General features: G+C 46.6%; 1 long non-coding RNA gene and 5 gene segments (V, D, J or C); all 6 read right to left on the bottom strand.

Moving 5' to 3' along the window:
• Window positions 1-180: 180 nt before the first annotated feature.
• Window positions 181-805, bottom strand: LOC128772662 (immunoglobulin lambda variable 1-40-like). The segment is given in 2 exon segments: window positions 181-587; window positions 699-805. Coding segments are annotated over 2 exon segments (438 nt in total).
• Window positions 806-26,923: 26,118 nt separating this feature from the next.
• On the bottom strand, window positions 26,924-27,215 carry LOC128772665 (uncharacterized). Its single transcript, XR_008416815.1, has 2 exons — window positions 27,136-27,215; window positions 26,924-27,022 (listed from the first exon to the last, which is right to left on the bottom strand). It is a non-coding gene; the product is annotated as an uncharacterized LOC128772665 (long non-coding RNA).
• A 6,535-nt stretch (window positions 27,216-33,750) lies between these two features.
• On the bottom strand, window positions 33,751-34,367 carry LOC109261599 (immunoglobulin lambda variable 1-40-like). The segment is given in 2 exon segments: window positions 33,751-34,151; window positions 34,263-34,367. Coding segments are annotated over 2 exon segments (444 nt in total).
• Window positions 34,368-45,174: 10,807 nt separating this feature from the next.
• On the bottom strand, window positions 45,175-45,815 carry LOC109261453 (immunoglobulin lambda variable 5-37-like). The segment is given in 2 exon segments: window positions 45,175-45,563; window positions 45,685-45,815. Coding segments are annotated over 2 exon segments (420 nt in total).
• Window positions 45,816-54,884: 9,069 nt separating this feature from the next.
• LOC128772660 (immunoglobulin lambda variable 5-39-like) lies at window positions 54,885-71,908 on the bottom strand. The segment is given in 2 exon segments: window positions 54,885-55,237; window positions 71,806-71,908. Coding segments are annotated over 2 exon segments (399 nt in total).
• Window positions 63,777-64,304, bottom strand: LOC128772663 (immunoglobulin lambda variable 5-37-like). The segment is given in 2 exon segments: window positions 63,777-64,119; window positions 64,241-64,304. Coding segments are annotated over 2 exon segments (384 nt in total).
• Window positions 71,909-71,943: the final 35 nt, after the last annotated feature.

The following is a 71,943-nucleotide window of genomic DNA, read 5'->3' as shown; positions in this document are numbered from 1 at the left end:
AAAATTGATATGATTAGGCCTAGAAGTAAAATACCTGAGCTGATAAAACAAGAGATTTGTCTTCCATCAAGACTCTGTGTCGGAAGGGTTTTCTGAGAGTGACTTTGAGGACAGAAAGGACAGGAGGAATCTCACTCACGGGAGGTGCCCTTGCATGGACCTGCGTCCAAGTCATCAGCCACGGAATGAGCAGAATCACAGGCTAAGCTGAGGAGGCAACTGCTGATATGTTTCCCTCTTTACAGATGAGTAACTAGGTTTTTGTCTCACTTCCCCACAGGCCTGGACCACTGTGTAAGCACTGCCACTGCTGTACCACGATGAGCAGTAATAATCAGCCTCGTCCTCAGCCTGGAGCCCAGTGATGGTCAGGGTGCCTGTGCTGCCAGACTTGGAGCCGGAGAATCGATCAGGGACCCCTGAGGGTCGGTTGCTATTACGATAGATGATGGTTTTGGGGGCCATTCCTGGGATTTGTTGGTACCAGCCCACGTCACTACCAACTCCAGTGCAGGAGATAGTGACCCTCTGGCCCAGGGCCCCAGACACTGAGGATGGTTGAGTCAGCCCCGACTGAGCCCAAATCCCTGGGAAGAGAAACAACAGAGAGGATATTCCTGGAGTCTATAGACAAGAGGAGGAATCAGGCCCACACCTGTGCTTCCAGAACCCCTTCCCGTGTCCCCACATCAAGTCACCTGTGCAGTGAGCGAGGAGGGTGAGGAGGAGAGGTGACCAGGCCATGGCAGAGGTCAGCACCGATCCTGCCTTCTGTTGCCTCACAGCTGAGCGGAGCCTCCCTTCACCTCTCCCTTCACCTCTTGATCTGTTGAGAGGGGGAGGGCCCAACCATGCAAATGCGACCCCCCTGTTTTTTGACTCCTCACCGACTTCTTTAGGTGCCTCTGTCTGAGGATGTCAGGGGGATGGGCAGGGTAGGGGCAATTTCAGGGCAGCGGGTGGGGAGGTCACAGATGTGAGGCCTGAGCAGAGGGCACAGGCAGTGGCAGGTGGCAGGACTCAGCTCTGATCTACCGTGACCCCTCAGAAACAGGCCTTGAGTGCCCCTTAGTGTCCAGACACAGACATGCCATTGTATGACATGAGCAGAGCCCATCAGACACCACTTCTGCCTCCCCACTGCTCTAGCCACTCTCCTCTAAGCGTTAGACCAGGTCTCCCCACGCTGCCCCCCAACACCTCAGGGCAGACTCTCTGTTCTACTCAGACTCCTGGGGGTGAGCCTGTCCATGGCTCCCTTGACTGTTCATGGATCAGGACTGAAGAGTTGTCTCTACACACATTCCTCTAACAGTAAAGGTGTACCAATAGGGGAAGGAGTTAACTGGATATGACAGCGGAGGCAGGGGTTCAGGCACCCATCCCAATGCAGGAAGCAGCAGAGAGCAGAGGGCAGCTACCATGGGGAACTTTGGCAGATGGGGCCTGACCCTGATGAGATTATTCTTTACATGTGCTTCTTACCTAGATGGAGTGTGTTGATTCACACTCTATCCTGGCATCTATGTCAATGTGCTCTTTGTCAGACGTCTGAGTCATTACAGTTTTCTCTCCCAAAGTGCATCAGGAAATATCAGTGAAATCCTAAGGATCCCATTTGGGGCATCTGCTCTAGGATTCAAGTATGTTCTTTCTGAAACCCTTCCCAAATCCATGGTAGCTCTGTTCCGCAGACCTCGCAAAGGACCGTTTTCAGCCTATGTCTTCCCTGGTGGTCAAGAGGAACTTGAATGACTTTCTGGTCTTTTTATTCTATGACATCAACCTATGTGTCTCTTGAGAACAATACCACGTTGGTTTTCATGACTACAGCTTTGTAATATAATTTGAAAGTACAAAAATTGGTGTCTCAAGGTTTGTTCCTTCTCAAGATTGCTTTGGCAATTTGGGGTCTTTTCTGGTTCTATACAAAATTTGTGTTTTTTTTTAATTTCTGTGCAAAACGTCATTGGATTTTTTATGGGGATTGCATTGAATTTATAGAGTGCTTTGGGTAGTGTGCACATTTTAGCATTATATTCATTGTGGAGATCCCAGGATTTAGGAATTACCTGGAGGCTGTGTGTGAGGTGTAAGGGTTTGTCTAAGATGACCTCCATCTCTGTGCTTAAAAATGTGGATGGATTATGATGATTCAAATGAAAGAAGAGTTACTAGTTTTGGCAATAAGGTAAAGAATGTGGATATGTGTATTTTTTCTTTTTTTATTCACTGATGTATTCTTTTTAATTCAAAAACCTTTCCTGGGCACCAGCTAAATACCGGTAGGCTGCAGACAGTGCCTCAAGGACAAACAAAACTGTCAAGGTCGTGGAGCCTGTTAGGTTTTCATCTGACTCACTATGACAGACAAGGAGGAGATGTTTCATGTGAGGTATTCAATGGGAAGCATTGAATATTTATAGGACTAGGGCACACGGTACTATGTTAACCGAGAGTCGATGACTAGAAGTGTGTGTGTGTAAAACTGTATCTTATGTATTATTTATACGTATTTTGTGTTATATATATATATATATATATGTATATATGTATGTATATATGTATATATGTATACATATATATGTATACATATATACATATATATATGTATATATGTGTATATATATATATATACATATATATATACACATATATATATATGATAGAAATCCCAGGAGATATATCCTAGATGTACTGTCATGAACAGTGCAGAGATGGATTAGATAAACCACTGGGAAAAATAATTGTGTGAATATTTACAGTAGGAGTAGAACCTTGTGTGACACAGAGAAGGACTAGAGAGGGATCTGGTGTGAGTAATTATAATACATTGCACACTGAGAAAGGAGCGCTTAGAGCACCAGGATCTTCTGGGTCATGGGATGAGCTCTGTCCTTACAATTCCCAAGCTTCTGCAGGTTCCCAAATGGGCAATCCCGTCTGGATGGGGGCCCCATCTGGTGCAGGTGACCCAGTCACCTCCAGTGTCTCTCCTCAGCGCTGGGGCTCCCTGGCTGCATCTAGGGATGACTGTGTTGTTGACCATCGCCTATGGGTGCTCTTGGGAAAAGGCAAAGTGAGAGGCACATGCCCCTTGTTTCTAATTACAGTCTGTCCTTGAAGAATCCCATGTGCATTTTTGTTAACGGACCCTGCCCCATGAAGTGTGAGGATGGGGGCAGGTGCAGAGAATTATGGGGACTGGCTTGCCTGGGTGGGAAGTGACCTGGCATGACAAAGATGGGATGTCTCCTCAGGCCTTCCTGATACAGCCTGTGGAGTGGTGACCCTGCCCTCTGCCCTTCTTATCCCTCAGTGAAGGACACAACTTCCCTGAGGGGGTCCCTCACCTGACGTCCCAACAACACAACTATCTAAGTGGTGGGGGGGGGGGGGGGCACAGAGTGATTCATGCTGAGGAAGCCACAGCTCTGAAGTAAGGACTGAGGTGTGGTGGTGCCTGCCACACAGGAGGTCGCACTTGGGGGATCAGAAGCCCCCGACCCTGTGTAGGGATGGATGGGTTGCCAGGCAAGCTCAAGTCCAGAGGGTCCCTCTCTGCTCAACTCTAGTTCCTTCTCCCAGTCCTAAGTGAGTCTGAACTCTGAGACAGCAGGGGGCGCTGGAGGTCTGTCCCTGTGCATTGGGGGAGGTGCAGGGATGGCTGGGGGGTGTCTCAGCTGGGCACCCAGTCCTGGAACCCTGCCTTGTACCCTCTGCTCTATGCTCACCGGGGCCCACGATTGGCTCCCCAGCCCCCCCCCCCCCCCAACTCAGCTGTCACCATATTCAGTGAGTAGGTTTCAGGACCCAGGAGGGGAGTGATTTGCATGAAGGATTCCTCTCTGCTCTCCAAAGTGGGGAGGGGATGAGAGAGGCTTTGTGCAGTTCTCTCACTGGTGGGCTCAGTCAGGGGCACAGCCTGGGCTGTCTCCACCTTGACCTGGACCCCTCTCGTCCTCACCCCCCTTGTTCTCCGCATAGGTGACTGGCTGTGGAAAGCAAGGCGAGTGATTTTGGGCTGGGGTGTGCTGGCCTCCTTCTTCCCCTCTTTTGAAGAACAAGCTGGAGGCATTCCCTCAGGACCTGCCTGTCCGTGTCTCCACTGCTCTGTTGCAGGGTCCTGGGCACAGTGTGCCCCGACACAGAAGGCCTCCCTGTCAGGGTTTCAGGGGCACAAGGTGACCTTCACCTGTACGGGAATTAGCAACAGTGTTGGAGCAAATTATGTGGGCTGCTTCCAAGAGATTTCTCTCAGCGTTACCACAACTGTGGGGCTCAGAAGAAATGGACCCTTGGAGATCTCAGCTCGGTTCTCTGGCTGCTACTCTGGGAACAAGGCCTCTAGGACCTTCTCAGCCTACAGCCTGAGGATGAGCCATATTGTTAGTGCTCAACATGGGGCAGAAGCATCAGTTCTGACATACTGCTGCAGGCCCATGGGGACCTGAGACAGAAAGCTGTCTTTGTCACCCCCAGGACTGCCGGTGAGAAACAGACAGGGAGGCCTTGGAGACCCTGGAGGGTCTGAGGGTCTGACTCTGAGCACAGAGGAAATTTAAAGGGTCAGTGACAGTAGTTGCCTCTCATGTTGTTTTTTCTTCCTTTCCTGTCTCCCTTTCCTGTCTCCCTTTCTTTCTTTTTTTCTTTTTTTCTTTTTTTCTTTCTTTCTTTCTTTCTTTCTTTCTTTCTTTCTTTCTTTCTTTCTTTTCTTCTCTCTCTTTCTCCCTCTATCTCTCTCCCTTTCCTCTTTCCTTCCTTCCTTCCTTCCTTTCTTCCTTGGATAAAGAGCTTTATTTGGATTAAATGAGAGCTGGTGAAAGAGAAGGGCCCAAGACTCCAGTGAGATTAGGTTCCAAAAGGGCAGGCAGAGCTTATCAACCCAATGGACTCCACCTCCCAGCAGCCTTCCAGGTAGTAGGGTCAATAAAGGCCTGCTGGGAAATGTATTTGCCAGTAAATCACCAACGTTTGCCAACCATCACTACAATGGTAGAGTTTCTCTTTTCCATAATTAAATCTCCACAACACCTCCCATGACACCACAAATATTACAAAAAATGTTTTAAAAAATCGCATTTGACAGATCTTGTACTCGTCTTGAGTAGTTAGCTCCGAAGTCTCATCATCTTCCAAAAATAGTTCTACTAAACTCATCGACTGAAACGTCCATCCATGTAGTGAGAAGACAGTCTTTGCTGGCCCATGGTCATTCTAATCCAATATCCCCAGCCAGTAGGGCTGCATAGCAGAGTAAGGCTCAGATTGGGGGTGAAGGGGGAAGGGACGGGGCTAATTTTCTCCAGTATAAGTTCGCATCTAAAGCTTGGTGGGAGAGCAGAACCAGAAAGGCTTGAGGGAAGGGTCCAGGCCCTGTACTCGGTCTGAAGAGAAGGAGGAGGAGGAGGAGGAGGAGGAGGAATGCTTACCATGCTTGTTGTATTTGTATATCTGTAAGAACTTTCTTCATTTTCTTCCATGTTTTCTTTTCCATCTGTTTTCCATGCCAGGTGCCAAGGGATTCACAGGAGGAATGCCAGGAGCAGGTGGTGGGTAGGGAGCAGGTAGGGACCTAGGGGTTGGCCTCCCGGATGCCCTGGTTATGGTGCAGGATGGGGGTGCACTGGGGAGAAAGCTGGATTCCCCCGGGAAGCTGCTGCAGGAGATGGAGAGGGGCCTGAAGGGCAGGCAGGGTGGTCAGGTGGTGGATGGCAGGATGGGCACCTTCAGGGTACCTGACGTCAGTAGATCTGGATTTGGACCTGGCTGCTTGGCATTGGGATTCCACATGTTCAGGTGTTTCCTCTAGCCTTTACACACACCACCACCCGGGCTTGACTCACCCTGCCTCTCACCTCAAGTTCTTTTTCCTAAAAATAAAACAAATCTAGTGAGATAATTTGCATGTCACCAAGTTCACTCATTCAAGTATACAACCCAGCAGTCTGTAGTATATTTACGGAGTTGTGCAAACATCATCATGATCGAATCGACAACATTTCCATCACCTGCGGAAAAAACACTGACCCACTAGCAGTCACGCCATTGCCCCTCTCTGCACTCACCCCTTTGTCACCACCGGTTCCTTCCTGTCTGCAGTGACTTCCCTCTTGCGCACATTTCACAGGTGCTGAATCACAGAACAGGTGCCACTGTAAGCACTTCACTCACTGGCATTAAGAATGTGTGCATTGTTGCGGGAACATCAACACCACCATCTGTAAATATATGGATTGCTTCACTTGGTTGCTTTTCACTCTTGTGCAGCAACCATGCCGATCTATCTGTATGGTTCCAGTTTTAATGGCATCGGCTGTCAAAACAGTAATCACTTACTTTTCCTTAGTGGTTTATACAATAATTAAGGATTTCATTCTTTTTCAATTTTTATCTTCCAATATCAATTCACCCCTTCCATGATTTATGTTATATATTTGTACAGACTTCTTTTTGTTCAACAATTTAGCCAGTAGTTGCTGTATTCTGTTATGAAAAATAATACTGTGTGTTATGAGACTGTTTTTCTGGTTTTGGTGTCATGCATTTTTGCTTTACCCTTGGAGAGGATGCAGGCTGTGTCTCCTTTCCCTGGTTCCTATTCCCTCGTGCCTGGTGGATGCCAAATGTTCTTGCCCCTCATTTCCCTTGACTGAGGTGTTTCCAGAGTCCCTTCCTGACTTTCTCACCCCCTGTGCCCACAGCTCTGCAACTGAGACCTCCTGTCTCCCTCTTGCTCTTCCTGGATGCATGTCCCGTGGTCAGGGCTCAGGTCTCCCCACATGCCGGCCTGTGTCTTCACATTCAAGGGACTTTCTCCTCTCATGCTGGTTCAGGCCACTAGTCGCCTTCCCTTTCTGTCTCCTACAGCTTTTTCTGGAACTCACTTTTCTTCCCACTGATGCTCCTGACTTGTAGTGTGAGCACGGGAGTGAAGCCGCCAGGGTTTCCAGTCTGAGCGCTTATTTATTTGCTGATTTTCACTTCCGGGTTGTGCGAAGTTGCCACTCGGTCCATCTCATGCTTTACGGAAGGTGTGAATTTTGTGTAGTTTCCTCTGTCTTCTTAATTGTTGGTGTGTTTTTAACAGCTGTCATGGGTATTTCCAATTTCTTTGTTTCTAAATTTTCCATATTTTTAATATAATGAGCACCAGAATTTTCCATATTTTTAATATAAAAAATAATAACAAAAGAATACCTCCTAAAATGGTTGATGCAGATGTAAAAAATAAATTATTTTATTTCATACTTTATCTAATATCTAACATTGACATAAAAGGAAAAGTTATCAGAGCTAAGTGCTATGACCAATACACTTCATATTTCTCTTCAACTTCTTACGAATACAAAAAGAATGTAACTAAAAACAGCAGTAAAGTGTAATAAGAAAGAATAAGGTTTTTATTTGAGAATGAAATATGTTATATAAAAGGCTCAGGGCATTTAAATTTAAAAATATTTTACTGAAAAAAAACAATTCAGTAAAATCATCAGAAGTATGTAAAATAAAACGTATTATTTTAATAAAATTTTAAATAAGAGTTTTACTTTTTTAAATCCCTCATTTTTTTTTTACTTATGTCTTTAATTATTTAAGCAATTACTGTTCACATTTGGACTTCTTTTAAGTTAATTCTTCTGTTCTCTTTTTTATGTGTACTATTTTTTTCTATATTCATTTAGTTTTTCATAAGTTAAAAATAATGAAAATAGTCCTAATAAGATTACCAAAAAAAGTTAAAGTGCTGAATAAACATGTTGAGATGTGTGCAATTTGTATTTTAGAGGAAATTGTAAAATTCCCTGAAGTATATGAAAGCACATTTGAAAAAACTGGCGAATGTTTACTTTTGTCTTCAATAAGAAAACTAACCATAAACATGTTAACCTTTTTAGCTGGTGATCTCATTTCTATCTTCTATGTTTTACTTTGGAGTCTGGATAGAAGATACTTTCTAACTTCAAGGAAGTTGAGGGCAATCTGACTATGTATTGAAGACAGGGCAAGACATACCAATGAGTTACGGAGAGAATGTGGGAAGTGAAGGGTCATGGAGTGTCTGAACTAGGGACACCCCGGAGGGAGTTTCATAAATCCATAGTGGGAGCCGTCAGCATGGCGTGTGCACCTGCAGCCACAGTCAGCTGGCAGATTTAGGGGGAGAAGAAGCATCCTGGTGGATTCCATGGGCGTGGGGAGGGGGCTAGTGAGGTGAGGAGACTAATCCTTGGTGGGTGATGAGGGATGGAGTATGGGGATAATGGTGACCCATGACTTGATGTAAGTGAGGAGGGACAAGGGGAATAAGGAAGTGAAGAAATCAGCAGGGAAAGGGAAAGAGAAAATGCAGTTTCTTTCCTATTCCAAAAACCCTCCCACTCACCTTCACCCTGGACAGGAGGGGGTGCTGTCTCTCCCCCGCTGCCTCCTGCCTGGTCACCTTGACACCTTGGTTGTCATAATTGTCACAAAAAATTGGTTGTGATAAAAGTTGATCTATTAAAAACTAGAGGACAGCAGGGCTCCCTCAGCCTCTCAGGAGGTGTGATTCTCTTCCAGAGACTTCCTGCAAACTTCAGAATATAGAATCATTTTTCTTATGCCCCAGAATCTGTTTCCCAAGAACTATCTGGACAGTAGATCCTCCAGAGAAACATTCTCCTCTTGTCACTTATGTTCTAGGCTTTAGCCTTTTCCACTGAAAGTCATCACAGTGGACACCTGGGGACACAGGGGACTGTGGGATGGCTGTGGTGTGGGGGCAGGAGGGCTCTCCTGGAACAAGGCCAATGACCAAGCATCCCAGGTTGAGTCTCTGTCCCCGTGGACAGCACAGTCCCCAACCATCTCTGGGCTCCAATCTGCAGCTGATACTGTTTGGTACATTGATTCTGGGAAAGCAGTCTCAGTGCTGCTCTCACAAGGCCAAGGCCCGTAAGAATGTGACATATAATCTCCCTCTGCTCTCAGGGCTGGGCTGTCACTCCCTTAGTGACACCCTCAGGCAGGGAGGGGGAACCTTTCCAGCAAACTTTTTTATTCCAACCCAGAGCTACAAGGCTTGTGACCTCAGGGACACAGTCCCCCTTATCTCCACCTCTCTACCACTCATATGTGAGTTCTTTGATGGGAACTTCCGGTCCAGGTGACCTTGGTAATATCATCTTGTGCAAAGTGTCTGGTAATGTTTTTGACTTATTTTCTATTCAGGTTGTTTGTTTTCCTGTACCTTGTTTGTTTGAAAAGTTCATTGTATGGTTCCTTCCTTCCTTCCTTCCTTCTTTCTTTCCTTCCTTCCTTCCTCCCTCCCTCCCTGCCATCTATCCTTCCTCATTTCTTTCCTTCCTTCCTTCCTTCCTTCCTTCCTTCCTTCCTTCCTTCCTTTTTTCCTTCCTTCCTTCCTTCCTTCCTTCCTTCCTTCCTTCCTCCCTCCCTTCTTCCCTACTTCCTTCCATCCTTTTTTCTTTCTTTCCTTTCTCATACACATTTATTTGTGCATTTATTTTGTACTGCTCAACTGTACAGAAGTTTGACAATTGATCTGAAATAAATTCTGTTTCTGGTTTATTGGTTTTCACGATTAGATTTTATTTTTGTCATTACTCTGGAGAAATGGTACACATCTTCTCTTATAGTATAGACACTGAGTATCAGATTTTCCAGTCAGTCAGCTCATACTACATATGAGTCATGGGCCGGGTGCTCTCCATCTGCTACAATGCTCCTGAACCCTCTGTGATCTTCTCTCATAGTCATTGCCTTTGAAGTTGGCCAAATATGCCAGTGCTTCTAATAACTTGGGGAAAAGGAAAGAAACTTTGCTCTGGAGCGACGACCAGCATTGGTAGAAAAAGTCCTTGTGAGGATTCCATCTGGAGGCCTGAGGAACACATGCCCTGAGCCCACACATGCCGGAAACCAGCTGCCAAACGGGAGATTTTGTTCAGATACAAGGGATTCAGGACAGAACCAAGGTGTCCAGGTCTCATTCCTCCCGTCTACTTGTCACCTCTACAGATATTCCACATAATCTGGCAGTGAGTTGGCTTCTGGCAGGTGCCTTGGGTGATTAACAATGTAGGATTATCTAAAAACAGACATTAAGCATGTAATGACCCAGACTGACCTATAAGTTCACCCATCATTACAGCTGGCATGGGTTTCCCTTACAGATTCTCTTACATGTTACTGTTGTGCCAAATGTGTTGCAGCTGTTGTTTTGTGAGGGTCTCCTGATAGGTTCCCTCAATCCCAGGGGACAGGCCCTGGCCTCTAACATCGGTCTGTACATGAAACTACAATACTGGTGGGGAAAGTATTTTCTGCCCTTGCACCCTACTCTGGGTTTTAATGTACTTATTGGTATTTTCTTGGCAATTCGTAGTTTTCTTCTGATGCAGTGATGTATCTATTGCCTTTCAGCCTATTTTAAAATTGCTCTGCACATTAGGACTGATATAAAAAGAACACTGTATATAAATAAAGTGTATCAATGGACCCTTGCCTTTATTACAGATTCTTCCACTGCTAGATGAGGACCCCCATGGCCTGTTATCTCCAACAACCTGGGCCCCGATTCACTGTACTGGGAAATACCCTGCTTGCTTTTTTTCATTTCTTTAGACTCCCTGTTCCTCCTCACTTACTTTAAAATCACGGATCATCCTTATCATCATAATGTATTCTTTGTAACCACCGACATTAGTCTTGCCTGCCTCGCTAACAGCCCCCACAGAACCCACTATGCCACTTCCTCCCCAGCTGCCTGTGGCTGCAGGTGCACGTGGCCGTGCTGACTGTTCTCGCTCTGAATTTATGAGACTCCCTCTAGGGAGACCCTAGCTCAGCCACTCTGTGATCCTCCATTTCTCCCATCCCTCTCTGTAATCCATTGTTACGTCTTTCCCCGTCCACAGTACATAGTCAGACTTTTCTCAATTTCCTTGAAGTTAGAATGTATCTCCCATCCAGACCCCAAATTGGAAACAGAAGCTAGAAGATAGTTGCAGGAACTCACCTGTGAACTGTTACAATGCTTATATTTTGTTTTCTTCTTAAAGACAACAATATGTTCACCACTTTTTTCAAACGTGCTTTCACATTCTTCAGGGAGTTTTACAATTCCCCGTAATATACAGATTGCACACATCTCAGGATATTTGCTCTTACTGTAATAGCGCTCCCACTGGTCTTTTTTTAAGATTTAAAAACAATTTTTTACATTTATTTTCAGAGGTGGGGGAAGGGGCAGAGAGAGAGAGAGAGAGAGAATCCCAAGCAGGCTCCACCCTGTCAGAACAGAGCCCAATGTGAAAACCATGAGATCACAAACCATGAGATCATGACCCGAGCCGAAATAAAGAGCCAGACGCTTAACCGAGCCACCCATGCGCTCCAGCACTCCCACTATTCTTAAAATAAAACTTGCTTCAAGCTTATGCATTCTTCATTTGCTGACCAAAGTTTTTTGGCCTATAGCAGAACTATCCTACTTTCCTTCAGATTTGCAGACCACTGGCCTGAGGAGTGAAGGACCAAACGCTCCCAGAGGATAAGTCAAACAGCAGATGTCAGTAAGTGTGTGCAGAGTCATGTCTTCATATGGTTTATGGTCTGGGCACCTGCTTCTCCTGCACAGAGCCCCTACCGTTTTGACACCTTCCCGTGGTGAACCCTCTGGCTTCACCTGGACAAGAAAGATGGGTTTTGAGACATCTGTCCATAGTCTTCCCAGGTTGCCGGCTTCCTTTCTCACCATCACTCGTCTCTCCAGCACTGATTTTTCAGTGACTATAGCAGAACCCGACTTTGGAACTGGTTCTTTGTCCAGTAACATTAGCACTTTTATTTTGTTCGTAATAACATTAAAATCATTTTCATTATTATTTTTTTGAGAGGGAGGAATGGAGAGAGAGAGAGCGACTTCAGGGGAGGGGCAGAGGGAGAAGGAGAGGGAGCATCTCAAGCAGGTTCCATGCCTGGCAACAGGCTGACCTGGGGCTCGATCTCATGACCGTGATCCTAACCTAAGATGAAATAAGCAGTCAGTCACTTAACAGATGAGTGACCCAGGCATCCCTTCATTATTTTTTAAAAAGTGTTAATGTTTATTGGGGCACCTGGGTGGCTCAGTCGGTTGAGCGTCCGACCTCGGCTCAGGTCATGATCTCATGTTCTGTGAGTTCGAGCCCCGTGTCGGGCTCTGTGCTGACAGCTCAGAGCCTGGAGCCTGCTTTGGATTCTGTGTCTCCCTCTCTCTCTGCCCCTCACCTGCTCATTCTCTCTCTCTCTCTCTCTCTCTCTCTCTCTCTCTCTCTGTCTGTCAAAAACAAATAAACATTAAAAAAATTTTTTAAAGGTTTTAATGTTTATTTATTTTTGAGAGAGAGAGACAAACAGATACAGACACAGAGAGACAGAGTGCAAGTGGGGGAGGGGCATAGAGAGGTAGACACAGAATCTGAAACAGGCTCCAGGCTCTGAGCTGTCAGCACAGAGCCCAAGGCAAGGGTTCAAACTTGGGAATGATGAGATCATGACCTGAGCCAAAGTCGAATGTTTAATAACTGACTGAGCCACCTAGGAGCCCCATCCCTTCATTATTTTTAACTTATGAAAAAGTATCATTATTTAAAGATTATTGAAATAATTAATAGAAACTTTAATTTATATTTCTGATGACTTCACTGAATTTTCTTATCAGTGCAATATTTTTAATCTAAATACCTTGAGCTTTCTATAAGCAGAAAGTTTGGAGGTCCCTAGAACAAAACCAAAACAAAAGAAATATAAAGACAGAAAAAGAGGAGACAGCTTTCCTGACCCAAAAGCAATAATTTCAGCCCCCAGCTGTTTTCTGGAATCCATACCCTGCAGGCTCTACTTGCCCAGTACACATCTTGCAGAACCTTCTAGGAAGCGTTGGAACAAATAAATTCAACAACCTGGTCATAGAAGATTTTAAGGAAACAAAGGGAATGCGAAAACTAAGTCTCTACGAGGTCAGGAAACAGTCTGACCACATCAGAGACAAAAACTCAGTGGTGTAACACCCAGTGTTGTTTCAAAAGTAAAGCTGACCTAAAGCACATTCTTGAGTTGTTTTTGCAGGGTTCAAACCGCGCCCCAAAGGGTTAATGAGGTTAGCACTGTCCCCAGCAGGACCTGCACTGACACCCCTTCTTTTTTCACAGGAAAGTCAACCTTCTGTTTCAGAGGCAAACAGCAGGACGGGCTTGGCAGCCTAGACCAGTTACATCCTCCACCAACTCCACCTGCTCAGATGGACCCCGGCGTGTCCTCCAGGGACCTCTGCCTCAGGATGATGTTCAATCTCCGCTCTCGGAGGAGCACAAGCTTCAGCTAACACCTCACAGGATACACACACAGGCCCGTGCTCTCAGGACCCCTGCACAACCCGGTGCCACCTTACGTGGGATGACAGAACTCCCTCTTCTGGGTCTCCATCCTAACCCTGAATCAAAGGAACCCACTCCCCTCCACTCAGGGAGTCACAGCTTTGGAAGTTACTCCCCTGATCTCCTTATTGGCTGCAGATCAAGATTCCTTTGTGTGACGTCTAGTGCAGCCTCTCCCCCTGTGACTCACCAAGGAGTGAACTCATGGTGGTTCTGTGACACTTGGACCTGATACATTTCATCCCTTAACAAGAAAACCTGGCTTATTCTCCCTACTCTACCTGTGGTTTTAGTCACATTTATTGAATATATTAATAAGAAATTGCCAATACATATAAACTAAATATATTTGATCGTTTTTACTCCTTATATCAATGTTAGAATCCAGTAAAAAATAAAAACAGTAATTAACTTAAGAAGTATTCTTTAAAGGAGGTTCCCTTTTGATATGATTTTTTCACATTTAAACAAAATTTTCATGAGAATTTCCGGATAGCTGAGGTGAAATATCCATGACAGCTCTTAAAAACACCTGCATAATTAAGAAGGCAGAAGAAACTACACAAGACTCACACTCTTTTAACACATGAGACAGACCGTGCATCATCTTCACACAACATGGAAGTGAAATAAATGAGGAAGTAAATGCAAATGCAAAAGTAAATGCAGGGACCCTGGTGGCCTTGCTCGCACGCTCACACCACAAGTCATGAGCTTTAGTGGAAAGAGAAGTCAGTTCCAGAAACATCTGTGAAGAGAGAAGGAGAAAGTTAGCGGCGGCCTGAACCACCCTCAGAAGAGAAAGTCCCCTGAGTGTAAAGACACAGGACAGAGTGCGGGGAGACCTGACCCTGACCACAGGATGGGCATTCAGGGCGAGCAGGAGGGAGATAGGAGGTCTCAGATGCACTGTTGTGAGCAGATGGGCAAGAAAGTTGGGAGAGCAGCTCTGGAAACACCTCAGTGATGGGAAAAGAGGGGGAAGGAGACAGTAAGCACCTGCCAGCCACGAGGGATAAGAAAGAAGAGAAAAGAGAAACAGCCCACCTCCCTACCACAAGGAAAGCAAAAATGTATGATACAAAAACTAGAAAAATTGTCTAATAATCACATAATAATTTTCATAACAGAATGGAAGAGTCACTGGCTAAAGTTTTGAACAAAAATGGAATCTTCAAAAGTATACACAGTTTAAAAATGACAAGGGGATAACAGATATTGGAAAATAAAAATTAAAAAAATGAAATCTGTAATTACTTCATAGAGCGCTAAAGAAAAATACATTATGTTTATTTAGACAGCCTCTTATTAAAATGGGAATCTTCCAGATCAGTTAGCACGGCATCCATACAAGGGTGGTTTGCAAATAAGTGAAGAGGGGTCCATGCCATGGAGGATAGGCACCAGGTTCTGCTTCTGAGCACACAAGTGAGACACCTGCACAAACCTCTCGCTCCCCTCCTGGGACAGCAGAGTGGAACCCTTCATGCAAGTCATTCCATCCCCTGGGGTGCCGGAACTGAATTTGGGGAAAGCTGGATGTGAGTTGGGGCTGGGAGGCCTCTCCTGGGCTGCAGTGAGCACAGAGCAGAGGGCACAACGTAGGGCCCCAGGCCTGGGTTTCGAGCTTAGACCCCCACAGACTATCAGGGAGAATGTGACCTGAGCACAAGGGCAGAGGGCACATACGCCCCTCCACAGCATCTATGTGGGAGGCCTGAGGGGAAAGCCAATCTCTCTCTCAACTCAAGACATTTCCCACTCTTGCAGTTCATTCCCTATAACCCTGTGCCCTGACCTTGTGTGTGTGTATGTATCATTTAAGTATATATATATATATATATATATACACTTAAGTATATATATATGTGTGTGTGTGTGTGTGTGTGTGGTCATACATATGAAACACAAATTACTTACATGAAATATTAGATATGGATATACATAGATACACACTTCTAGCCAACCACTCTCACTTAACATGGAACTGTATGTCCTATTCCTACAAATGCTTACTGTTTCTCTCTGAACTTCACATAAAACATCTGATCACTGTCTTTCATAGTGAGTTAGATGAAAACCCAACAGATGTCCATGACCTCACAATTCTGTTTGTTCCTTATAGCACAGTATGTGGAGCTTGTTGATACTTAGCTGGTGCTCAGTCAATATTTTTAAATTAAAAAATAAATCAGTGAATAAAAAAAGAAAAAAATATACACATATCACTTTCTTTAACTTATGGCTAAAACATATATCTCCATTTTATTTTGGACCATCATTATCCACCCAGATTCTTACCCCCAGGCATGGGTGTCATCTTAGACACATCCTTATACCTTACTCATACCCTCCAGGTAATTCCTAAATCCGGTGCTTTTCACAGCAAAAGTAACTTTAAAATGTCCATGCTACCCAAATCAATCTATAGATTAAATACAATTTCTATGAAAAGTCCAACGACATTTTTTCACAGAAATAGAAAAAAGTCCCGAAGTTTGTATCGAGTCAGAAAAGCCTCCAGGGGCCAAAGCAATCTTGAGAACGAACTGTTGCAGGGTGTATGGCCAGAGTCACAAAAGATGAGTCCGCAAACGAAGTGCCGTTAAGTGAAGGTCCTCATACTCGAGTCGGGATGAGGCCCCAACTCTAGAATGAAGCTTCTTTTTATTAGGATAATTGCTAAAGACTATGTACATAAAGTCAGCTAAGCAAGTGTGTTACTCAACCTAACGGTCTAGCTTTTCAAGGTTGAATTTCCAGTTAACTGGTTTCTGTATCACTAGGAAGGGTCAGATGTGAAGGAGGATCCACCTTGGACACGTTCAGCTATGTAAACATGTCCTAAAGCCTTGCACCTTCTCCAGCCCTTCCCTTTTGAAGTCTTTTCCTCGGAGGCTTCTCTCCTGCATCTCCCACAAAGAACAAAGCTGGAGTCATCATACTTTCTGCTTTCAAATTTTGTAGTCATGAAAACAGTGTGGTACTGGTGTAGAATGAGACACATAGATAGATGCCACAGGAAAAAAAGAGACCAGAAATAAATGCAAGTTCCCCTTGACCACCAGGGAGGATGTAGGCTGAAAACAAGGACTTTGCACGGTCTCTGGAAGAGAGCTAATGTGGATTTTGAAGGGGATTCAGCCAGGAATGTGCATGAATCATACCGCAGATGCCCCAAATGAGATCCTCAGGTTCTCACTGGTGTTTCCTGACACATTTTGGGAGAGACAGCTGGAAATGCCGGACCCCGTGCAATGGGACACATTGATACTCATGCCATGGTGGGCAGCGTGCATCCACATGGTCAATCTGGGGTAAGAAACGCAGCCCAAAGGACACTTTCAGCTGGGTCAGGGCACACCTGCCAAGAGCCGCTGCAGGAGCTGCCCTCTTTTCTCTGCTGCTTCCTGCGTTGGCACGGCGTCCTGAGCCCTGGTTCCGCTGCCATTCCAGGTTACCCATTCCCCTGCTGGTGCACTGTTACTTTGGGGAATGATGAAAAGGTCCTAGAAATGGATAGTTGTGACGGTTACATAACACTGCAAATACACTTAGCGTCTCTGAGAATGATTAAACTAGTAAATTTACCGTTATGTGTATTTTCGTAATTATTAACTAAAAGTTGAAAATCAAAATTATATTTAAGAAGCTATAGTCAAACAAATACCCTTGCCACCCTTATATGTGCTCCCCTATTGTAACTCACCCCAGCACTAACAAGTTACAGCAATTAAAAAATTTGTTTTCTTGCTGCAGATTCCACACGTAAAGGAGATGGCACAGTATTTCTCTTTCTCCGCTGGGCTTATTTCACGTAGGGCAATGTCCTGCAGATTCGTCCAAGCTGTCACTAATGACAGGACTTCCTCCTGGAAAGACCCATGGGGTTGACTTCCTTTGTGCACACATGGGGGAGATCCTGCTCCTGGTACCCCACCGCCTTCCTACTACTGGGATCACTGATGAGGAGAGGAGAATAGGACACAGTCAGTGCCTTGGGGGCTCAGGGCGCCAGCCACAGGGGTGCCCATTGGGCCCTGGTGGTGGCAGCTGTGGGAAACTCACATCTGAGGGGTCTACTTCACCCACCTTCCCGAGAGCAGGCTCAGCATTTTGGAGCAATGGTGGCACTTCCTCTTCACCCTCATAAGCCCCACTGGGAGGTTTGCTAACCTGACACCAAAGTTCCTCCCAGGGCTAATCGCCATCTCCTGACTTCACACCTGAAGGGCAGGTACCCAGCCAGTGCGCCAGGCCAGCGGAAACACACAGCGACTCAGTCAGCCCTGAGCACAGGAGCCTGGAGGGAAGGGAGGGCCTCGGCTCTGACCCCTGGAGATACAGAGTACATATTGTGGAGGACTGTCCACCAGCCAGGATGGTGCCTCTGCACTCTGAAAACTAATTTGATGTGCCTTTGTGAAGAGAACAAAAGCCAGCTCAATAGGCTCTGATATTTACACGTGGCTGACCAGACAAAGTGTCTGTGTTATCATCGTTATTTTGTTGCCTTTTCTGTTTTTAATTTCCCTGAGAGTTCTGATACATTGCATAAGAAACTGGGAAGAAGTCATTCAGATCCAGAAGCCACTGACAGGTACAGTCAGTGTGTATGCAAGTTATTTCAAACTTCAGGAGAGTCAGAATGCCAGGGTCTGACAATTAATGAAATGGGTATAGGACATTGGGCAGGTGTCATTATGGCTGGTGGTCACAGCGGAGGGTCCAGCTCCTCCCAGGCAAAGGCTGCCATAAATGCTCGTGCAATACAGGGTCCTTAGGAAGGTTTAGCCTGCACCCCAAGATATCTCAGGAGAACATGGTGTGTGCCTGAGACCCCTGTGGCTGGATAGTATGGAGAAAGGGAGGGAGAGGAGAGGTCATCCGGGGTGCTCTGGGCCCCATGGAGGGAAGAACTCTTTTAACAAATGTGAATTTATCCATTCTTCTTAAGCTGGTAGATACAGGGGCTGAGACCCAAAGCCGCTACTCCTCAGCTCCTTCCCTCGCCTTCCTGTCCCCAGGCCTAGAGGTCTATCAGTGACAGCCAAGGCCAGTCCAGGGGTCCTGGGTCACAGAAGCATGGACTGCATGGTGGTCTTGGGAAAGGAGGGGATGAGGTCACTGGAGAGGGAGCTGCAGGTCAGGAATATGACCTCAGGGAAAAGGATCTGGAAGGATAGACAAAATCTGAGCGAACCATTGATTAGAGAAGTCTTCCTCCTTCCTGCTTTCCTTCCTTCTCCTGTGAGAACTGGGCATGGACATCCTCTTGTGTATTTCCTTATTTTTAATGAGAATTTCATTCTCCACAGGGATCACTGCTGGGATCCCTACTATTCCCTCCATTTGTCTCAGACCTCTAATCCCAGCTGTGCCTCTGGTCAATGCCACTCATTAGAGATTTAGCTCCACAGCAAATCCTAGGACAGAACTTGGGACAAGGAGACCTGGAAGATGTCACTGGGGGTCAGCTGGAGAAAGATGACAACAGAGGAAACAGGGAAGGGGGAATGACACATGTCCCCGGGTGGGACACAGGGAGGTGACAGAGTGGACCCTCAGCTATGGGAGATGGAAGGATGTTCCAGAGGGTCTTGTGGAAGGAGGCTGATGCCCAGAGAGACAGAGATGCCCTGACTGACACAGGTGAGGTCAGGTGGGAGGGCAGGTGAGGGATCTGCTGTCCCCGTGTCACATGGCAACCATGATTTAGATAGGTGTGGAAACATCACAGACGACCAGGGCTGAAGGATGCCTTTCCTCCCCCATAGGAAGGATGGGGGTGTTACTGTAACTCCTTGACTGAGGGCTTAGTCTGCACCATTCATTCGTTCATTCATTCATTCAATTCATTCATTCATTCTTTCATTCAACCCACATTAAAGTAATTTCCGCAAGTGTAAGATCAGTGCTCATCACACTGTGAAATAAAATATGATTTTTATTCATTTCAGAGTTGTGGTACACTGTCTGTTTCATATGATGTGCATGGTTGCTGTTTGCCTTTCTCCTTCTCTGTATTTGACAGCCCAACTTATATTACCCAAAGGTTCCTACCCAATCGATTTGTGTCTATTTATCAAAGGAATCCTTGATACACTGGGAAAAAAAGGATACAATTGTATATGCACCAAATGTAAAATATAAGGAGGATCTAAAACTTAAGACAAAAGGAAGAATCAAAAAGAGTAATCGACACATCTGAAAAATACAATGTCAGCTTCCATAAGTCACCATGAAATATAGAAATAATTGACGAATATCATATTGCTTAGAAATAGCAACTGAAATCGTAGCAGTTTGAAAACTAATGAATTTATTCTTTATTTATCATAATAAACTGGGGAGTCACACTAATCAGCCGGGATCCCTGACCTTGAAGGGAGCCCTGAGCCAACCCAAGAAACTCTCAGATATTCTTAAGGCACCCCAAGTCAGAAAATCCTTCCCTGCTGGGAAGGCCTGTGTTTCAGGAAGGATTGGAAAACTGGAGGTGGGAGAAGAACCCAGGTCCCTGGAGTCCGTCACGAAGTTGGAAGGGACAGAAAGATCCAGCTAACCCCTAGTGGCTTTTAACATGAGTCAGAATTACAAACAAATGCAACAACACATCAGTAATTAAGGGTTTTTAAGGGAACAAAGGGAATACAAAGGTTAACAATCTCCACCAGGCCAGGAAAGTGCTTCACCACATCAGAGACAACACAGCAGAGGGCAAACTCCCAGCGCTGTGTCAGAGAAAGCAAGGCCCTGCATTCCTTTCCCCAGGTCAGGAGCCCAAACCTCCTCCAGTTTATACTGGCTCTGGGAGCAGACCCCTGGCCCCTTCCCCTTGCGGACGGTTACTTCTGCTTCGTTATAATGTCAGTCTCCACACGAGGAGGAGCGCAAGCTGCACGGACATAACGTAGGATGCAGGTAGGGTCCTGTTTTCTAAGTGTGCCCGTGAGACACGATGGCCACCTTTCGCAGGGTGACAAAGTCCCCTTTCTGAATATCGATCCCGATGACTAAATAAGAAGAACCCGCTCACTCCTGCTCTGAGACTCAAGGCTTTGCAAGTTATTCCTCGTGATCTCATTATTTTGCTGCAAATCCAGTTTCCTCTGTGAGACCACACACCTGGCAGTCTCTAAATTTCACTCTGGGTGGAAAGAACTCAGCTTAGTTCCAAGACAGCAACTTCATTTTCCTCTCCCTGTCTCTCTAAGTTCTATTACTTAAATATATAAATTATAATATATGATATGTAAATTGCAACATGGAACATACATATAATGTGTATATGCAATCTGTAGTGTTTTATATTATACAAGATACTTATATTTAATAGTTATATAATACAGTTACATATGTAATAATTCAACATAACATATTACACATATTTAAAATATGTGTTTATATATTGCTTATATATTATACATACTTTTGTAATATGTAATATTTATTTATAATAAATATCATATATATATATATATATATATATATATATATATATATTTTTTTTTTTTTTTTTCTTTTTGCCCCTATCAAGGACCCAGATGCCCTGGATGACAAAGTAGCACAGTCTGACAGAGACCCTTGAAGGAAAGCTAGAAGTTATAAGGTGACAGAAAGAATGGGTGTGATGACTGCCATACAGAGATGACGGGAACAAAAGAGTGCAAATGCCCCCCCACCCCCACCCTCCACCACCCCAGCATCTTTTCTCTTCAGCCCTAAAGGGATCTCCTTGTCTGTGAGGCAGGAGGTGAGGAGAGGACTCAGGACAGGACAGAGAAGTCCCATCCTCCCCTCCCCAAGGGTCTTTTACCCTAGACGCAGGTAGCATGGCAGGTGATTTGTTCATTGTGCGAACTTCTCCAGGTGTGGGATTGTCTGTCCCTACCTGAACACCACCTGGGCATTGACTCCATGGGGTTGGAGGATGAAACATGGAGCGAGGGAGTGAGTCAGAGCTGAGGGCTCATGTGGCTCCAGGGGCACAGGGGCTGCAGAGTCACACTGCCATGGGGACACTGCCTGATGAGTGTGCGGGAATTATTAGAGTAGGTCCCTAGTCGGTCAGCTCTAGAAGCTTGTCCTCACAGGACCGGTCCCACAGTGCCACCTGCTGGGCTTAGACACCAAATCGTCCAGTCATTCTGAAACTTCCTAGCACTCTTGGAATGATGTCCAGACTTTTGCAATTGGATCTAGAATGCCTTCATTCCCAAATGCAGTAGGATGAAGAGATGCCCTCTGTCTATTTTAGGAATGGTTGCAATTTTTCTGGGTCACCGATGACCTCCGTGTGGTTAAATACATGGTGTATTGATTGCACAGTGCTAACGCTACCAGGTATTACCTGACATTGGGGTTTGCCCTTCCAGGTGCCTAGGGTCAAAACCAGTCTAGTGTCATCTTAAACTTAATGAAAGCCTTAAAGTTCTCAGAGTACCAAGATGGTTCAAACTCATAATAGTTCTCTTGGACGCGTCCTCTAGTTTAACCTTTGTTGCGGTGGGGGGTTTAGATTCTCCTGACAGATCCCTTCAGCCCACACTGCAAGGACTTTTGATGCCTGTCTTTGCCATGAGGACAGGATGCTGTCAGGGAAATGCGTCTTTTGCTCCTTATTTTTCAGCATTCACGTTTTCCCTTGAAGTTTAGCCTGGCAAGTGCTTATATATTTGACACTCTGATATACTTCATATATCAGTTTTGTAATTAAATTTTTTTAAATATTTATTTATTTTTGAGAGAGAGAGAGAGAGAGAGAGAGGCAGAGAGACAGAGAGGCAGAGAGAGAGAGAGAGACTCAGAATCCAAAGTAGCTTCAGGCTCTGAGCTGTCAACACAGAGCCCAATGTGGGGCTTGAACTCACAGACTGCTAGATCATGACCTAAGTTGCAGTCAGACGTTTAACCGACTGAGTCACCCAGGCACCCCCATTTTGTAATTTTCATCAGTATGAGGATAGGTATAAACAGAACATTACTATAAATGGAGGCCTCCTCCCTTCTGAGGGGTTTTTCTATCTCTCTTGGACCGCAAACACTCATGACCTATTACTCTATGTAATTCATGGCGGTTGGGTGTCTAAGATCTGGGTCCGCAGAACAGATGTATATTCAACATCTTCCCAACAAAGGAACCAGAAGGAGTGAGCAGTAGATATTGAGGGATTAAACTGGGGGCAGCAAGCTCATGGCAGGATAGCACTGAATATCGACATGGATTTGGACCTTGTTGGTTACACCTTCACATATTAAGTCACCCAATCCACGGTCACAGTGTTCTCTCACGTATTTAATCTTTTTAATGTTTTCAGCAATCTTTTGCAGGTTTCAGTTTGCAAGTCTTTTGCTACTTGTTTATTTTGCCTCCTAAAATTATTATTATTCTTTTTGATGCTATCCTACATGGAATTGGTTTTAAATGTCCTTTGGGGCTTCTTGTAGGCATAGAGAAAACCACCCGAGTGTTGTAGGGAATTACTATGTGAACTCCTGTAGGAGATCTTAGACAGACCCAGGTTTGGGGTGATGATAGAGTCTGCTCCCCATTTTGGAGCAGGAGGGAGTATGAGCGGGGAGCTCTGCGTGCCTGACCATGAAATGAGCGATCTCACAGGGCAGACTCTGAGCATAGGATGGCTTTAAGAACTAAGTGGATCCTGTGCTGCCTCCATTTCTTATAGGGAAACAGAAAAGCATAAAGATTTTTTTTCGTTTGGGAAATAATAACTCATTTATATATTTCAGAACTTGTATAGTTATTTGTGAAACATATATTTAATAAGCACCAACTAATCTCTGACTGGTACAATGAGGGAGTAACACGAAGGGTCAGGAAGGAGCCGTCTCTGTGTTCCTGCCCCAGTGGTTCCGTCAGGACTGAGAGGAGAGCTCTGCTTCCAGAACTCTGATTCTTCAGGGTTTGGCCCCTGGGAGAGGACACCAGACCTCCCAGCACCCAGCGCCTCTCTGCTGGCTGGCCAGTTCTCACTCCTTCCTCCAGCCTCCAGCATCTCTCCACACCTCCTCTCTGAACCCTTATTCCTCTTCTCTTAGATCAACATCATCTAAAAGAAGCCCTCTAGCTTTGACACCCACCTTGGACTGTTGGATTATTTGAAGGTGGAGACAAAAAACGTATTCCACTCCAATTATTCGTCTTTTCTTTTATATTTACACAGGGATTGTGCAGTTAGTAACCTATAAGTTTCTGATTATAAATTATTCCCTGGTAATTATACTTTTATTTTATCGATTCATTGCTACATTACTGAGGCATTTTTCAATACCCTTTAACAAGTTATAGAAATCATTAAGTATTTGTCCTCTATAGTAAAAGTCCAGTAACCATAAAGTGCATATTTTCAAATACAAGATAGCATTTGACATGTGTGTTAATGTCAAGTGTACATAGGTATCAGTAGCATATGACACATACACGGACAAACGTTCAAGGATGTTCACCAGAGGGTAATTTATGTTCAGGGTTCATGGGGACCATCTATATGAATCCGTAGGGAAGGAGGTTGCCAAAAACCATCAGTCCTTCCTATGATGTGTGGGCCTATCCCACCTCTGGGAATGACAGGTGATGAGAGTGAGGGGAAATGAGTCAATCATGAGATGGGAAGGAGCTCAAAGATTTGGTGGATGCCCTGGAGAGGAGAGAAGGTGAAGCAAGGAAGTGAAGGGGGGGATTAGGAGAATATCTAAAGCAGAGAGAAAGGACCCCCTCTGCCTGGTTCATTGCAGTTTCCCCACGCAGAGCCCCTGCCCCTCCACAGAGGAGTGTCTGAGGAACCTGCAGAATGTAGCGGAATGAATGTCTGAGGGCATAAGGAAGATGGACAGGCACAGAGAACCTGTAGGAAGATTGATCCAGTCACAGCTCAGGCCACTCTCAGGTCAGAGACGCCGCTGTGAGCTGAACAAGCTGTCATCGGTCACTCACCTGTGTCTCCCATTTTGGGAGATTTCCACCTCCTGACTCCTCTCAGGACAACCTACAGCCTCTCTTCCCATCGGAAGAGTCCCGCCCTCACCTGCCCTCCCTGACATTTGGTCACCTGGGCAGGGACCGTAATTTTGCTGACTTTGCAGCTCCTGCTGCTCTGGATTCCAGAGTAGGAGCAGATGGCAGTTCTGGAATCCTGCATGGGGTGGGGCTGGGGGGGTGGGGAAACCACGTTCTGCAAGTGAGGGCAGGAACTTCTCTCTGAGCTGCACTTGGGTAGCAAGTAATGTTCTCATATGCATTGTATTTTGCAAATTAACATGGAGCCATACAGGAAATATGACAGTACAGCCTCCTGAGGGCCACCATGGGGACTGAGGACAGGATTTCTCTCCTTCTTTCCCTTCGTTCTTGGGAATGGAGTCACTCATGCAGATATGGGGCATGTCTGGCCCCTGCATCACTCTGGGCTGATGATGGTTCTAGTCAAGGGAAAGGAAGAGATGATCTGGGTTTCCTATGGGCTGAAGGAAGATCAGCACCCGGTTTTCCCATGGGATTAGATGGGTCACAGTGCAGGAGAATCATACTTGGGGAAAGGGTCATTGCTCCCATTCCTATTGAAGCAGGCTCGGGCTCTTTCCATGTGTAAGAGAGGGGGGCATCAGTCTCTGCTCTCTTGTCAGGCCACAGCGCCCCCTGGTGTCCACAGAATCATAACGTGTATTTGAATCTAATTAGTACTTCAGAATCAGGTTTTTAAATGCAGAACAACCCACTTACTAGCTTTTGCATGGAAGTGAATAATACACAAGTATGCAAATGGGAAATGGCATGTGCACAAAAATAAAAAGTGGAAAAATCATACTGTCAACCTCTTTTAATAATAAATTAAAAACATAATTTAAGAAGAAGTAAAAATGGTTCCATTAAAAAATGAATAAACAGACCAATTTCCTTAGGAAAAAAAAGACAATATTATTAGGAACTATTCCATAAAAAGGCAAAATATGTGGTTAACTGCACAAAATACACTAACAACTTTCAGAGTTCATAGTTTCATAGTTTCATTTGTTTGCACTTCTCTCTCTCTCTCTCTCTCTCTCTCTATATATATATATATATATATAGTATAATAATATATATATTATTATAGAAAGAAATATATATATTCTTATAGAAAGAAATACATACACTTGATATATAAAATACAGAAAAAGGGGGGTGCCTGGGTGGCTCACTTTGTTGAGTGTCTGACTTTGGCTGAGGTCATGATCTCAAGGCTTGGCTCTTGAGTTTGAGCCCCACATCCCGCTCTGACCTGACAGGTCAGAGCCTGGAGCCTGCTTCAGACTCTGTCTCCCTGTATCTTTGCCCCTCTCGTGCTCACGCTCTGTGTCTCCCTCTGTCATAAAGTAAGATTAAAATTTGTTTTAAAAGTACAGAAAAAGGAAAATTGTAGAATATTATGAAATATTGATGCAAATGTTCTAAATATAAAATATCAATAGTGAGAATCCATTATCAGACTAAAATAGTCATATAAAGTGACTATACGTGATTTATTGCAAATATAGAGTGGGATTCCGTATTAATAAATCTTCTAAGATAAGGCATCATATTAGTAAATAAACAGATGAAAATCCCATGATCTCAGTAGACCTTGAAAGATTCTTTGAAAAATTGAAAGCAAAGTCCTAATAAAAACCACATAAAATGGAAACAGAAGCCTTTATATTGTGATAGCACATTCTCTCCTACACGTATAGAACTCACTCCCACAACCAGGGAATTAAATAATGGGGTGGTGGAGGGGAGGACATTTCTACAAGGTGAACAGGCTAATGTGACCTAAACACCATTATCATTCAATATCCTTCTGCAAGTAAGTATTAACAAAGTGAATAACAAATAGCAAGTGGATACCAAAAATCACTGGTTGGATCTCAGCACGGATGGGAACGGACAGGGACTCATTTCAAAACACCCAAATGTACGAATCAGCCATAGATACTCTGGATTTTGTGACCCTGTTTCTGCCCTAACGTGACATGGTCACTGTCCTCAGGGTGGCCTGTTTCTGGCACCCAGGAATTTGCGCTCAGTTTGAGAAAATCAGAAAATATCTTGCTCCCCAGGACAGGCTTCAAGGAGAAATTTAAGAGGATGTGGAAAGATTTGTAGACAAATTCTTTGAGGCGGGTGACAGACCTCAGCTGATATCAAACAAAGAAACAGCCGATGGGGCCAAAATGTCATGGCTACACAGCAAGTCCCATTTCTGTGGGGACAGCAGGTTTTTGTCTCACTTGCCCACGGGCCTGGAGCTCTGTGTGAGCTCTTAGACTATCATCCCATGCTGAGCAGTAATAATCAGCCTCGTCCTCAGCTTGGAGCCTGGTGATGGTCAGGGTGCCTGTGCTGCCAGACTTGGAGCCAGAGAATCGTTCAGGAACCCCCGAGGGTCTGCTATCATCCCAAAGGATTATGGTTTTGGGGGTTTTGCCTAGGAGTTTTTGGTACCAGCTCACAAAATTGCTACTGATGTGGGAGCTGCTTCCAGTGCAGGAGATGGTGACCCTCTGGCCCAAGGAGCCTGACACCGAGGATGGCTGAGTCAGTACAGACTGGGCCCAGGACCCTGGAAAATGGAGAGACACAGACAGGGTGAAGCAGGGGTCTGGACACAAGAGGGTGGAAGCAGGGCCCACGTGTCCTCCCAGAGCCTCTTTGCCTGTCCCCACATCCAATCACCTGTGCAGTGAGTGAAGAGGGTGAAAAGGACAGGAGATCAGGACATGGTGGAGACCATCACCAGTCCTGTCTGCTGTGCCCCACAGCTGAGCAGACTTCCCCTAATCTCTCCCTTTTTTATCCACTGAGAGAGGGAGGGCCTGTCCATGCAAATGATTCCCCAGCTCTCTGAGCCCTCACTGGACCCGAGTCAGGTGCCTCTGCCCGTGGATGTCAGGGGGTGGGCAGAGGAATGGCTGTGTGGGGCCAGACTGTGCAGAAGTCACAGTTATGAGTCTCGAGCAGAAGGCACAGGCAGTGCAAGTGACAGGTCTCAGTTCTCATCACCCCTGAACCCTCAGAAATGGGCCCTGTGACCCCCCTTGTGTCCAGACTCAGAAACATCATTGTGCAAAATGGTAACCAGAGCCCATAAAAGGAGCTCCTGTCCCCCATTGCTTTGTCCACTGCCCCTTTCCTAGGGCCAGGCCAGGTATCCTTCTGGGTAGCCTCCCATATCCTCAAACCAGACTTTCTGCTCTCCTCAGACTCCTCCGGAAAAGCCAGGCCATGTTTCCCTGTATGTTTCATGGGTCAGGACTGAGGTGGTATTTCTACAAAATGCCACTTAGATCAGAATCATGTCCGGAGCTGTGATGAGTACCAAAGGACACGTGGCCCCTTCTGTGTAGGATTCTGTGTTCTTTCCTATTATGTGCTTCCTCCCTGGTTTCCAGATCTCTCCTGCTCTGAGGTTCCCACAGGCTGAACAGAAGCTCTCCTTCTGTCCTCAGTGCTGTGGGAAGGAACAACTGTGTGTATTCCTAGGGGCACTGTCCACTAAAAATCTTTGCCATCTGTCACTATGTCTGCTTATTTGAAACAACAGTTCTCCACACAATGTGGTTAGTGATTCCCTCCCAGGATCTGTCCCCCCAGCACACAGACACAAGTCTGCAGGGGTCCTGTGTGTGGCACTGAACCCAGAGCCCAAGGACAAAACCTGCAGGAAGTTCCAAGAGGGAAGGAGTGACCACAGCAGGTGCTCTGACAGGGATCAAATGACACAGTTTATGTATTAGTCACCACTTAGCCAAGTGTGTACTTTAGAAATGGACAGAAAACATGAACAGACACTTCTCTAACGAAGACATCCAGATGGCCAACAGGCACATGGAAAGATGCTCAACGTCGTTCCTCATCAGGGAAATACACATCAAAACCACACTGAGATACCACCTCACACCAGTCAGAGTGGCTGAAATGAACCAATCAGGAGACTATAGATGCTGGAGAGGATGTGGAGACATGGGAACCGTCTTTCACTGAGGGTTGCAAACTGGTGCAGCCACTCTGGAAAACAGTGTGGAGGTTCCTCAAAAAATTAAAAATAGATCTACCTATGACCCAGCAATAGCACTGCTAAGAATTTACCAAAGGGATACAGGAGTGCTGAGGCATAGGGGCACTTGTACCCCAATGTTTATAGCAGCGATTTCAACAATGGCCAAATTACGGAAAGAGCCTAAATATCCACCAAGTACTGAATGGATAAGAAGATGTGGTTTAAGTATACAATGGAATATTACTTGGCAATGAGAAAGAAAGAAATCTGGCCATTTGCAGCAATGTGGATGGAACTGGAGGGTATTAGGCAAAGTGAAATAGGTCAGTCAGAGAAAGACTGATATCATATGTTTTCACTCTTATGTGGATCCTGAGAAACTTAACAGAAGACCATGAGGGAGGAGAAGAAAAAAAAAGTTTGAGGGAGAGAACTCGAGGGAGAGAGCCAAACCATAAGAGACTCTGAAACACTGAGAATATACTGAGGGTTGATGGGGGGGGGGGGGTGGGAGGAAGGGGAGGGTGGGTGATGGGTATTGAGAAGGGCACCTGCTGGGATGAGCACTGGGTGTTGTATGGAAACCAATTTGACAGTAAATTTCATATTGAAAAAAATACAACAAAATAATTTTAAAAAATAAATGGGTGTATGCTTTTGTGTAAAAAAATTCTCTCAGTGACATGATTGAAACTCAATGACAATGTTCTTATGAATATGCAGATACAATCACTAGGATACTTTTCACAGATCTGTATTTACTACAGAGAAAAATAGATAGAAATTGTGGGAACAATGTAGAAGGGATGCATTCTCTTGGAGGTTGAATAGGAGTCGATAAAGTTTTTCAAAAATCATGTTTTCTTTGTCATTAGTATAGCATGGTGGAATTTTTCTGCAGGTAGGAGAGCCCAACATGATGTCCAGTGAAATCCCATGAGGGACCTATTTCTATGAATTCCAGAACCATCTCTGTGATGCAATTACCAAGCACTGAGGGAGCTTCCAGGAAAAGCGATTTGGGGTCAGACTTGTCTCTGGGGTGAACACAGCTCTACCTCTGTTCTTTGTGTCCAGCATATTCAGGATAGAAAAAAAGCTCATTCAGAAATCCATGAGTAGAGGAATGAATTTTTATTATCTGAGGCCAAGTGGGCTGAAAACTTTCTGTCAAAGATTCCATATGTGACTGATGGAGAGATGGCGATAAGGGGAACTGTGTCCCTGAGGTCACTGTCACTGTGGCCCTTGGTTGGGACAGAAGAATTTTCAGCAGAGATCCAGATTGGTGCAGGTGTCGCTGGAAAGACTGAAGCAGTGACCCCCACATGTCCTCATGTACCTTGAGCTCCGTGGGAGCATCAATGAAGCTGCTGTTCCAGAATCAATGAACTGATCAGCCTTGGGGGCTGGCTGGATCACAGAGAGTGTCGGGGACTGAGCTACCCATGGAACAGAGAGTCTCCTTGGGATTCCCGAGAATCAACCTTGTCCCAGGAGAGGAGGTGTTCAGAGCATGTGCTTGTTGCCCTTGTGACAGGACCCCAGTCACACTGGATGTTGCTGGTGTTTCTGATGATGGGGATTCTGCCTCCTGGGATTCTGACCCTGGTGGTACTGTTTGAGTACATGTTGACTATGATTTCTGGAGAGAAAGAGAAGCTGGGAAACTGAAGCATCTAGGACACTATACATTCAGAGGAGAGATGTGTGTGTGTGTGTGTGTGTGTGTGTGTGTGTGTGTGTGCATCTGTGTGTGTGTCTGTGTGTGTGTAAGACAGACAGAGAAAGAGAGAGAGAGGAGAGAGAGAGAGAATATGCTCCATGTATCCTCAGGAAGTCTTTCCTTCAGAGGCCAACTACGTAGACAAGTGTACCCCTGTCCCTCTAATGTCCTCTCTCCACTCCCTGAGTGTTGTTCTCCATGCAAATCCATCGCTGGGGCTGGCTCTCTAAAGAGCCTCCTGTGTTCTGGAGCTTGGAGCTAAAGAAGGCTAGTGTCTTGAAGGTCACTTCCCTTGCACAAGGATGGAATGTACACAAGGAAGAGGAATTTGGTGCAGATTAGTTCTGATAGGAATTCCATTGAATCATGAATTTGGATTGGATCTTGGGGATGGGTCTTCAGTCCATTTTCACCCCAACAGATACATATCCCACATTTGTGGGTTCAGGTCTCAGGAAGCACAAGACAGGAGTGACAACACAGTCCCTTCCTCCTGCCCTTCACAGCACAGCCACACCCCACTATGCCCCCAAGGTCCCCGGATGCCTCCTTGGAGGTGACCATGAAAGAGTGCCTTTTTTATTTTGGAAAAAGGCTAATACGTGAGACCTCAATGATTGGAACAAAATTGTGTGGCTGCGTTAGTCTCCTGATGGCCTCGGAAACAAATATTCTCAAAAACAGGAAAATTTGTCATGTCTGGAACTATGTAGCCCATCCTTCCTTTGTTGGCTAGGTCAACAGTTACCTTTTGTGGAACCTCAGTAAGTTTGAAGGGGGAAAAGTCATTGTACTAATGGCTTTTGTGGGCAAATACTCAAAGGCTGAATGAACCTTCATTTGTCACAAACACAATAATGTTGTTGTCAAATTACAGAGATTTACTGAGGCTGGTGGGCATGGAAACTATAAGCAGAGATGAGAGCGAAAATCAGATGATGAGGGGATTTCCTGCCAGTCCAATATCTGTGACTTCTCCTCCCTAGAGATGAACCCTAGAGAGAGGAAATTACTGTAAGATTTTACTTCTCTCTGAAATCCTAACATAGAGATGGGGTTGAGACCTGAAGAGCCATGCGGAGAGACTGAAGGCCTGAGGGAGGCAGGAGCAGAAGGGAGAAGAGGAGCCTGTGTCGGGAGGGGGAGGGGATGAGGTGAGCCTGAAGACGTTGTGACTCACTTTTTGTCAGATGGGTGAAAGAGAAAATTGTGTCTATGACCAAGGTGCTTATTAACATATCGAGTATAGATGTGTCGTCAGTAACACAAGAGTCACAGTTTCTGGCCTGAGATTTGTGGATGAACATGACTGTCTAGTTCACCTTGTCCAGTTGAGACAATCAAACTGTGTGATCTTAGAAACTATATAAGAGTCCCTGCGCCCTGGATCCTGACACAGTTTCTGAAATTCTTGTCATTTCCTAAGTGACAAGAGCATTAGAAGCATCTTAGTTCTAATGACATGACTCTGGGTGGGCTTCTGGATGGCTCCTGGATGGGGCTGGTCCCCAGAAAGACCAAGCCTTGATCAGAGCCTGCAATTATTCACCCCCTCATACTTGAGACAGGGAGGGAAGACTGACAGTGCAGTTAATGTCCAATCACGTCTACCCAATTTCTCAATAAAATCCCAAAGTAAAGTGTTTGAAGAGTGTCCGGTTTGGTGAACACATCCACTCCCAGAACAGAGGCACCTCAACTCCACAGGGACTGAAGCTCTGGTGTTCGAGACGCTCCCAGACCTAGCACTAGGTGTCTCTTCATTACTTGTTCACCTGTCCCCTTCATATCTTTAATGAGCTGACAAAAGGAGTCAGTGTCTCCCTGAGTTCTGTGAGTTGATCTGGCACCTTAATGGACCTGAGGAGGGAGTCGTGGAAACCTTCGACGTGTAGCCACGTTGGACAGAGGGTACAGGCCATCTACTAGTTGTTGTTGGCATCAAAATGGGGAGCAGCCTCCGGGTGCTGAGCCCTTCACCTGTGGATCTGACACTATCTCCCCGCAGATAAACTAAGCGTTAAATTCAGTTAAACTGTAGGACACTCACTGTGTATCCCAAAGAATTTCTAGATGTGGGAAAACAGATACAAAACATATAATTGATGAACATGAGTGTGTGAAGTGAATATTCTGCGAGTAGTAAAGGAGATATGACTAGAGGGAGAGCCAGAGATTTTGGTCGTAAAATAATTGTTCTTGCTAAGTTTCTCCAGACCCAGGGGCATGTGCAGTTGGGCTCCATTCCCTGATTCGTGTGGGCTCCTGGGACACGTGTGCTGTCTCAGGCAAGAGCATCATCTGTGTGTCAGTCCTTCCTCCTCAAGGACAGCTCTCACCATAGAGGTGTCTCCCCCACAGGAGCCTCACAGAAGCTTCCCAATAACAGAGGCTCAGACACAAGGTCTGTGGACCCAGGGGTTTTTGACTCACTTTCTCCATATCTGAGTCACTGTGAGTAGCCAAAGCTTCTCCCACTGCCATGAGCTGTAGCACAGGAAGAGTCAGCCTCGTCCTCAGGCTACGGCCCAGAGAGGAGCAGAAGCCCTGCATTGGCCGAGGCATCTTTGGACCCAGAGAAGCGGCTGGAAACCCCAGGGCCCTGGTGCTTATCTGAGTCTGAGTAGAATCTCAGTAGATACGTGGGAAAGGTCCCTAGTTTCTGCTGGTACCAGTATATATGGTAGCCGCCAACACTGTAGCCACTGCTCAGGGTGCAGGTGAGTCTGGCTGTTGTTCCCAGAGATGCAGAGAGGGAGGGTGGCTGAGTGAGCACAGGCTGGGACAGGGAACCGGCAAACACGGACACCCTTTGCGGATTCGGCTAGAAATGGAAACCAAAATTCAGGATTCTGAGCAGAGGGAGGGTGTTGTGGGGAGCACCCTGTGTCCATATGGCTTGTCCCTACCTGTGCAGTGAAGGAGGAGTAGGAGGAGGAGCAGCGCCCAGGCCAAGGTGACAGAACCCTGGTCCCCACACTGGGCTGGGCCGCCCCAGGCCTCCTTTCTCCTCCACCCTCTGCCGCAGGAGGGGCTGTGCATGCAAATGAGGTCCATCCAGTGACTGCCCAGCCCCTCCCTGAGCCCTGGTGCTGGAGCTCAGCTCACACCACACACTGGGGAGGATGGGGGTGGAACTCCTGCCCGGGGAGCCCTGGGAGGTAGCACCTGCTGCGACATGGAGCAGCATGGAGCTAGACATGGAGCTAAGGAGGGAATCAGGATCCACAATGCATCCAACTATCATAATAGATGAGGATTTAGGGGCAATTAGTGGGAGCTTTTGTTACCAGGACACATAGCGGACATTCCCGATGTGTCCTGACTCAGACAGAGCTGGATTTGTGTTCCTGTTTCTGCTGTGACCTGTCATGGACCCTGTCCTCAGGGCAGCCTGCCCCTGGCACCCAGGAATTTGTGCTCAGTTTGAGAAAATCACACAGTATATTGATCCGAAAGACAGGCTTCAGGGAGGAATTGCAAAGAATGTGGAAAGACTTTGTAGACATATGGTTTGTGGAGTGTCTCAGACCCTAGTTTGTACGAAACAAACAAAGAAGCACTTGACTTGGCCAAAAGGTCAGGGCTGCACAGGAAGTCCCATTGCTGTGGGAACAGCAGATTTTTGTCTCACTTCCCCACAGGCCTGGAGCACTGTGTCAGCACCTTGAGTAATGTCAAGAGGCCGGCAGTAATAATCAGCCTCGTCCTCAGCCTGGAGCCCAGTGATGGTCAAGGAGCCTGTGTTGCCAGACTTGGAGCCAGAAAATCTGTCAGGAACACTTGAGGGTCGTCTGTTATTAGCATAGATGAGGAGTTTGGGGGCCTTTCCTGGAATCTGCTGGTACCAGTTCACACCAACAATACCAATGTTGTTGGCACTTGCAGCGCAGGAGATGGTGACCGTCTGGCCCAGGGCCCCAGACACTGAGGGCGGCTGAGTCAGCACAGACTGAGCCCAGGAACCTGGAAGGGGAGAGACAAAGAGAGCATAATGCTGGGTTCTAGAAACCAGAGGAGAATCCAAGGTCCACGTGTCCTCCCTTGACAACTTCCTCTGTTCCCTCATCTAGTCACCTGTGCAGTGGATGAGAAGGGTGAGGAGAAGAGGGGACCAGGCCATGGTGGAGGTCATCACCGACCCTGCCTTCTGTGGATCCACAGCTGAGCAGATCTCCTCTAATCCCTTCCTTCCCCTTTTCATCCTCTGAGAGAGGGAGGGCCCATCCATGCAAATCAGACCAGCAGCTCTCTGACACTTCACTGACCCTGGGTCAAGTCCCTCTGCCTGAGGATGTCAGGTGGGTTGGACGGGGAGGTGGTCTCTGGGGCCATGCCAGGAGAGGGGAGGTCACAGTTTGGAGTCCTGAGCAGAGGACACAGGCCTTGTCCAGGTGCAGGTCCCGGCTCTAATCATGGCCAACCCTCAGAAGCAGGTGACGACCACCCCCTGGTGGTCACACACAGCATATGTGACATGGTGAGCAGATCTCATCAGAGTTCCTGCCTTCCCACTGCTCTGTCCACCATCCCCTTCCTTCGGGACAGGCCAGGTGTCCCCTGTGTGGCCTCCGATCCCCTGAGGACACACTGTGCTCTCCTCTGGCTCTGCATAGTGAGTCTGTCCACAGCGCCCTTGGCTATTATTGATGGGGCAGCACTGACGTGGTGACTCTTGTACAACCACACAGATGAGGATCAGGGCCACAGAGCGATGGGTCCACATTGACACATGGCCAGTTCTGTGCAGGAGGCCGACTTCTTCCCCCTTCCTTGCTTCCTCTCTGGTCTGAGAGTTTTCCTTTCCCAGAAGCTCCCTCAGCACTGAGGACACAGGGACACCGTTTCTCCAGGTTGTGGGTAGAAGCCCACCTCCCTCGTGTGCATTCCTACAGGGTTCCACACTGAATATCTTTGTCAGCTGTCACTCTTGCCACCTCACATCACATACTGGGGACGATGGAGGTTGGCTTCACCACTGGGGAGACCCCTGTAAGGAAGCACCTATTGAGACAACATGCATGTCCTTGCTTAAGTGGGGACTCTGCCACACCAGAAGGGTCACAGCTGCTGAGTCTCCCTCAGGAAGTACAGGCCCAGTCCCCAGTCCCAGGTTCCTTTTTGTGTATGGTCCTCACTGAGCCCCTGTGTAGGGACACCATGGCAGTCCCACAGCGCCCCCTCCTGGCTGAAGGGCACACACCCCACTGTGTTTTCACAGCCCTGAGAGCCCAGCGGGTTTCCTCACTTCTGTTTATTCACACATCATTGAGCTGCCTCTTGGATAATGTGACCCTATAGTGCTGCCCATGTTCAATGTAGCATTTTTCAGTCTCCAAAGAAGCCCTAGTCCATAGGATGTGGAGGCATTTACCTCAATTAAATGGTAAATTGCCAGTTCATTGCAGAAGATATTCCAGACCTCATGTCCCTCCTCTGGCCTACAATTGAGAATATGTCTATCTCGTGAATATTTGAAAACTCCTGTGCTTTACAGCAATGGATTCCAACTACTTTCCAATAAATTGAGTATTATGTTAATCTTCTATATTTTTAGGTAATTTCCTTGGCTTACTACCTTAAGAAGAAAAGGAAATACAATGCATTTATATTTGATGAAGTTGTATTTAACAAGTGTCATTTTTTGTTTTTCTTTTATTGTTTTTTCATGGGTTATCCTGACAGTGTCTTGCCTAAACTTTTTTATAGAAACCCTAGATCCTGAATATTTTCTCCTTTTATTTTACAGCTTTAGGTTTATAGTTTTTTTCTATAATCCTTTTAGTAATTTTTAATACATATAAAGTGAGTTTTAAGTATGATTCATTTCTCGCTCAGGATATCCAACTGTTTTGTGGCCATTTGTCCAAAAGTCCATCCTTTCTCCTCTGAAAGGCTTCTCCAACTTTGTAAAAGAAAAAAATTGTTTATCCTTCATTCTGTGGGTCCGTTTCTGGGTTTTATGTTCTGTTATCTTGGCCAATGTGTCTATCCTCTATCCATACCACCCTGACTTGCTAGGATAAGAACTCAAGCACACTTTTATCCAATTTGGGAAGAACTGGCATATTTACTATAATGAGTCTTCTAATCCATGAACGGAACTTATCTTTCCTTGTTTTAGATCCACTTTGATTACATTTACCAGCATTGTCCAGATTTCAGCACCTGTGGCCTGTACTTGTTTTGTGAAATATGCCCCTAAATAGTTCATCGAGTGGTTTTAAGTTTTTTTTTAATTATTTTCACCTGTTTATTGCTAGTATGGATACATCTATATGATCTTTCTATATTGATCTTTATTCTAAAATGTTTCCAAAATTATTTATGACTCTTTGAATTTATATATTTGCATACCTAATTGTAGGTTCCTTTGTAGTTTTCCTGTAGGTCATTCTCTCACCTGAAATGGGACAATTGTCTCTTGTTCTTCTTCATCTGAATGCCTCTCATTGTTTGTCTTGCCTTATGGTTCTGACAGACACATCCAGTCCTATGTGGAACAGCAGTGTTGAGATAGGACATGGTGGCCTTGCTCCCTACCCGAGGTGGGAAAGCTTTCAGTGCTTCATCTCTGTGTGTGTTCACCGAAAGGAAGGTGTTTCATAGTTTTCTTTACCAAACTGAAGATGTACTCTTCTATATTGTGTTCTCTGAAAACTTTTATCACTCTCATTCATATACTCATTCATTCTTTTCCATGAGCACAAATAGGTCTTGAGCTGTGCAGGAAGTAGAAGAGAATCATCCTACCTGAGAGAGTGAGGGAGACTCTTTCATCGGTCTTTCTTTTTTAATTTTTTAAAAGTTTATACATATTTGAGAGACAGAGAGACGGAACACAAGTGGGGGAAGGGCAGAGAGAGAGGGAGACAGAATGGGACGCAGGCTGGAGGCTCTGAGTTGTCACCAGAGAGCCCGACATGGCACTTGAACTCAGTAGCCATGAGATCATGACCTGAACCGAAGTCAGATATTTAACTGATGGAGCCACCCAGGGGCCCCTCAGCTGTCATTTAATACTTTGGCTATTATCACAACTGATTTCTTTCTACTTCTACTCTGGTGTCAAGGAGACAAGGCAGGAGGCCTGGTGAGACAGATACCACTCCCTCTTGTCCAATATGAGGGTGGGCGAGAGGATACTTAAGACATGGAAGAAATGGCATTTTCTCTCTCCCTTTTCCTGCTGGTTTCTTCACTTCCTTAGACTCCCTATCCCTCCTCACTTTCTTAAAATCCTGGGTGATCATTAGCATGATCACAATCCATCCCACATACCCCTCGAGGTTTAGTCCCACCCGCCTCACTGACCACCCACCCCCTCAAATCCACATACTGCTCCCTCTCCAGCTGAGTCCCCCAGCTGACTGGCTGCAGGGGCACATGGCCGTGATGACTGTTCCCACTGAGAATGTATGAGACTCTCTTTAGGGCCTCCCAAGTCAGACACCCTGTGATCCTTCATTTCTCACATTCCTCGCTGTAGTCCATTGTTAGGGCTGTCCCTATCTACAGTGCACAGTCAGACTTCTTCAATCTCCTTGAATTGAGAAAGTATTTTCCACCCAGACTCCACACTGGAAAATAGAAGCTAGAATGTAAGTTTCATGGCGTCACCCACTAATTGTTAACAGGCTTATGTTTTGTTTTCTTTTTGACGACAAAAGAAGATGTTCACTGTGGGGGATGAGCTTAGGAGTCCCCCGGGCCTACACCAAGGGGCTAATACGACATAAAGAAATATAAAGCCATAGGATGCTCACAACTGAATTTGGGCAAACCAGACTGGCACCCCAAGACTAGGCGGATGTACAGGCACCCAGATAGAAAGGGGTGCAGAGCCCCCACAATAGAGAGGGAAGGGAAAAGGCCTAAAATAAGAACAGGCACAAAGGCTCCCCATACAAAGGTATATGAGGTAAGCAAGATTAAGCATTCAGGGCAAGCACTCTCCAACTTAGTACTATAGCAGAAAAGCTGCTTTCACTGGAGGAAAGGACCAAGTTAGGTAAAGAGGTAAATTGAGCTACAGACCGCTGCACTGCAGGCAAAGCAGCCCAGAGCAGAGATGGTTAACTAAAGAAAAGGTGCCTTGTTAACCCTGAGGTTGTTCCCCCTGTCTGCCTTAGCCCTTAGGCAGGCTCAGATAAACAGACAGGGTGCCATTAACAACCATGGTAACAACCATCTGCCCATCTGCCCCGTGCCAGGATTTTGTTGTCTATTGGCCCAAACCCCAAACACTGTATATCTTCAAAAACCCTTTTTGTTCACATCCGCAAGTCAATGCTCACAATTTCCTTGTCTCTTTGTGCACACCCATCAAATCTGTAAGCCTTCTGATCTTAATAAATACAGAGCAAGGACCCTTATTTGGGGCTCTTGTCTTTTCCTGCTCATTAGCCATCTCTCGCTTTTCATCCAGTGTCCCCCTCTCTTGCTAGACAAGAGAGAACGCTAGACTTAGAGTCTTCGACAGTTCACTACTTCAAATATGCTTTCACATTCTTCGGGACAGTTTACAGTTCCCTTCATATATAGATTTCACACATCTCAATGTAACAGCTCTCCCTCTGGTCTCTCGGGGGAAGTTGTTTCAAGGACAGACACTCTTTGTGCGCTGACCTAAGACCCTTGATCTGCAACAGAACTACCCTACTTTCTTGCGATTTGCAGGCCACTCTCCCTGAGGAAGGAGTGAAGGACTGACCTTTCCCAGAGGCGAAGGCCTGACCGCATTTGGAGCAGCTGCCAATGATGCCAACAGATCTGGCACTGCCAGGCTCATGTCCACATAGAACTAGCCACGTTCTATGTGAACACTTGCTTCTCCCCCATGGAGAGCCGCCACGATTCCCTGCACCTTCCCGTACGAAAGTATAGGACTTCTCCTAGACAGAGAACATGATCTTTGAGACATTTGTCCACATCTCCCCAGGTTGCTGGCTTCCTGAGGAAGCACCCATTCCTTTCCCATCATCCCTTGTCTCTCAAGTATTGACTGAATTTCTAGTGGCAAACAGCAGAGCCTGAATTCGGAACCAGCTCTCTGTTCAATAATATTAGCATCTTGACATTGTTCGCAATATGATAAGAATCCTTTTCGTTATTTTTAGAATGTAACAAGGTCTCGTTATTACTGAAATTATTATTGAAATAATTAATACAAACTTTATTTTATACATTCTCATGAGTTTACTGAATTATCTTATTAGGGCCATATTTTTTTAATGTTTATTTATTTTTGAGAGAGAGAGCACGACAGGGCAGGGTTGAGGCAGAGAGAGATGGGATGAAGGATCCAAAGCAGGCTCCTTGCTGACAGCAGACAGGTGGACTTGGGAATTGAAATCACAAACTAGGAGATCATGACTTGAGCTGAGGTCAGACATTTAACTGACTAAACCGCCCAAGGCTGCTTGTTAGCACAGTGTTTTTAAACTAAATACCCTGAGCCATCTGAAAGCAGAACTGAAGGGGTCCCCAGGTGGGAAAAAATCTCTGTATATAAAGAGGAGACAGCTTTCCTGCCCCAAGAGCACTCATTTGAGGCCCCCAGCTATTTTCTGTGGTCTGTGCCCTGCAGGTTCTACTTGCCCAGCACCCATACTGAGCACTTTCCTGGGAGGAAAAGAAAAAAGAAATGCAACAAGGTCAGCAGTTCAGGGTTTGAGGGGACCGAAGGGGATGCCAACCTACCAGTCTCCACTAGGCCAGGAAATACCCTGAGTGCTTCAGAGACAATGACCAGAGGAAAAGTCCCAGTGCAGGAACAAAAGTAAACTTTGACCTAAAACACATGCTTGAGTTGTTTTTGCAGGATTGAAACCTTGCCTCACAGGTTAATGAGGGTAAAACAGTCACCAGCAGGACCCCCACTGACACCCCTTCTTTTCACAGGAATGTTCATCTATTTCAGAGGCAAACAGCAGACAGAGCCTGGGAGCCTAGACCAGTTTTATCTCCTGCAACAGCTCCACCAGTGCAGATGGACCAGGGAGTGTCCTCCAGGGACCTCTGCCTCTTTATAATGTTAAGTCTCTGCCCTAGGAGGAGGACAAGCTTCATTGACCTACCACATGATGGGGACACGAGCTCCTGTTCTCCATATTCCTGCACAACCTCAGGCCCACTCTTGCATAAGATGACAAAACTCCCTTTTCTGGGTATCCATCCTAACCCTGAAGAAAAGGAACCCACTCGCCTCCACTCAGGGAGTCACAGCTTTGATAATTCTTGTCCCTGATCCCCTTATCTGTGGCAAATAAAGTTTCCTTTGGGTGACAGCATCTGCTGAAGCCTCTGCCTGTACCTCACCAAGGAGTGAACTCAAAGTAGCTCCAACACTTCTAAGTAATATATTTCATCCCTTAACTTGGAAACCTGTCTTCTTCTCTCTACTCTCTACCTGTGGTTTTAGTGACATTTAAGTCTATTAATAAGAAATTTCAGAGAAATATTAAGTAGCAGTTTTCTTAAAATTATCTTTGTCTGCTCATTTTCACCCTTTATATCAAAGTAAGTTAGAAAAAAATGAAATAATTTTAAAGGTATCTGTTGTTAAGAATCCCTGGTGGCTTCGTGCCCAGGCTCACACCACAAATCATGAGCGTCAGTGGAAAGAGAAGTCAGTTCCCGAAAAGGCTGCGGGTGACAAAAGGGGAAAGCTAGCCGTGGATCTGAACCACCATCACTGGAAAAAGCCCCTGAGAGTGAAGACACAGGACAGCAAGTGGAGAGACCCAAGCCCTGACCCCAGGACGGGCATCCAGGGCGAGCAATAGTGAAACGGGAGGTCTCAGATACAGTGCTGTGGGCAGATGGGTGCGAAAGTTAAGTCAGGAGGGATGCTCTGGAAACATCTCACGAAGGAAAAAGAGGGCGGAGGTGACATGTAGAGTCTGCCGGGCATGAGGGAATGGGAAAAAGAGAAAGGCCACAGAGCCCACCTCCCCACCACAAGGAAAGGAAAAAGGTATGAGACAAAAACTTGAAATATGGACTGTAACACATAATATTATTTTTCATAATAATAAACAACACCGGCTAAATTATTGAACAAAACTGCAGTATGCAGAAATGTAGAAAATAAAAAATGACAATGGGGGACAATAGCCATCGGAAAATAAACTTTTAAAAAAGAATCTGTGATTACACACCATCATGGAAAATAATTATGTTATTTCGACAGTCTCTATTAAAATTGCAGCCATCTAGATAGATCCGCGTGTCCCCTGCACAAGATGAACCCGTCTCTAGAGGAAACGATGAAACATTCCCTGTATTTAAATATGGTGCCTGTGATGTTCCTAGGACAATGCACACGCTGATGCCACTGAAAGGTGCGCTTCCGGGGGCAGGTGGTCTGTGATTCGGCACCTGTGAAATGTGCACAACAGGAAAATCACTGCAGACAGAAAGGAATTTTTGGCTCCAAAGGGCTGATGCAGGGGGGCCATGGACTCATTGCTGGGGGGTCAGGGATTTTTTCTGCAGGTGATGGAAATGTCGTCAGTTTGATCCTGATGATGTTCGCCAAACTCAGGAAACATACTACAGACCACTGAATCATACCATTTAAATGACTGCACTTTATGCCTGTAAATTATCTTAAGAGATTTGTCTTATTTTTAGAAGAAAACAACATGAGGTGAAGCTACTGTCACTGACTCTTCATAGTTGTTCTGTGCTCAGAGAGTCAGACCCCCAGACCCTCCGGGGTGTCCTCGGTCTCCCTGTTTATTTGTCACTGGCAGTGACCATGGGAAACTGGGGCACGTTGCTGTATCATTTGCCCACAGGCTTAGAGCACTGTGTCAGTAATGAGCAGCCTGGTCCTCAGGCCGCAGGCCCGAGATGATCAGAGAGGCCCTGTTCTCGAGAACCCAGCTGGGATCCCGGAGGGCCCGGTACTTCTGAGCATCTGAGTTTTGGGGACACGGTGGGGAATCTGTGGGTACCAGCCCACATAATACGACCCAACATTGTTGCTGATTCCAGTACAGGTGAGGGTGACCTTCTAGCCCACAGACCCTGATGAAGAGGCTTCCTGTGTCAACACAGACAGTGTCCAGGACCCAGCAACACAGCAGTGGAGACACAGGTCAGTGTCAGGTTATTACTCACAGTGTGTTCCCAAAATGGGGGAAACAAGCAACTTAGGGGTCCCCCGAAAGCAATTCTTCCGCTTTCCACAGCCAGTAACCTGAGCAGAGAGCAAGGAAGGTGAGGAGGGGAGGGGTCCAGGCCAGGGTGGAGATACCCCAGGCTGTGGTCCTGAGCCCTCAAGGGAGAGACCTGCACAAAGCCTCTCTTATCCTCTCCCTTCCTGGAAGAGAGAGAGGAAGCCTTCATGCAAATCTCTCCCTCCCCTGGGACTGAATGTGGTGACAGCTGAGTGTGGGGTGGGTGGGCCTAAGGAAACTCCTCTAGGCGCAATTTGGTAGAGGGCACAAGGCAGGGCTCCAGGCCTGGGTGCTCAGCTGGGACCCCTGCCCCCACACACACCCCTCAGGAACAGGCCCACAGCGCCCCCTGCTGTCTCAGTGTCCAGCTGCACCCATGACTGGAAGGGACATCCTGGAGCTGTGAGAGAGTGACCAGGGCAGTAAGGACTTCAGTCTGCCTGGCATACTGTCCACCCCCACACAGGGCCAGATCTTCTCCTCCCTCAGGGCTTCTTCCTGTGCTGCAGGTGCCACCACACCTCAGTCCTTGCTGCAGACACAGGGCCTCCTCAGCATGAATCACCCTGGGCTCCTCCCACTACTTAGAGACTTGTGTTGTTGGGGCCAAGAGTCATCGACAGCTCGGGGATGATGTTTCCGCCCAGTGAGTCAAGATTGGAGAGCATGCACGCCCCTCAACAGCCTTTTTCGGGAGCCCTGAGGGGACAGCCCAGTCTTCTCATCTCACTTCCCATTCTGGCGGGCCAGTCCCCATTACCCTCTGCACTGACCTCGATGAGGTAGATCAATGATGGTGCATGGCTATAGATCACGTGAGTATATTCTATCTCTCTATCATCTATCAAACTTTGAATTTTCTACATTACCTATAATTGGTATGGTATCAGCCCCAAAAGAGACACATATATCAATGCTCCAGATTCAAAAGGCCAGAAATAGGGTGGCTCAGTCGGTTGGGTGTCAGACTCTTGATTTCATTTCAGGTCATGACCTCAACTTCTATAATTGAGCTCTGAGCCGATTTCTGAGCCTGCTTGGGATTCTCTCTCCCTCTCTCTCTGCTCCTTCCTCCCTCTCTCTCTCTTAAAATAAATAAATAAAGCTGAAAGTACCCAAATAATATAAATAAAAAGACCAGAAATAAGTGCAAGTTCCCCTTGACAAGCACAGAGAATGTAGACTGAAAATGAGGCCTTTCCTCAGTCTCTGGAGGAGAGCACACATGGATTTTGCAGGGAATTCAGACAAGAATAAGCATGAATCATATAGCAGATGCCTCATAGGAGTAACTCAGGTCTCACGGATGTTCCCTGACACACTTTGGGAAATAAAAGTGGAGTTTCTGGACCCCCTTCAGTGGGCACACGGATCCCCGTGCCATGGGCTGCAGCGTGCACCCACGTGGTCATTCTGGGGTAAGAAGCACAGCCTAACGAACGATCCCACCTGGGTCAGGCCACATCCGCAAAGAGCCCCATGGGAGCTGCTCTGTGCCCTCTGCTGCTTCCTGCATTGGCATGGGCTCCTGGGGCTCTGGCTTCTCTGTACACCCAGCTGACCCATTCCCTTCCTGGGTGCACAGTTACTGTTTGGGATGATAAAAAGCTTTGAGAAATGGAGAGTCGTGATGGTCACCCAACATGGCGAATATATTTCATATCTCTGAATTGCACAAGAAAGTGATGAAAAGAGTAAATTTCCTGTTGTGTGTATTTTCATAATTAAAAATTACTAGATAAAAATCCAACTTATGTTAAGGAAGTTGCACTCACACCAATCTCTTTCCCATCTTTATATGTGTTACCCTATTCTAACTCATCCTCATCACTAAAAATTGACAGGGATTTTATTATCTTTTTCCTGTAGGTTCCACACATAAATGAGATAAAAAAGCATTTGCCTTTCTGTGTAGGCCTTATTTCTCTCAGGGTCATGTCCCACAGGTTCATCCATGTTGTCACAAATGACAAGACTTTCTCCTGGAAAGGCTCAGTGGATCGACTTCCTTTATGCAACATGGTGCCCCGCAGCCCCTCTACTGCATGGATCATGGACAACCCCGATGTGGCAGGAGAGGAGAGGAGGACACAGTCCGTTCTTCTGGGCTCCAGAAACCAGCCACAAGGCTGCCCGTGGGCCCTGATGGTGTCAGCTGTAGGAACCTCACGACTGTGAAATCTCCCAAGCCGACTGAGAATTTTGCTGCAATGGTGGCACTCCCCCCTTTCCCTCACAAGCCCCACGGAGAAATTTGCTGACTTGCACACACAGGTTCTCCCAGGGGCAGTCACCCTCTCCCGACATCACAAATGAGGGGCAGGTACCCAGCCAGTGGGCCAGGCCAGCTCTGTGTCTGTGATTCCGTAGTGTCTCCACGCTGGGACACAGAGCTACTCAGTCAGCCTGAGGACAGGAGCCGGGAGGGAAGGGAGGGCCTCTGCTCTGACTCCTAGAGGAACATAGGCCATGCAGTGGAGGACTGTCTGCCTGGGGGATGGTCTGTAGACTCTGACCAGAAATCTAAGGCAAGTTGATGTACCCTTGTGAAGAAAAAAAAAGCGAAATCCACAGGCTCTAATTTTTACATGTGAATCACAAGGCGAAATTTCTGCATCATTATCACTTTTTTGTTGTCTTTGGTTTGCTTTATTATTGTTATTCTTTGTCTTTCTTTGTTTTCCTATTTTCCAGAGAGTTCACACAGGTTTGATAGGAAACTGGGAAGAAGGGCAGTCAGATCCAGTAGCTACACCCAAGTATAGTAACTGTGCATTCAATTTACATTAGACTTGAGAGACTCAGACTACAGTGGCCTAAGCAGACTGGGTATTTGTCCCACTTCCCCATGTGTCTGTATCACTGTGACTAGCACTACTGGGCCAGATTGCACAGTAATAGTCAGCCTCGTCCTCAGGCTGCAGCCCAGAGATGAGCAGAAGCCCTGCATTGGCCGAGGCATCTTTGGATCCGGAGAAGCGGCTGGGGACCCCAGGTCCCAACTGTGTACTGGAGTCTGAGTAGTAGTACAGGAGATACCGGGGAGGGCTCCCTGCCATCTGCTGGAACCAGTATATGTTATAGCTTCCAACATTGATGTCCCTGCTCAGAGTGCAGGTGAGTCTGGCTGTTGTTCCCAGAGATGCAGAGAGGGAGGCTGGCTGAGTCACGACAGGCTGGGACAGGGAACCTGCAAACACAGACACAGCAGAGGGAAGAGAAGGAACAGCGCACATGGGATTAGGGAGCTGAGCCACAGGGGTTTCACTCTGGCTGCAGGCCCACCCTGGGACACTGGGTCCTGTCCCTACCTGTGCAGTGGCAGAGGAGCACGAGGAGGACGGGGATCCAGGCCATGGTGACACACGCCCTTCCTAGACCACAGAGCCGGGGCTGGGCTGCCCTGGGCCTCTCTTATCCCCAGTCCACAGAGCTCAAAAGGAGGGGCTGCTCATGCAAATGGGACCCACCCCTGCTGCTCGCTCCTGTGCACTTAGAGGCCTGCAGCCCGCTAACAGGAAGACTGTGTGATGCACTAGTTTCCCCCTGGGTGGGCCTGGAAGAAGCAGCTGCTGGGACCACATACAGGCCCAGGTTCAGGGACTCCTCCAGGAACAGAGAGGACACACCTGCCCTGTCCCCACTGGAAACAAGGGATCCAGTCCTGGGGCTTTCTGTCCTGGAGGGCTATTCAGCAGGGAGCCCCCATCCTGCAGAAAGCCCCAGACCTTGTCACCGTGCCCCCTGCTGGTGTCTGGGTGAACCTCTCCTTTCCCAGTGCAGGCTTCCCTGGTGCCTGTGTTTCCACCACCTGAGAGTGACCCTCCAGGGAAAGAGAAAGGTCTTGCTGTACATCAGGTATCGTCCATGGATGGGGTCTGATGAGAGGGACACATGCAGTCCTAACTCAGTACAACCTGTGAACCACTATGGAGCTGAGGACAAGACACACGGAAGAGGGAATAGAAACCATCTGTCCCAATGGTACAGATCAGACGATGCATGCTGGCTCTGGGTGCTGGATGTGGACAGGAGCTCACCTAAGGGACACACACTCACACAGGAGGACATGTAATGAGGGCATGCCGGGTCCCTCCAGAGCAGGGGAGACAAGACACAGCAAACCCTGATGAGGGTGCTGCAGGTGTGGGGACAGAGCAGGGCTGGGCATGCAGCAGGGACCACTGCAAGGCCATCTTGCGACCTCACCTCCGTGTTCTGGGAGACTTGCAATCCTGTCTGTGCAAATCGTCAAGAGCACCTGCTAGACACAAGGAGAGGGAACCTGCCAGCTGAGGGATTGGGGGAGCACCAGTGCCGTCTGGTGGACACGGGATGCACAGTGACCCAGGGCCTGGAGCTGGGGCCTGGGTCCCTGCCCCTCATCCCCCCTGCTCACTGTTGCAGACTCTTCACAGTGGATTCTGATACTAACACATATGCATGGAAGTTTCACCCATGTGTTTTGTGGCCTGATAACTCATGTCTTTCTCCTGGTCCTATTCCATGTGTGGACATACAGATACTGTTTACCCATTCTAAGGGTGCGTTGATCACTTTCGAGTCTTGGCAATCATAAATAAGACAGCAACAAACATTTAGGTGCATATTCTCGTTTGCACACAAGAACCTCATTTAGAGTCAGCTGTAGGACTCTTCTTTTTGCATTATATCGTTAAGGCTTTGTTTGCCGTAGAAAACACTGCCAAGGAATCTTCCCAAGTGATGGGGCTTTTCGCACTCCCACCAGCAGTGAATGAGCGTTCCTGCTGCCCCACATCCTCGGTAGTATTGGTGCTGTCACTGTATTGAACTTTAGCCATAGTCATGGGAGGCCTCTGGTACATCATTGTTCAATTTGTAGTACCACAATGACATATGAAGTTGGAAATCACTTTGCATGTGTAATAGTCATTTTGTCTATCTTCCTTGTTAAGGGATCTGTTCAGATCTACCCATTGGGGAGGCACTGCCCAGCACCAGGGAATTCAGGAGCTCAGCAAGAGCTCTATGTCAGCAAAAAGGGAGAAAGTGAGTGTGGAGTCTGACACAGGACTCGATCCCAACACCCTGGGATCATGACCTGAGCTGAAATCAAAGAGTTGGACACTCAACCAACTGAGCCACCCAGTTGACCCTCAACAGCTTATTTTTAAGTAACGTCTGTACCTAAAGTGGGGCTTGAACTCACGAACCCAAGGTCAAGAGTTGCATGCTCTAACCACTGAGACAGCCAGGCTCTCCTCCACTGAGTCATTTGTAACTCTGAACAAGCTAGTTTTGCCTTTGAAAATATGAACACAGGACAGACAAAAATCAATCTGAAGACATAACTGAAGGAAGGGATATGGCACTCTCAGATCATCTTATTCCCAGACAACAAATAATATTTTGGAAGATCTGACAACAAAAGTCACTCCTGGAACCTCTTGACAGGGGATGCCACCAGGTCTGGAGAGTGGAGGGAGATTTTCTCTCACTTCCCTATGGATCTAAAGTACTGTGTAAGCATTGGTACTATCTTGGCATATATGACACTAAGAGTCACTTCCTTGCACACTGGATCCCAGAGATGTCAGAACATATGGATTGGTCAAAACATCTTTGGATCCAGAAAACGACAGGGCACTGGGATCTCTGGTGTGGTATTTGACCCTGCCTTGAATCGCAGGAGATACCGCCGAGGGTTCCATGGCTTCTACTGGCACCATTATGCATATTTCTTAAAACAACAATGATGTCACATCTCAGGGTGAAAATGAGTCTATTAGATTCTTCAGAGATGTGGACAAGGAGGGTGTCTGAGCCAGCACGGGCTAGCAGAAAGAACTTGCAAACACAGACACTCATGGGTGATGGGGCAGGGATGGAGGTGAAGCTGCTTGGAGGTCTGATCCAAAGGTGTGGACATAGGCTCAGAGGCTGCTTTGGGTCACCGAGGACCGTCCTTACCTGTGCAGTAAGGAGAGAACACAGGAGAAGAGGTTACACCATGGTGGTCACAGTCCTACTGAGAACCCATGGCTGGAGCTGGGCTGTCCCAGGCATTTCTTATCTCCTTCAGTGGCCTCTGGGAGATGGGGTTGTACTTAGGGTTGCATTTTCTTTCTTGATAGTATCTTTGGGTGTACAAAAATAGTAACTTTTGAGAAGCCCAATTGATGATCACCACCCCCCCCCCTTTTTTTTGGTGTTTCTTATGATATCCTACGTGAAGAATCTCTTCCCAAGCTCAAAAATCATGGGGATTTCCCTCTTGCTTTCTTCTATAATCTTTATAGTTTTAGCTCTAAAATTTAGATCTTTGATCCATTTTACATCCATTTTTGTTTATAGTATGTGGTAAGGGTCTAACTTCATACTTTTGTGTGTGGATATCTAGTTGGTCCAGCACCATTGGTTGGAGTGACCTTTTTTTCAGACTACATTCTCTGAGAACCCTTTTGAAAATCAATTGACCATAGATGAATGATTTCTTTATGGCCTCTGGGATATGTTTAATTTATCTCTATGTCTGTCCATAGGCCGGTACCACATTGGTCTTGACTGTAGCTTCGTAAGTTAGTTTTGTGACTTTTGAAATCTAAAAAAAATTTTTTTTAATGTTTATATATTTTTGAGAGAGAGACAGATGGACACAGAGTGTGAGCTGAGGAGGAGCAGAAAGAGAGGGAGACACAGAATCCGAAGCAGGCTCCAGGCTCCGAGCTTTCAGCACAGAGCCCAATGCGGGGCTCAAACCACCAGCTGTGAGAACATGACCTGAGTAGAAGTTGGACGCCCAACCAACCGAGCCACCCAGGTGCCCCAGTGAGTTTTGAAATCTAGAGTTGTCAGTCCTGAAAATGTGTTCTTCTTCAGGATTTTTTGCATGTTCTGAGTCCCTGCAATTCCACAGAAATTTTAAGATCATCTTTTCTTAGAGTGCAAAATAGACATTTGGACATTTGATAGGGATTGCATGTAATCTACCAATTGCTACGGAGAGTATAGCTTCCTAACAATTGTAGTTCTTTATTTGTTTTGCAAGGTAAATACGATAAAATAATAAAACATTCATACTAACCATGTCTTTATCTACTTTTGTCTTAGTACAGAAAAACTATAAAGATAAATATGGGCCCATTAGTAAACTTGGGTTGTTCTTTATTTAAATATTTTATTATGTTTCTAGAAATTGTGAAATGTACTCATAAAGTTGCTAATATAAAGAATACTGGCATAGCAAACAGTTCACAGTTGCTTCCTATTTAATTTTCACTAGAAAACTGAGGTATCTAGAGTTAGGAATTCTAACAAATATAATTTAGACTACTAACAATAATAAGGAAAACGACTATGTGTTCCAGGAAAGTAAGACATGTGGTTTTGGGGGGAAAAAGTATGAAGAAGGGGAATACATTTTGTGTTGAAGGAGAAGAAAAGTAATTTTGTCCTAACATTGACTTTATGGATACAATGCAGCTTCTTGGAAGTATCAGCCTGCCACCTGCTTACAGAGTTCCCAACAACTCTTCCAGTGCGTCAAGCAGGACATTTTCTGGAAGGTTCAGGAAAGTTGGGATATACTGGGACCCTGAGCACAGAGAAATTACCCACTTCTGTAGGCGTTGCAGGCTAAGTCTGATGGCAGGTTTTTGGCACCAGTTTGGCTGGACTTTTGACCTGCAGGGGCTGCTAAATGTTCACCGTAGAGCTTTCTTATAAAAGTCCCAGCAAAGCAGGTTTTAAAGAGTGTATACGGTCAACAGTTATTTTGCTGTAGTTAGGTAAATAATAATCACACCAAGTTCTTTTTGAAACCACACTTATTTTGCAAACAAATGAATGTCCATTTGGCTGTAAGGAGTAAAAACAAGGGTGGTTGTAGAGGAAAAAAATGTTTTCGATAAACACATGGGTAAATACTTGATTCTAACCCTGTTCATTAAAACCTGGACTAGAACCTGATTTCCATAGCTTCTTACAAAGTCTGGCTATTAGTCTCAAACCTAACATTTTGACTTTTGTCCCACCAACTGAGCTGGACTAACACTGCCCTTTTCCCAGGATTCGTGCAAAGTAAATCTGAACAACTTCAGAGAAAGCTGATGTAACTCCACAGCAGCTCACACAGAGGCAGTCTTCATGTTCTTCCTCTCTTTCCCCTCACCATCTTCAGCCCCTGATTCCTTCCCGTCCTGAGGCCCCTGACCTTCCCCAACCCTCCACCTCTCATCCGGAGCCCCAAACCTGACTATGGCTCAGTCCACTGCCCCTGCCAAGTCACACCTTCTTGCTCCCCTGCTAATCCTTCCTTATCTGTGCACAACTGGGATGTCATTTCTGGGCATCGGGTCTGGGGTTCCCTATCAAACTCTACAGTACTCCAGCTCTAACCTCAAAGACCTCACCCCTCCTCAAGATCCTGGGACACAACCTTCCTTTACAACACGTTTAGGTTCTGTGTCCTCTCTCTTCTCCCAGACACTGTCAACTCCCTGAACATGGGGACCCTTCCTGTCACGTCCACATGGGTTCCACATCCCTAGAGTCATTTGTGGCACACACTAGGTGTTCAGGAAGTGCTATGGATGCACATTATCTGGGCAGCACTGTATCAACACTCAGACACACCTGGACTCTTTGTTCCTGGCTCTGTCCTGACCTGTCACAGACTCTGTCCCCAGGACAGCTGGCCCCTGACACCCAGGAATTTCTCCTCGGAAGGAGAATCTCCTACAATGTATTCCTGCCGAGGACAGGCTTGGGGACCTGAAGTTAACAGAACATGGATGATTTGGTAACCAAAGTTCCTTGAAATTGTTCTCAGACTACAGTTTACACCAAAAGAAGGAAGCAGCTGACTCGGCCAAGAGGGGAGGCTGCAAGAGGACCCCCGTTGCTGGGGAAACAGCAGATTTTTGTCTCACTTCCCCAAAGGACTGGGCATTGCATAAGCAATGAGTTTCTTGTCCCACACTGAGCCGTGATCATCAGCCTCGTCGTCTGCCTGGAGCCCAGTGATGGTCAAGGAGCCTGTGTTGCCAGACCCAGAGCCAGAGAACCGGTCTGGAACCCCCACAGGCCAAGTGTGCTCATGGAGAATGGCTTTAGGGGTCATTCCTGGGAGCTGTTGGTACCAAAACACACAATAACTGGCCCCAATGTTGGCTGGGCTTCCAGTGCAGGAAATGGTGAGTGGCCCAGGGACCTAGACACTGAAGATGGCTGAATCAGCACAGACTGGGCCAAGGACCCTGGAAGAAGAAGAGACAGAGAGGATGAGGCTGGGGTCTAGAGACAAGAGGAGGAAGCAGGGCCCCTTCCCCTGTCTCTGCATCCAGTCACCTGTGCAGCGAGCAAGTAAGATGAGGAGGAGAGAGAACCAGGCCATGATGGAAGTAATCACCTTTCCTGCCCTGTGTGACCCCACAGCTGAGCAGATCTTCCCTAACCCCTCCTTCCCCTCTTCATCCTCTGAGAGAGGGAGGGCCCATCCATGCATGAGACCCCCAGCTCTCTGACCCTTCACAGGCCCCGGTTGGTCCCTCATCCTGAGGAGGTCAGGGGTGGGCAGGGCAGGGGCTGTGTGGGGCCAGGGGGTGGGGAGGTCCCAGATGGGAGCCCTGAGCAGAAGGCAAAGGCAGTGCCAGGTGGCAGATCCCAAGAGTCAATAACCCTGACCCCTCAGAACCAGGCCCTGAGTGACCCCTAGTGTCCAGTCACAGACACACCATTGTGTGACATGGTGACCAGAGCCCATCAGAGAGACAGCTCCAGCCTCCCCACTGCTCCCTTGCTCGTTCATGGGTCAAGACTTAGCTGGTATCTCTGGGATACACTCCTTTGAGATCATGATCAAGTTCAGAACAGTGACAGGTCTCCATGGACAGGTGTTCCCTTCTGTCCAGGAGGCTGGCCGTTCCTCTTATGGGATTCCTCCCTGGTTTCCGGAACTCCCCTTCCACTCGTGTTCACACAGCCCTGAGGACTTGGGGAGCACTCCTTTCCGGGTTGTGTAGAAGCCCTCGTTTGTTCCTAGAAGGGTTAAGCCCTAAAAAACTCAGTCATCTGTCACCATTTCCACCAGCTTAGAAACAGTCCTCCCCACACTGTGGGCACGGATTCCCTCCTATTATCTGTTCTGCAAGCACATAGACCCAACTCTGCAAGAGCCCTGCCAAGTGAGGCTGTGTGTGGCATTGACCTCAGAGCACAAAGGGCAAACCTGCAGGGAGTTGTAGGAGGGAAGGAGTGACAGCTGCAGGTGTTCTGACAGGGATCTCCTTGCAGACTTTATGTGTTAATCACCTATTAGACAACTGTTGCCTTAAAATGAATGTGTGTCATTTTTTCCAAAAACTCAGCTCCGAAAGAGTGATTTAAACTCAGTGACAGTTTCAATGGGAAGGTACAGGTTCAATCGCAAGTGTGTTTCCCCGGGCCCATGTTTATTGCAGACAGAATATGATTTAAAATAGTGGTTGCCAAATGCATGAAAACATAATGGAAAATACGTGACATTTAGTTCTTGGTTGAATAGGGGCTAATACCTTGCTTAAATCACTTGATTCATTTTTGTTATTATTATTATTTTAATAACAATTCTGCATATTAGGGCTGGTCTAACAGGTAAAGTAGGAAAGCCCAACATGGTGCCCTGGGAAACACCATGAGGAGCCTGTTCCATTGAACTTCACACTGATCTCGCTGGTGGAATGAACAAACACAGAGTTTGCTGCATGGAACGATAAGGGGTCAGACTCCTCTCAGGATGGGTAAAGCAATAGTCACTGTGTCTTGTGTTCACCATGTTCAGGATAGAAAAATTGCCCAGTCAGCCACCGCTGATTAGAAGAATGATTCCACTAGCTAAGGCCAATTTGACCCAGAAAATTCTTTCAAAGATCCCATATTGACGCCAGCTGAGGTGGGGATAAGGGGCACTGTGTCTCTGAGGTCACAGGCCCTGTAGCCCTGACTTGAGACAGACGTTTCAGCAGAGGCCTATCCTGGCTGGAAGCGTCACTGGAGTGTCTGGGGGTGACAGTCCAGCCCTGAGAGGATGCAGAGTGTGCCTCGGGTCCCTGTGGGCCTTGAGCTCCAAGGGAGCAACACTGAGGCTGCTGTCCCAGAATCAATGCGCTGATCAGCTTCAGGTGCTACCTGGAGCCCAGACATGGTTGGGGCTCAACCGCCCATGGGGACAGAGACTCACCCACGGATCCCTGAGCATCAGCCTCATCCTAGGAGAGCAGGTGTTCAAAGCAAGTCCTGCCCTGCTGATGGGACTCCAGTGACACTCGCTGTTACTGGGTTTCCTGCTCATGGGGATTCTGTTTCCTCGATTGTGACGCTGATGGATGCTGGGTGAGCACAGGTTGACAATGACTCCTGGGGAGACAGAGGAACCTGGAAAGTGTCAAGTCCAGGACACTATACACTAGCTCATGCTGGACAAAGCAGGAAAGAACATCCAATGGGAAGAAGACAGTGTCTTCAACAAATGGTGTGGAGTAAATTGGACAGCAACGTGCAGAAGAACGACTGCACCACTTTCTTACACCATAATCAAAAATGAACTCAACATGGAAGAAAGACCCACGGGTGAGACAGGGAACCGTCAAAATCCAAGAGAAGCGCGCAGACAGCAAACTTTGACCTCGGCCATAGCAAATTCTTACTGGAACTGCAGGACACAAGGGTGGGCCTCCCCTCAATGAGCCACTGGGCATGAAGTTTTTTTATTTATTATTTTTTAAAAATGTTCGTGTGTTTATTTACTTTTGAGACAGAGAGCAACAGAGCATGAGTGGGGGAGGGGCAGAGAGAGAGGGAAACACAGAATCTGAAGCAGCTTCCAGCCTCTGAGCTGTCAGCACAAAGCCCCATGCAGGGCTCGATCCCACGAACAGGGAGACCATGACCCGAACAGATAGACAATGACTGAGCCACCCAGGCTCCCTGGGATGAAGATTATTTTGAGTTAAAAAGCAGTCAAGGTCCACACACACAGGAAAAGCTCTTCATGTCTCTTCAACTGACTAAAAAATTCAGTGCGAGCACCTGCTCTGGGAAGCCAGCTGGCACCACAGACAACTGCACGAGATATGGACATGGTGGGGGAGACCCTGGGGGGGGAGGGGCAGCCAGCAAGGCCTGTTTGGTCACAGTCCTCTGTGTCCCATCATTTCCCAGGGGCCCTGCACACATTGTTTTCCCAACATCTACTCTATTCTTCTTCAGTCTGTGATGTGCATTTCTTTGCATTGAATACTAGACCCCTACCTCCTTCCATGTAATTCAGAAAAACATAGATCTCATTTTGTCTGCATGTCTTTTGACTTTCTAGGTCTCTGTTGATTCCCATATGTTCTCTATTAAATTTCTTGTGTGTCACTTCAAACTCCTCAAGGACAGGTCTCACCATAGAGGACTCTCCCCTACAGGAGCCTCCACAGAAGCTTCTCAATAAAAGAGGCTCGGAGGCAAGGTCTGTGGACCCAGGGGTTTTGGTCTCACTTCCTTGTTATCTGAGACACTGTGAGTAACCAGAGCTGCTCCCACTGCCATGATATATAGCACAGTAATAGTCAGCTTCGTCCTCAGGCTGCGGCCCAGAGATGAGCAGAAGCCCTGCATTGGCCGAGGCATCTTTGGACCCAGAGAAGCGGCTGGGGACCCCAGGGCCCTGGTGCTTATTTGAGTCTGAGTAGAACCTCAGTAGATACTGGGGAGAGGTCCCTTGTTTCTGCTGGTACCAGTATATGTGGTAGCCGCCAACGTTGTAGCCACTGCTCAGGGTGCAGGTGAGTCTGGCTGTTGTTCCCGGAGATGCAGACAGGGAGGACGGCTGGGTCAGCACAGGCTGGGACAGGGAACCTGCAAACACAGACACTCGTCAGTGATAGAACCTGAAATGCAGGCAAAATGTCCCAGGATGCTGAACATGGCAAGCATCCTTTGAGATCCCCCTGTGTCCCTGAAGCCAGCCCCTACCTGTCCATTGAGACAGAAGCATGAGGAGTAGAAGAGTCCAAGCCATGGTGACATAGACCCTAGTACCCACACTGGGCTGGGCTGCCCCGGGCCTCCTTTTCTCCTCCACCCTCTGCCACAGGAGGAGCTGTCCATGCAAATGAAGTCCATCTAGTGACTGCCCAGCCCCTCCCTGAGCCCTGGTGCTTCAGCCCAGATGAAGGACACACCCTGGGGACGATGGAGGTTGGTTTCACCACTGGGGAGAACCCTGGGAAGAAGCACCTGCATGCACAACGCACAGGTCCCTGCTCGGGGGACCTTGCCACATCAGAAGGGACACACGTGCCGACTTCCCATGAGGGAGCCCCGAGCCCAGTCCCCAGGCCCAGGTTCTGAGCAGTTGTGAAGACACCACAGGGTACTCCCAAAGCGCCCCCTCTTGACTGACAGGCACATACTCACTGTGTCCAACAGCCCTGAGAGCCCAGCTGGCTTCCTCAGCTCCTTTTGTTCACACATCCTTGAGCTGAATCATGGCCAACGTGATCCCATAATACTGCCCTTGATGACTGCAGTGTTTTTCATGCTCAGAAGGAGTCCTGGTCTCTGTGAGTTGCAAACATTACCTCCCGTTAGTGGTAAGTTGTTGACATCTGGCAGAAGATACTGCAGACATCATTTCCCTGCACTGGTGTGCGAGGTAGCATCTGTAAACCTTGGGAATGTTTTTCGGCTCCTATGCATTGTAGCGATGGATGCCAACGAGTGTCCAATAAATTGGGTTTTGTTTTAATCTGCGATTTTTTAGCTCATTTATTGGCTAAGTGATTTATCAAGGAAAGGGAAAACAATGAATTTATCTTTGATGAAGTCCAATGTATCAGTTTTTTTATGGCTTGTGCTAATGGGGTCTTATCTAAACATGTTTATACAAACCCTAGAGCCTGATGACTTTTTCCATTTTTATGTTTACAACTGTATACTTTACAGTATGTCAATAAGCCTTTTAGTGAATTTTTTTATGAGGTCAGAGTTTTCGGTGAGATTCATTTCTCTCGATGGATATCCAGTGGTTCTGTGGACATTTGTTCAAAGGCCATCCTTCCTCCTCTGAAAGCCTTCTGCAACCTTGTCAATAAGGTTTTCTTATCCATAAGTATCCATAAGTATTTCTTATCCATGCTTTTGTGAGTTTGGTTCTGAGTTTTCTGTTCTGTTACATTGGCCACTGTGTCTACCTTCCATCCACACCACTCTGTCTTGTGATAGGAATTGAATTACACTTCTCTACAAGTTGGAAAGAATTGTCATCTCTACTATATTGACTCTTCTAATCCTTTTTTTTTAATTTTTTTTAAACGTTTATTTATTTTTGAGACAGAGAGAGACAGAGCATGAACGGAGAGAGGGAGACACAGCATCTGAAACAGGCTCCAGGCTCTGAGCTGTCAGCACAGAGCCCGACGCGGGGCTTGAACTCACGGACCGAGAGATCATGACCTGAGCCGAAGTCGGCCGCTTTACCGACTGAGCCACCCAGGCACCCCGACTCTTCTAATCCTTAAACACCACATATCCCTCCACGGTTTTGGATCCCCTTTGATCACATTTCCCAGCATTGTCGAGATTTCAGCATCCATGTCCTGTACATGTTTTGTTAAATATTCACCCAAATACTTCATCATGGAGTGGTTTGAAGTGTTATTCTTACATTGTTTTTCACAAGTTTATTGCTCATACAGACGCAACTAAATGATCTTTCTACATTGATCTTGTGCTCTGCTACCTTCCCGAAATTGCTTATTACCCTTTGAATTCATATATTTGCATACATATTCATAGGTCCCTTTGTATTTTTCCCATATATCATCCTCTGGCCTGAGAATAGGGACAATTGGCTCTTGTTCTCCTTAGTCTGTATGCCTCTCATTGTTTGACTTGCCTTATGGTTTGGTCAGGCACATCCAGCCCTATGGCTAACAGCAGTGTTGAGACTGGACATGATGACCTTGGTTGCCACCCTGGGGGAAAAGCTTTCAGAGCTTTACTTCAGTGTGTGTTAGCTGTGGTGTTTCATCATTTTCTTTATCAAGCTGAGGATGTGCTCTTCTATTTTCATTCTCTGAGAAATGTTGTCTTTTTCATTCATTCATTCATTCATTCAATCATTCTCATTCTTTGTCATGAATAGGTTTTGCATTGTGTGAAATGCTCTTTCTGTATTGATTGATAAGACCAGGTTTTTTTAAAATAATTTTTAAAATTCAGTGTATTCATTTATTTATTTAGAGAGAGAATGATAGCTTGAGCTGGGGAGGGGGAGAGAGAAGAGGAGAGAAAGGATCTCAAGCAGGTTCCATGTTGTCAGCGTGGAGCCCCATGGAGCATTGACCTCAGGAACCCTGAGATCATGACCTGAGCTGAAATCAAGAGTCCTATGCTTAACTGAGCCAAATTGGTGCCCCAGGGTTTTTTCTTATTTAGCCTGTTAATATTGGAGATTACATTGACTGATTTTTTAATATAAAACTGGCCTTGCATCCCCACAATACACCCCATTTCATCATTGTGTGTATTTCTTGTGATACATGTATATAACTGAATACTGTTTTTTTAATATTTTCTTTGAAATAGTTTTCTTGTTATTTGCGTGACATATTCCATTTTTTGTCTGTTTTGTACTAGGGTGCTATTGACACCAGCTACTGAATGACAATTTTAGAAAGAATGATTTCTGGGGCACCAGGGTGGCACAGCGTACTATTCATGATTTCTGCACACGTTATGGTCTCACGGTTCATGGCATCGAGCCCATCAGAGGGTTCTGTGCTGACAGTGCAGAGTCTGCTTGGGTTTCTCTCTCTCTTTCCCTCTTTCTTTCTTTCTCTCTCTCTCTCTCTGAAAAACAAACAAACTTAAAAGAAAAGAAAGAATTCTTACCTTAACCCAATTCAGCATATTGATCCACAAGCAAGGAATATCTATTCATTCATCCCAGTTTTCTCTAATTTCTCTTACGATGCTTTGTAGTTTTCCATATACAAGGCTTTCAATTTTTCCAAAATACTTCCTTAAGAATTGCATAATCATATCACTATAAATGGAACTGCTTTTATTTTTATATATTGATGGTTTATTGCCTCTATGTAGACTGCCATTTATCTCCTCATTCTGTTTTTGCAACCTGAAGCCCAGAATTGAAGCAATCAGACCCAAACCATCTGCGACTGAGCCCTAGAGCTGATTGGGAATCAACACCTTTTGTTCTTGGACATCTCCACTGAATATTTTTTTTACCTCTGAACAACAAAGTTTGCCTTTGAAAACATGAACACGGTGAGAATGGGTTGTCAGTGTAAAAATATAACTGAAGGAAAGGATATGACAGTGTCACATCATCTGTCTCTGAGACAACGGAGGGTCTGTTGAAGATCTGAGCACAGAAGTTACCCCCTGAGCCACCTGAAAGGTAACGTCACCAGACCCAGAGAGTGAAGGGAGATTTTGTCTCACTTCCCAATGGGACTGATGCACTACATAAGCATTAGCACTATCCTGGCATATGAGACAGTAATAGTCAGCTTCTCCTCATGCTGGAGTCCAGAGATATCAGAAAACCTGAACTGGTCAAAGCATCTTCAGATCTGGAAAATGATAGGAGGCCCAAGATCCCTGGAGTGCATCTGACTCTGATTTGAATCTCAGCAGAAACCAGGAATGGCTCTTTGCCTTCTGCCAGTGCCTATATATGGTGTCACTTCTCAGGGTGCAGATGTGGGTCAGCACAGGCTGGGAGAGGTTTGCTTCTTCCAAACACAGACACTCCTGTGTAATGGGGCAGGGATGGAGGTGAAGCTGCTTGGGGGTCTGATCCAAAGGGGTTGACAGAGGGGAAGGGGACTCCCCAGTTGTCCGAGAACCAGAAGGGAATGTGAGGGGACTACATGCAGCTGTATGTTCTGTCCATTTTCCTCCCGAGGGATGGACCCTGGAGATAGGAAACTACAGCAAGATCACTTCTAGTTTCCTCTGAAATCCTAACGTGGAGATGGAGGTCAGACCTGAAGAGCCAGAGGTAGAGACTGAGCGTCTGAGGGACACGGGAACAGATGGGAAAAGAGGAAGGAGGGTTTGGGGGGTGTTGGCAGGGAGAGTCTGCAGGATCTGGTCCAGATTCACAATAGCTGGTTCAGACAGAGGGCACTTTGACTAAGACTAGGGTTATTGTCCATATATCACCTGTGGGTACATCAGTAGTGACACAAAGCCCTTTAAGGACCACATGGTGACACTGATGTGTAGATGAATGTTTGCTGGGCAGCACGTTCAGGTGCAGACACAGTATTTATTCCTGCGCATCTTCTCCAGACTCCGTGGGGACGTGCGGTTGGCCTCTGTTATGTCAACTGACAGTGTCTTCCCGGGATGCCCAATTTTTTCTCACATTACATTCAAACATGAGCATTTCTATTTTCCCTGTTCAAGGAAAGATCTTTCTGCAGAAGAATCCCATCTGCATGTGTCTCCAGGTAAGTTTCATACTGAAAAGATGCTGGGAATCATGATCTTTGTGCGCAGGTATTTTCTCTCGCTTGCTCACTATCTGAGACGCTGTGAGCAATGAAAGCCGCTCCCACTGCCATGAGCTGTAGCACAGTAATAGTCAGCCTCATCCCCAGGCTGCGACCCAGAGAGGAGCAGAAGCCCTGCTTTGGCCAAGGCATCTTTGGATCCAGTGAAGAGGCTGGGAACCCTGGAGTCTTCTCCTTCAGAGTCTCCCCCTTAAAATTTCTTGCAGGATTTGTTTAGTGGTCACAAATTCCTTTAGTTTCTGTTTCCCTGTTAACTCTTTATCTCTCCTTACATTCTGAATGACAGCCTTCCTGGAGGAAAGATTCTTGGCTACATATTTTTCCCATTCAGCCCATTGAGTATATCCTGACACTCCTTTCTGGCCTTCCAAATTTCTGTGGACAGATCTGCTGCGACCTTGATCTGTCTTCCCTTAGAGGTTAAGGACCTTTTCCCCCATGCTTCTTTCACGACTCTTAGTTTTTCTGTGTATTTTGTGAATTTAGCTATGATATGCCTTGGTAATGGTCATTATTTGTTGAATCTAATTTGTGCTCTCTGTCCTTTTGGATTTTGATGTCTGTACCTTCCCTAGATTAAGGAACTTTTCAGCCATAATTTGCTCACATATATGTTCTCCCCCTTTTTCTCTCTCTTCATCTTCTGGGATACCCATGATATGAACGTATTCCTCTTAGTAAGTCCCTGAGTTCTCTAAATCCTGTATTGTGATCTTTTGCCTTTGTTTTTCTCTTTTTTTCGGCATCATTATTTTCCATAATTTTATCTTCCGTAACACTGATTGTGCTCTGTTTCATTCATCCTCACTGTCATGGCATCCATTCAAGATTGCATCTCAGTTACAGCATTTACATCTTGGGCTTGACTAGATTTTAGTTCTTTTGTCTCTGCATAAAGGGATTCTCAGGGGTCTACTTTTTTTTTCAATCTCAGCTAGAATTCTTATAATCATGGTTTTAAATTCTAATTTAGATATCTTACTTATATCTGTGTTGATTATATCCCTGCACATCATTTCTCCTTTTACATTCTTTTGGGGTGAATTTCTCCATCTTGTCACTTTGGGGAAAAAATAATAATAAATTAAAATTAAAAATTAAAATTAAACAAATGTTTAAAAATAAGCAAAGAAAGGAAGCTGGATGCTAGATGTGTCTTGGTCTGCTTGAGGAGAGATCTTTGATGGAAAAGAGAAAAAAGAGAAAAGAAAAACAGTTTACAAATTTACAATATTTTTTAAAAAATAAAATTATACAAAATGAAGAAAATAAAACAGAGTAAAAAGTTTTGCTCTTTTTTTATCCAAGAAAGAAAAGAAATAAAAACAACAACAAAAACTGGAGCAAACAAAAGAACAAACGAACAAGCAAACAAAATGAAATTGAAAGAAGCTAGATCCAGTTTCTCCTAGAGCTGAAACTTTGTAGCACAATATGGTCCCCAGATTCAGCGCGTGGAAGGGGTTTGCCTTGTTCTGGGGGATGTGCCCAGAGGTTGCAGATGGATAGGGCTCTGTGTAATGGCTCCATTCTCCATTTGGTGGTGCTACTTCGCTCACTGGGGTGGGTAAGTGTGGGTCTGCTACAGGCTAAAATGGCTGCATCCTGCTCTCTAGTCTCCTGAGCAGAAAAATGTCACACCCTCTTGGATGCGCACCCTGTCACCTCTCCTTTGTCTCAGGCTTCTGTGCATTCCCCACCTTTACACTGTCTGTGTTTATTTATTTATTTTGAGAGAGAGAGACAGAGTGTGAGCGGGGGAAGGGCAGAGAGAGAGATGGAGACACAGAATTGGAAGCAGGTACCAGGCTCTCAGCTGTCAGTACAGAGCCCGATATGGGATCGAACCCATGAACCATGAGATCATCACCTGAGCCAACGTGGGAATGCTTAACCAACTGAGCCATCTAGTTCCCCAGAGCTTAGGTCTTCAAAGCATTTAGAGCACTCAGCACTTCAAGAACACACATGTGTTAGTATAAATTGGTCGCGGAATAAATTAGATTGATACTAGGTAATCTGTCAATCTCAGGAAAACTTCCATGAAACAAGGTATACTGTAAAGCACCCCTCAGTTCCCAACCCCGTGCCACATCCCTCCTAGGGATTAGTGTGGCTGCAAGAAACCAAGGCCTAGCCAGAATAAACGAATAATAATTATTATTATTATTATTATTATAAACAGATGTGGATTTCTCTTTCATCTTGTATGACCTTAATATCTTGGCTTTATGACTAGTGAGCATATTCTGCCTGGTGTTCACAATCTGGAAAATGTACCTGTTTGGGTGCAACTCTTTGGCCAACCAAACAGACTGGAGAACATTCTCCCTCTGTCTGTCTATGCCTCTGTCTCTCTCTTGGTCCAGATGGGCCTGCTGTTGGGGGAGTTAGTCATGAGAGTTTCCAGACCCTAGGAAACATTTGTCACCTCAACCTTCAAGTTTGTTTGTGCTGGAAAGTCTATTCCAGGAGCACCAGCCCAGTGTCCCAGTTTAGTGGGCCTGTGGCACCGTTGTGTCATAACTACCCGTGAGACTGGGGATGCCATTTTCACTACAGCCTCCTTACCACCTGTGCAACAAAGGTTTTTGCTTTCTTAGACTAATTTAGGAGTAAACTTTGGATTGTTGGGCAACCCAATCAGGTGTAGGCCAGCAGCATGGTAGGTGAAAGAATTCACCCAAGCAGAGCAAAGGAGATAGAAGTTTAGGGAATACACTGTAAGGGAGCAGCAGGCAGGACAGCAAAGCAGAGATGGTCTCCCAGGAGGCAGTGGTGGGGGCTGTGGTCAAGAGTGGAAGGTAAGGAGGTGTGAAATATTTGGCTTTTTTTTTTTTCCTTTTTTGGTACCTGTGTCTGGGTAGGAGTCAGCTAGGGCTTATAGATATTTTGAGGTGACTTGTCTAACGGGCCTGTTTGCATCCAGCCCACTTGTAACTGTGGGACCTTCTACCATACTCAGGTGACCATTGCTCAAGCCTGTCGCCTAAAACTGGCGTCTATGTTCCCGCTTGCTAGATCAACAATGACAAATCATTGCCATTTGGGCAGAGGTCTCATCTTCAGTAGCGGCTCATGTTGAACAGTGGGGGTGTGCTGTCCATACATAAACTTGTCTGTCCGTCTGGGGTTCTGTACAGTTATAGACCAGAGCATGGTATTATACTAACATGCTGACAGGTGATTTGAGTGAAATTCCTTGGTGGCCTGGTCCATGGGATTTAGGAGGAGCGGATCCTCTGGTGCTCCGGGCTAGAATCCTTGTTGAACCATCATTCGTATATGGAATTGTTGCATTCTGGAGGACACAAAGTTCAAAAGTGGATTAAATTGGCGGGGGGAGGGGGCAACAATTAGGCATATGAGTATTGAAGCCAGAGGTCCTAAGAGAGAATGAAGGCAGAGTAGCCATGACCAGGTTTCTTTCCAGGAAAACCATCCTTATGTTGCCCAGTGTCAGGGGGAGGAAGGTCGTTCAATCAAACCGTAGACTTTTTTTTATGTTCCCTGATTGACCCTTTAGCAAGACACAGATACCCTTTGGGCTTCAGCTAGGAGATCTAAACTCAGTCATTTCTGCAAACCGAATGTGACTAAAACCTCCAACTGGGTTTGTATAATCATAAAGGGTCTACCTATTGTAGACCCTGGGGCATGTGTACTGGGCTCTATTCCCTCACCAGTGTGCACTCCTAGGATGCCTGTGCTGTCTCAGGCAATAGCACTGTGTCACTCCTTCCTCCTCAAAGACAGGTGTTCCCACAGTGGAGTGTCCCATACACAAGCCTCCACTGAAGCTTCTCAATAAAAGAGATGCAGGGGTTTTTGTCTCACTTCCTGCTTATCTGATTCACTGTGAGTAACGATAGCTGCTCCCACTGCCATGATATATACCACAGTAATAGTCAGCCTCGTCCTCAGGTTGCAGCCCAGAGATGAGCAGAAACCCTGCATTGGCCGAGGCATCTTTGGACCCAGAGAAGCGGCTGGGGACCCCAGGTCCCAACTGTGTACTGGAGTAGTGGTACAGGAGATACCGGGGAGGGCTCCCTGGATTCTGTTGGTACCAGTATATGTTATAGCTTCCAATATTGATGTCCCTGCTCAGGGTGCAGGTGAGTCTGGCTGTGGCTCCCAGAGATGCAGAGAGGGAGGCTGGCTGAGTCACAACAGGCTGGGACAGGGAACCTGCAAACACAGACACAGCAGATGGAAGAGAAGGGACAGGGTACATGAGATTAGGGAGCTGAGCCACAGGGATTTGACTCTGGCTGTGGGCCCACCCTGGTGCCCTGCATTCTGTCCCTACCTGTGCAGTGATAGAGGAGCACGAGGAGGACGGGGATCCAGGTCATGGTGACACACCCCCTTCTTAGGCCCAGAGCTAGGGTTTGTCTGCCCCGGGCTTCTCTTATCCCCTGTGCACAGGCCTCAGAGAGGAGGAGCTGCTCGTGCAAATGGGACCCACCCCTGCCTCTTCTCCATGTGCACACACAGGGTCTGTGGCCCTTGGACACGGAGACTTCCTGATGCACTGCGTTCCCCCTGGGTGGGCCAGGAGGCAGCAGCTGCGGGGATCACACACAGGCCAAAGTCCAGGGGATTCCACCAGGCCCTGATGGGACACACCTGCCCTGTCCCCACAGGAAACACGGGGGCCCAGACCTGGGGCCTCCTGTCAGTGCAGGACTGCCAGCTGGATCCTCCGTCCTGCAGAAACCCTTAGACATGATCTCACAGCAACCCCTGCTGCTCTCCGGGCAAACGTCTCATTCTTTCCACTTTCTCATTCTTTCCCACTGCTCCCAATGCTCTCCTTTACCTGCGTCCCTGATGTTTGTGCTTCCGCCACATGAGACAGACCCTTCAGAGAAGGATGGAGGTGCAGTCCTGGTGTTCTCTCCCTGAACCGGGTTTTTCCTTGGGCAGGGCTATTGTGGGAAGAACAGGAGCAATCTTGACCCAGGACAGTCTAGGAATCCCGGTGGAGCTGATGACAAGATGCAGGGAACAGAGAGCAGGGGATCTGCCCCCACAGGGGGCTCCTAGGGGGCAGGCTGACTCTGGGTGATGAGTGAACAGGAACTTGGTGAGCGGTCACAAACCTTCACAGAGAAGAACACAGATTATGGAAATTTGTGCCTTTCTTGAGCATGGCAGAAAGGACTCCACAAACTCTGATGAGGCTGCTGAGGGTATGGGGACTGAGCAGGGCCCGGGAGTCCAGTAGGACCACTGTGGGGCCATCCTGCAACCTCCCATCTCTGTGCTGGGAGTCTTTTCATTCCAGCTGGGCTTCTCCTGGTCAGTGCTGCTCATTAGAGATTTAGTTCTGCAGGAAGTTCTAAGACAGATTTTGGGGCAAGGAGAAGTAGAAGGCAACCCCGGGGGATGGTTGGAGGAAGATGACAGCAGAGAAAACAGGAAGGGTGAAATGGGTTGTGTCCCCAAGTGGGACAGAGGGAGGTAACTGAATGGACCGCAGGCTGTGGGAGAGGGAGTGATGGTCCAGAGAGTTAGGTGGCTAGAGAGTGATGCCCACAGAGACAGGAATGCCCTGACTGACACAGGGGAAGTCAGGTGGGAGAGCAGATGGAAGGCAGGTGATGGGTCTGTTGTCCCCGTGTCAAACTGAGACTACGGTGTGACATGTTGAGAGGCGTGGAAACATCACAGACAACCAGGGCTGCAGCGACGCCTTCTGTCCCCCATAGGAAGGATGTGGGTGTTACAGTATTTGCCTGACTGACGGCTTGGCCTGCATAACTTATTCAGTTGGTCCCCATCAGGAGATTATTGAATGACAACATGGCTCTTAATGTCATTTGAATAAGCATCTCACAGGGAGCAGGTTGCTGAGGTTGCTGACTCTGACCATTTGTTGATATATTTAGGTGCTGAACCCCCTCCCCTTCATTATATGTGCAGATATAGAAAGGAAGCCCAGTCTTGGGGTCACACTGGTGAGATGGACACACACTGGGAGAGATGGGATGGGCACATCGGGATGAACCACTGCACAGCAGAATCAGGCTAGGGAGCCTCCCTTCCCATGGTGGTGTTGACCATCCTCCCCCTCGCTTGCTCCCCTGCTGCTCAGGGCTGAGACATTCTGAGCCCTGCTTGCACTTCTCCATAGATTGAGATCACTGTGGAATGCCACTACCCGGGGACAGCATACAGTGCTAATCTGCCTCATCCTCAAGCTGGCCCCTGTGATGGTGAGGACGGCTTTGTTCCTGGAGATGGACCTGGAGAAGTGATCAAGGACCTGAGACAGGTGATTGTTTATGGTAGATAAGGGGGTGGGCACCCCTGCCTGGAGTCTGTTGGTACCAGCCAGGGAAGTTACTGATAGATACTGACCCAGAGCTAAAGTCACAGGTGAGTGTCACCATGCCTCCTGCAGACACTGACTGTGATGGCTCTTGGATAACCACAGTATGAGAATTGGTTCCTAAAACCAAAAGCAGGCACATGTGTTATTATGAGAGGCAAGGGTCACCCTGAAACCTTGATTTTATGTGCCCTCCAAGAAAGCAGGGTCTCTTCCCCTGACCTGAGCCATAAGCAAGGAACCTGAGAAGAAGCACCATCCAGGCCATGGTGGGGATCCTCACAGGTCTTGCCTCCTCAGGTTCTTGGGTTGGGTTGGGGTCTCCTCTGGGCCTTTTCATGCCTGCAGACCTATGAGGAGGAGAGGTGCTTCATGCAAATTAACTTCCTCTCTTTTACTGCCCCTTGGTCACCCTGATGTCCCTTGGGGGAGACCTTGAAAGAGGCATATATTGGGACTACACAGAATCAATGACTGCAGGGAGCCTGGGACACTGAGTGACAGGGTGACATCTTGCCCCGAGTCATCTCCTCCACGTCCCTGGTGGCCTCAGTCCCAAGTTTCTTCCCTGGAAAGGCAGACTGAGGGCATGCATCTGCTTCTCACATCCTGGCCATGCTTCTAGTTCATTCCACATGTACCCCATCCCTGGGAATATTTTCTGCACTCCCCAGTGTAATGGCCTCTTGTCTCTTTGGAGAAACTTAGTGGTCAGTCCTCCAGGAGTGAGTCCACTGGAAATTTCAAAGCCCGCGCTGGGTATGAACAAACAGGGTCTCTTCTGACTCAGTCCTAGTCCCTGTCTCCTGATAGCCACGGGGCAGAAGACCAGAGGTGGGGGAGTCTACACCAGAGGCACCCCAGGCTGTGGAAGTCACCCTCATTTGCTCTTGGAAGCCATCTATTATCTGAAGTAGCAACAATGTAACTGCTGGTTTTGAGGGGAAGATAATCATATCACCATTAAATTATGAGATTTCTCCAAACATTAGGGAAAAAAAGAATCTGAACGAAAATGGCACTGTCTGAAAACATTGTGTAACCATCCCGAGGAATTATAAAATACCCTTGCCTTGTGTAGTCGCTCTGCAGCAGAAAGAACCAAAAGGGTGGCCGCGGAAATGGAAAAACATACAATTTCTGGAGAAAAGGTGGAAGAAAAGCCACAAAGTTGGACTTCATCCCACTGTGGAATAAGAATGTGATCCAATGCTCATTTCTGAATGCTTAGTAGATTGTTTCGTGATATGTATACGGCCATTGCTTTCTTTGTCATCAACTGTGTTCAGAGACTTAACTCACATCAGACGTAAAGATTTATAGTAAATTCGGGGCACCTGGGTGTCTCAGTCCATTAAGCATCTGACTTTCGATTTCAGCTCAGGTCGTGATCGCACAGTTTCTGAGTTCAAGCCCTGCATCGGACTTTCTGCTATCAATGCCAAGCCTGCTTCTGTTCCTCTGTTTCCCTATCCCTCTGCACCCCCTCAAAAATAAATAAATGTCAAAAAAGATTCATATTAAATCCAATTCTATTAGCCAAAATTATTCTTGAGACAGTGGTTAATGTGTAATTATATGCATCAGATTTCAAGATGAAGAAGAAGACCTAAAACTTAAGAGAAAAGTTATCAATTCACATCCGTCACTACAAAATGCTGAAGCACATGAGAAGTCACAGAATAATCTGAATCTTATCTGTGACTATTGCAGATAATGGAAGCTGTGTGTATTATGTATTTCATCCAGAATTCCGATATCCAGTGTTTTCCACAACAAAAGTGACCTTAAAATGTCCATACTACCCAAAACAATCTATAGATTGAAGGCTTCCTATGAAAATTCCTATGATATTTTTCACAGAAATAGAAAAAAAAGTCCTGACTTTTGTATAGAGGCAGAAAAAGACCTAAAATTGCCCAAGCTTTCTTGAGAAAGAAGAATAAATATCTGGAGGCACCATACTTCCTGCTTAAATTTATAACAAAGTTCTAGGAATACAAACAGTATGAAACTGGCCTAGAAAGCCACACATAGATAGATGCCACAGAATACAAAGACCAGAAGGTAATGCAAGTTCCCCTTGACCACCAGGGAGCAAGTACACTGAAAACAGGGCCTTTGCAAGGTTCCTAGAGGAGAAGTGACACGGAGTTTGGAGGGGATTCAGATAGGCATATGCATGAATCATACAGCAGGTGACCCAATCGAGATCCTAAGGTTCTCACTGGTGTTCCTGACACACTCTGGGAAAGTAAGCTGGTATTCTTGGACACCTTGCAATGGGACACGTTGGTACGCATGCCATGGTGGTCAGCATGCATCCACATGGTCAATCTGGGGTAAGAAGCCCAGCCTAAAGACTGTCTCAGCCGCATCAGGCCACATCTGCCAAGAGCCCCCATGGGAGCTGCCCTCTGCCCTCTGCTGCTTCCTGCATTGGCATGGGTTCCTGGGGCCTGGCTCCTCTGCCATTCCAGATTACCCATTCCCCTGTTGGGTGCTCGGGATGATGAAAAAGCTCTGGAAATGGATAGTTGTGGTGGTTACAAAACATTGTGAGTATACTCAGTATCTCTGAATTGCACAATACAGAGTGATTAAAATAATAAATCTTGTTGTGTTTATTCTCATCACTATAAATTATCAGTTCAAAATCAAATTATATGTAAGAAGCTGTACTTATACAAATATCTTTCTTGTCCTGGTATGTGTTACCCTATTCTAATTCATCGTCATCAGTAAAACTTGACAGTAATGTTTAAAATTATTTTTCTTGTAAATTCCACATATAAATGAGATCATATAGCATTTGTCTTTCTCTGTAGGGCTTATTCCTCCTAGGGTAATATCTGGCAGGTTCGTCCATGTTGTCACAGATGGAGGAACTTCCTTCGGGAAAGACACAGGGCTGGATTTCTTTGTGCACAGATAGGGGACATCCTGCCCTGTCGCCCCACAGCCTCCCTGCTGCTTGGATCACTGATGAGCCCTGATGTCACAGGAGAAGAGAGGAGGACAGAGTCAGGGCCTGGGAGTTCAGGAAACCAGCCACAGGGGTACCCAAAGTCCCTGATGGTGTCCGCTTTGGTAAATTCACATCTGTGGGATCTACTTCCCACCTTGCCAAGAGCAGAACCAGCATTTTGTAGCAATGAAGGAGCGCTGCATGTCACCTTCACAAGCACTACTGAGAGTTTTGTTGACACCTAAAGTTTCTCCCCTGGCTAATCACCCTCCCCTGACGTCACAATTTAAGGGGCAAGTAGCTGGCCTGGTTGCCCAGCCAGCTCTGTGCCTGCTATTTCTTCTGTCCTGAGACCTCCCTCGGCACCAATCTTATTTAGTACATCCTACCTGGAACACACAGCTGTTCAGCCAGCTCTGAGCACAGGAACCTGGAGGGAAGGGAGCCTCTGCCCCAACCCCTGGAGGAACAGAGTCTACATTCTGGAGGACTGTCCACCTGATGCGATGGTCAAGACTCTGATCAGAAAACTAAGACAGTGGATGTGCCTTTGTAAAGAGAAAAAGGGCCAGCTCAACATTCTCTGAGTTTTACACTTTAACCACCAGACAAAATGTCGGCATTGTCATGGGTTTCTTTGATGCCTGTTTGTTTCTTGGCTTGTTTGTTTTCCTGACAGTACAAAGAAGTTGAATAGGACACTGGGAGGAGGAAGTGTATTGTGACCTAGAAGCTACTTCCAAAGACAGTCAGTCAGGCATGGGTTCCTGGGGCCTGGCTCCTCTGCCATTCCAGATTACCCATTCCCCTGTTGGGTGCTCGGGATGATGAAAAAGCTCTGCAAATGGACATTTGTGGTGGTTACAAACATTGTGAGTATACTCAGTATCTCTGAATTGCACAATACAGAGTGATTAAAATAATAAATCTTGTGTTTATTCTCATCACTATAAATTATCAGTTCAAAATCAAATTATATGTAAGAAGCTGTACTAATACAAATATCCTTCTTGTCCTAGTATGTGGTACCCTATTCTAACTTATCATCATCAGTAAAACTTGACAGTAATGTTTAAAATTATTTTTCCTATAGAATCCACATATAAATGAGATCATATAGCATTTTTTCTTTCTCTGTAGGGCTTATTTCTCCTAGGGTAATATCTGGCAGGTTCGTCCATGTTGTCACAAATGGAAGAACTTCTTTCTGGAGAGACATAGGACTGGACTTCTTTGTGCACAGATAGGGGACATCCTGCCCTGTCGCCCCACAGCCTCCCTGCTGCTTGGATCACTGATGAGCCCTGATGTCACAGGAGAAGAGAGGAGGACAGAGTCAGGGCCGGGAATTCAGGAAACCAACCACAGGGGTACCCAAAGTGCCTGATGGTGTCCGCTTTGGTAAATTCACATCTGTGGGATCTACTTCCCACCTTCCCAAGAGCAGACTCAGCATTTTGTAGCAATGATGGAGCCCTGCATGTTGCCTTCACAAGCACCACTGAGAGGTTTGCTGACAACTAAAGTTTCTCCCCTGGCTAACCTCCCTCCCCCAACGTCACAATTTAAGGGGCAAGTAGCTGGCCTGGTTGCCCAGCCAGCTCTGTGCCTGCTATTTCTTCTGTTGTGAGTCTTCCCTGGGCACCAATCTTATTTACTACATCCTACCTGGAACACACAGCTATTCAGCCAGCTCTGAGCACAGGAGCTTGGAGGGAAGGGAGCCTCTGCCCCAATCCCTGGAGGAACAGAGTCCACATTCTGGAGGACTGTCCACCTGCTGCGATGGTCCAGACTCTGACTAGAAAACTAAGACAGTGGATGTGCCTTTGTAAAGAGAAAAAGGGCCAGCTCAACACTCTCTGAGCTTTACACTTTAACCACCAGACAAAATGTCTGCATTGTCGTGGGTTTCTTTATTGCCTGTTTGTTTGTTGGCTTGTTTGTTTTCCTGACAGTACAAAGAGGTTGAATAGGACACTGAGATGAGGAAGGGTATTGTGACCTAGAAGCTACTTCCAAAGACAGTGAGTGTGCATTCAAGTTATTTTCAACTGGAAGAGGTCAGAGTGCAGGGATGTGAGCAGGCTGAGATATTTGTCCCACTTCCCCATGAGTTCGTGTCACTGTGACCAGCACTACTGTGCCAGATTGCACAGTAATAGTCAGCCTCGTCCTCAGGCTGCAGCCCAGAGATGAGCAGAAGCCCTGCATTGGCCGAGGCATCTTTGGACCCAGAGAAGCGGCTGGGGACCCCAGGTCCCAACTGTGTACTGGAGTTGTAGTACAGGAGATACCGGGGAGGGCTCCCTGGATTCTGTTGGTAGCAATATATGTAGTAGCTTCCAACACTGATGTCCCCGCTCAGGGTGCAGGTGAGTCTGGCTGTGGCTCCCAGAGATGCAGAGAGGGAGGCTGGCTGAGTCACAACAGGCTGGGACAGGGAACCTGCAAACACAGACACAGCAGAAGGAAGACAAGGGACAGGGTACATGAGATTAGGGAGCTGAGCCACAGGGATTTGACTCTGGCTGCGGGCCCACCCTGGTGCCCTGGATCCTGTCCCTACCTGTGCAGTGACAGAGGAGCACGAGGAGGATGGGGATCCAGGCCATGGTGACACACAGAGACGCCCTTCTTAGGCCACAGAGCTGGGGCTGGATTGCCCCTGGCCTGTCTTATCCCCTGTCCACAGGGTCACAGAGGA

This window comes from Panthera pardus, unplaced genomic scaffold, assembly GCF_024362965.1.
Source record: "Panthera pardus isolate Hobbes unplaced genomic scaffold, ASM2436296v1 HiC_scaffold_229, whole genome shotgun sequence".
NCBI classification, from domain to species: domain Eukaryota; kingdom Metazoa; phylum Chordata; class Mammalia; order Carnivora; family Felidae; genus Panthera; species Panthera pardus.
This window is presented reverse-complemented; position numbering and strand designations above follow the sequence as displayed.